The sequence below is a fragment of the Gossypium arboreum genome, chromosome 10 (genome assembly GCF_025698485.1).
Source record: "Gossypium arboreum isolate Shixiya-1 chromosome 10, ASM2569848v2, whole genome shotgun sequence".
Taxonomy (NCBI): domain Eukaryota; kingdom Viridiplantae; phylum Streptophyta; class Magnoliopsida; order Malvales; family Malvaceae; genus Gossypium; species Gossypium arboreum.
Window position 1 is genome coordinate 18946962 of NC_069079.1, and position 72089 is coordinate 19019050.

The 72089-nt window shown below is 31.7% G+C and overlaps 2 protein-coding genes and 2 long non-coding RNA genes across 4 annotated transcripts; 3 read left to right on the top strand and 1 right to left on the bottom strand.

Moving 5' to 3' along the window:
* Window positions 1-5398: 5398 nt before the first annotated feature.
* Window positions 5399-6765, top strand: LOC108488429 (uncharacterized). The gene is made up of 2 exons (XM_017792707.2): window positions 5399-5995; window positions 6086-6765. Exons 1-2 carry the CDS (start codon window positions 5548-5550, stop codon window positions 6163-6165), a joined length of 528 nt encoding a protein of 175 aa, XP_017648196.1. The 5' UTR covers window positions 5399-5547; the 3' UTR covers window positions 6166-6765.
* Window positions 6766-26807: 20042 nt separating this feature from the next.
* On the top strand, window positions 26808-28732 carry LOC108487575 (heat shock factor protein HSF24-like). The gene is made up of 2 exons (XM_017791948.2): window positions 26808-27470; window positions 27796-28732. Exons 1-2 carry the CDS (start codon window positions 27267-27269, stop codon window positions 28444-28446), a joined length of 855 nt encoding a protein of 284 aa, XP_017647437.1. The 5' UTR covers window positions 26808-27266; the 3' UTR covers window positions 28447-28732.
* An 899-nt stretch (window positions 28733-29631) lies between these two features.
* Window positions 29632-31881, bottom strand: LOC128282575 (uncharacterized). Its single transcript, XR_008272900.1, has 3 exons — window positions 31713-31881; window positions 30755-30796; window positions 29632-29873 (listed from the first exon to the last, which is right to left on the bottom strand). It is a non-coding gene; the product is annotated as an uncharacterized LOC128282575 (long non-coding RNA).
* A 16920-nt stretch (window positions 31882-48801) lies between these two features.
* LOC128281724 (uncharacterized) lies at window positions 48802-49382 on the top strand. Its single transcript, XR_008271987.1, has 2 exons — window positions 48802-49047; window positions 49131-49382. It is a non-coding gene; the product is annotated as an uncharacterized LOC128281724 (long non-coding RNA).
* The last annotated feature ends 22707 nt before the right edge of the window (window positions 49383-72089 follow it).

The window sequence follows — 72089 nt, forward strand, 5'->3', positions numbered from 1 at the left end:
ATATTTTCTTTTTAATGGTACCCTTGTTCCAAATATGGAGAATTTCTCTTCATAGGGATCAGTGTGGGGATGGAGATTCAGTTGATATTGGCGGTCGGACTTGAGCTTTGCCCTTCTCTCTCCTGAACTTGCTTTGGTTACAACTTAGTCAGGAGTTGTAATGTTGTGTGGTATGAAAGTGGTATCAACCATAAACCTTAATGCTGCTTTGGTGTTGTTTTGGTGCTGTTTTGGTGGTGTTTTATTGTTCTTTTGCAACTATTTTATTTTGGTGCTACTTGCTTTGGCCTTACAACATAATTTATGTTTTTTGTTGTTGTTTTTAATATTATTTTGATATTGTAAAACTTTTTTTTATTATTGATTTGGTTATTATTTTAGTTCTAATTTGTTTCAATTTTAATATAATCAATTTTTGTTATATTTTCAGTTTGTGTATTGCTTTAAGAATTGTTTTAGTTTATTTGTTTCTTGTTTTAATATTTGTTTTAATTTTTTTTTAAATGAAACAAGGTAAAAAAATATTAATATGGGTCGGGCTCAGGCTTAGCAATTTTCTTTAGGACCGAACTTGGACAAATTATTAGGCCCATATTTCGGGCCAGGCCGGGCCTGGGTCTGGGCCTAGACAATGGGCTTAAAAATTTGTTTGGGCCCAGCCCGGACCGGCCCATGATCACCTCTAACCAGAACTCAGAAATATTGAAAACAAATTGAATATTTTTAAAACTTAGAAATACTTGCTCCTGTTCTTATTTTATTCTTTTAAAATTTTTGGTTTTATCCAATTTTGAATTAAATTAACTAATAACTAAACTTCCAAAAAATCATTAACCAACTTCCGGCCGAATTAGATTGATTCGATCGATTAATTTGATTTTACGGAATTAAATTAACTAATAACTAAACTTCTAAAAAATCATTAACCAACTTCCGGCCGAATTAGATTGATTCGATCGATTAATTTGATTTTACCGAAATTTGAACACCCCTCAAGTACTAGTGTATGTATTTATTTGTTTCCAAAAGTGGCTGCAAATTAGACATCAAAGCCATGTTCTATGTTGGATATTAAACCCAAAATACAATTATATTAACCAACTGAATTAGCTCCAAAATATTGTTTATCCCCTTAATCAGATGTAAAAGAATTTTACTAGAATTTGACATAAAACTAATATAAAAATCGGTTGTATAACAAGCTTAAGAGTTATAATAAAATATTATTATAAAAGGGTTAATTGTATAACTATTTATAATCTATTAAGTTTTAATTTAATTAACATTATTGTTATTATAGCAATTAGGAGTATATGGATAAATTTTTTATTTAAAAATTTTTAGAAATGTTATTAAGTAAAAGTAAACATTTTATAAATTAAAAAATATATGTATATATATGTCAAACTAATAAATCTATTTATCTATGCAAAAATTGATTACAAGTTTAACCATCTGTAAAAATTATATTAAAATGCTAATTGAGTCTTAGTTTAATTGATATGGGTACTGTTGGCAATACAGAAAATTTTAGTTTGAGTGTGTTAAAACGCATTATCCTTTTATTTATGTGTTGAAGAAAAATTATGAATAATTCTAAGCATTGTATAAAAATATATATATATAATGAAAATTTTAAGAATATATATTAAAATAATATATATATATATATATATATATATAAATTTGCAATTTACACAATCAAATTTAATATAATACAAAATTAATGTAATTTTTGGTTATGTTGATCTTTTCTCTTATGGTTTGTGGGACCAAATATAAGGTAAGGGGTAATATGAGATTGATGAGACCTTTACGAGTGAAACGATAAACATAATGATTGTCTCCCTTGACCATGTCTTTCATGTAATTATGTATCAACAAGACACGAGGTATTTTGACGTTGATGACCGATTTCAGCAGTACATAAATGTTGTGAAAAAAAGAAAAACAATTGTAAAATACTTTCATTCTACATTAATTTTAAGTGAGTTTTTGTTGCTATACAACAGTTTTAATTTAGTGTCTCTATTTCGATTAAATTGTTACAGTTTTTGTCAATTTTTTAAACTTATTTAAAATCTTTAATTAAATAAAATTCCTCATTTAAAAGTATGTAAAACATATATTTTGAGATCTTTATCTAATAATAAATTTAAAAGAAAATTACATATTTCTAAACAATATTAATTAACAACTACGTAGATTCAACTAACAATATTTAATTTAATATGCAGAATGCATGCCCCCTGAATTTAGGTCCTGATGCTTATGTTTTACATCACGCTGCAATCAATCTATCAACTCCAATCATTTTTGGACAAGTAAAAGTTCAAAGGCAAAAGAAATTGTTATTGCCAGCCGCCAGAGAGTTTTCTACCACATGACAACATTAAGTTATTTTATCTCTAATTGTATATGTGATAAGGTTGAGAATATTATTATTATTATTATTATTTCGTAGGGTAAGGTATCGACTTGTGGCATATGCTCGCAATTTGTTGGTTGTGGCCCTTAATAATCTTTTACTTCTCAATATGATAAAAAAAAAAAAGCTAATATTGAAGTAGGGTTATAATATAGAAAATAATTTGAAATAAATAGGAATGTAATAAAAATGCTACCAAGTTGGGTCCCATTTCTTTTTCTTCAATATTCTTGAACATCATTAAAATTGTAATGTATGTTAACACTTTAACCTTCAAAATTAAGTCTTGCATTGATTATAAATCCTTTTTTTCCTTTAAAGGTAGATTAATTAATATATTTTATGAATGAGATAATGTAATTTATGGAAATATAATAATAAACATTCGTTGTGTAAGTGATGGAGGACAAGTTCTATCAATATAATAAAAGTTTTAGTCTAAACATCAAATGAACATCGTGGCACATTGACAATTGGTTTTGTTACAACTCAAGCACAATATATTTAGAATGACTACAAGCCCTTAGTATGATAAGAAATTCAACCCTGGATGGTCCAAAAAAGAGAGTAAAAATCGACAAAAGAACTAAGTATTCACCAAATTGGAGAGGGTGGCGATAAAACCATCCCTAAAGTCACTGGCAAAAGCAAGGTTACATGCATAAGCAAGATTAAAAAAGCATGCTACAAGACAAACAAAAATTTTTAAAAGTAAAGACTTATTAAACAATGGAAAACAAACAAAAAAGCACATAAAACTTAACATAGATTTAAAATGAATTGTGAAATCATTTATTATTCTGAAATACTCTCAAAACAAAAACATATTAAGAAATCGGCGAAAAGTCACCCACATTTCAAGAGAAATTGTTGGTGGTCGATAGAGTTCCAGTGACAACAGGCATTGTCATCTATCCATCACAACTTGTGAAAACAACAAAGATACCTACAAAATAGATCTGTAACTTGAAAAGAGAGAGAGCACATGGAGTGAGGTGAGAAGAAAAAAAGAAAAAAAGAAAAAAAAGATGGGTGATAATCAACTTGGAGATTAGCATCGACATTGAACAAAACAAAAAAAGAAGAAACAAATCGCTTGAAAAAAAATAATTAATCTACTTAATTAAACTTTACTATGTGTGTTGTGTTGATGATATATAACACATTAAACAAACTAATTAAAAGTAAAAAGGAAAACGAAAGGAAGAATGGTTTAGTATGGAAACATTGGGTGGGATTAGAAGGAAGTCTCTTTGGAACTTTGCAATTGCATTTTTGACTTTCCATCAACATATAGAAAGTTCCGTTCAAATGCCTGCTTTTAGAATAAGCTATAAAATTAGAAAGTCCTTGCTAAGTTATTTTAATATTTTACATATTTTTATAAGATATTTGTTAATTCTACGTACTTTTAAAGTCTAGAAACTTCTTAATTAAATATATTTTAATTTTTAATCTGATAATAATTTGATTATGATTATTTTATTTTTAACATAACCATACTTTGAACCTAAATACTTATTGAATAGATAAATATCTAATCAATAAGTCATTTAACTTTGATTTTTTTCCTTTTCTAAATTAAAGGGTGTTTACATAGGAAACAATATAACAGTTACGTGGGCAGCAAATTTGGTAATGGAGGCAAGTTGTTATTTGTGAAAGTAGAATAGAAAATACAGCATAAATCAAGAAGATTTGACGCAGGGCAGAGGAAATCTACGGAATATTCTCATAGGATTTGGAGGAGATTCCTATATGCCCTTATCCTCACTCATCAATTATCTTTATGCTAAATTTTTATTTTTATTTTTATCTCTATGTATTGTTTCCTTTTAGGTTTAAAAGTTCATCATTTTTTAAAATATTATTATTTATTTGAAAAATATTTATTATTAAATAAAAATATTTACTAGAACGAGCCAAATGATTAATTTAATATATTACTACAACAAAATAAAAATCAAATCCACTTATATGTTGCTTCAATTATAAATATTTGTATTTTTCTTTTAAAAGAAAACATTTTTTAAGTTAACTTACAATGCAATTAAAGTATAAATATATGTGTCAATAATCACAATGTAGATCACAAATAAATTAATAATTGATACAATTCAAATTAAAGTCAACAAACCGATTAAAAGTAAATCTGAGTCTTAAAAGAATATATAACTCCATAATTTTTTCCTTTTTCATACCATACCATGTTGACCGTATCTAATTCTATCATGTATATAAATGATAAAGATGATAGCACATAATGTTAAATTCTTTTTTTTGCATTAATACTTTATTTTGACCTATAAAATGAATGATGAGAATAAAATTATTATGAACATAGAAATGGATGAGAAATAAAATAAATTGAAATATGACATATGAGATTTAAATCTAAATCTAATTTATATCAAATAATACTCAAACAACATTTTAAAATTCCTAAAACCACTGGAATATAAAATTGGAACTGTTGTTTAATCATTAAATTAATGTCTCATTCACAATAAAATATTGAACTACTTATAATCTCACAATTTACTATTTGTAAGTCAAATTGTGAAAAGTGTAGGATTTGATCCCACTTTTGTAACTTGTGGAGGAAAATAATCTATATTTTTATTAATAATTTGGACCCTCTTGCTTTAATCCAATATACACACATAACACATGAGAGAAGAAAATATATAAACATATAATTATGTTAAAATTCAATCATTTTAATGTTTGAGGATTGTTTTTTAGGTTCTACAGTTTAAATTATGTTTTGTATAAAAAAATAAAAACAATAATAACATTTTTATAGACTATTTGTTACTTTTGAAAACAATAGTTTTAACTCTTTCTCTCTCTCTCTCTCTTTTTTTTTTTTTTTGTTAATTAATAAAGTAATATTTATACATTTGGATTATAAAATACATATAATGTTAAGTTTTAAAATAAATAAAAAATTTTGAGAAAGGACAAGTGAGGCTGAGTGGGATGAAGCCAATGAGAAGCCCCTCAGCCTCCCCATTGACCCACCCCCACCACCTCACCCCTTATTAACCCATCTCCCTTTAACCTCCCCTCTTCACTTTCCAACCTAATCTACCCTCTTAGGGGCACCACCTCTGTCTATGTCCCCACCACAACCACCGCCATCGGCACCGTCGTTGCCACAACTGGAACCATCAGATCATTCACCACAACTTCCGGCGTCGACGGGGCTGATGCTGGTGCCGCCTCCGGTTCCGCTTTTCAAACATCCATCATGGTCGCCAGACATTTTCCGGGACGAAGCATGGCTTAGAAGGAAAGGAAACAACAAGAAAAGGAGAAGCAAGAGCGTAACAGATGAAGACCTTGATGAACTCAAGGCTTGTATTGAGTTGGGATTCGGGTTTGATTCCCCTGAGGTGGATCCACGTTTGTCCGATACTTTTCCTGCTTTGGGTCTTTATTATGCTGTTAATAAGAGCTACAACGACGCCATCTCCAAGCCTTCCACCTCCCCTCCTTCAGTTGTATCGGATTGTGATAGTATTCCTTCCCCTATTGGCAGCCCCCACGCCATTGTTGGCCCTGGTCTGTCTCTCATTATTCAATCCAACTTACACCATCTTTGGTCTGATTTTATTGATTTTGATTTCGTTTTTATCTGGTGAATTGGTGAAGGTGATAATCCGCGAACGGTGAAGACAAGGTTGAGGCAATGGGCACAGGTGGTTGCTTGTTCGGTGAGGCAAAACTCATGATGATGGATGTGTCCCATAACTTGATAAAGTACAAGGGTTTCAAGATGAAATGATAAGAAATCAAAACCAATGAAACCAGAGTCGTTAAGGATGTAAATCAAACACCAAACATCTTTTTGTTTGGTAACTTGGGTCAGAAAAAATTAAAGAAAAGAAATCAGAAAAATCCACAAATTATTGAAAAAAGAAGAAAAAAAACATAACCCTGCTAGATTGACTTTTCTTACCTTTAATCACAGAATTCTGCAATGCTATCCTAGTTTGATTTATGTTTTTTTCTCTTTTACTTTTCCTTAGTTTTACCTAATTTTACAATAGTTTAAGGTTACGAAGTTTCAGTCTGAACATGATCTGCACAACAAGAAGGTGAAAACATGTTTGCAGCTTGATTTTTGTACATATTCCTTCTGCATCAAGATATTGTTCGCCCTCACTCTTTCATTTTTCTTCCACATATATGCTTTCAGATTGATTTGATTTTTCTTGTTTTGTAGATTCTTTAATTTTTAGTCTCTCTTATAAAATTTACAACAATGTAATTCTTATCAATTTTGAAAGCTGAGGAATTAAATGCAATTAATCATTGTCAATTGTGCATAATTTTGACTTGTATAATACAAATTTAACTCTTGATGTTTTCATTTTTTGTTAGTTTGGTCTTGATTCTAACAAATTCAATAAATTTAACCTCAACATCTATACATTTGCAAAAATATTTAGGCTAAATTTATTATTATAGCAGTCAAATTTATGTAAAATTGACTAAAAATGTTAACATTATGATTAATTGTCTTTAGTTGCTTACTTTTAAAATTGACAGGGATTCAATTCCTCCAAGTTTTATGAGAGGGGCCAATTTGCTCAATATTAAAATTGAGAAAAACTAGAGATGTCTTTTTACCTAAAGTTAAATATATCAAATTAGACACATATTTAATTATATTCATTTATTTTTAAATTTACTTTAAAAATCTAAAAATAATTAAAAAGGTTAAAATATGCTATTATTCTATATTTTGACAAAATTCGAGATTTAATCCGTATAATTACAAAGATAAAAATTAAGTCATCATATTTTTCTTATTTAAAATTTGAGATATAATTAATAAAATTACAAACCGACATAATAATTAAATTAAAATTGAAAAGGTAACAAAGTTGTTGTGACAAGGGTAGACAAATTAATCATTTTAATAGGAGTAAAGTCGTTATGCTTAGTCCTGAATGCCAGACAGTTAATTAAACACCCTTTTTATTTGCATTTTGCATCCTCTCATCATTAGCTGCACTGCTAAGAGTAGATATTTTGATTCCCATCATACTAAACCACAAAACAAACTCCACAAATAATTATTAACTTCAACAAATAACCCATCACATATGTAAACAATATAGGACTGGAAAACAGACTAAAACCTCAATACTTATATCTATTATTGATGGTAGTTACAAAGTAGAGGAAAATTGTTTAAAGAAAAGATGAAATTATAAATTCTTAGAGGGGTTATTATATTATTATCGGAAGACAAGACTACTACTTCCCCTAGTGCTTCCCTTAATTACAAGGCCGATCAAAATGCAGGGTTGATTACCTTTCATGCTTAAGAAAAAAGAAAATTTAAATCTTAAATTTTAGCTTCTTTTATAAGTAAGTTGAAGTAATTACTCGACTGTCAAAGTTGATATATTGTAATTTTAGAAGGTTAAATTACCTGGGAGGTCCCTATATTATAGGGACTATATTAAATTAATCACTCTATTATTAATTAGATTGATTCGTTCTCTATACTATTAAAAAGATTCAAATAGTCCGAATTGAAACAGAACTAACATTTACTACATAAAAATGTCTCCAGTTCAATTGTAAATAAAAATTTTATTTACAAAACCATAAAAACTTTATAAATATTAACGTTGTAATTTTTAAACAAGAAATGATTAACTCCATTCCAATTTAACTTCATTTGATTCTTTAACTCCATTCTAATTTAACTTCATTTGATTTTTTTAATAGTATAAGGACTACAATTAATCTATTTAATAATAGACAGACTAATTTACCCATATCCTTAAAATAAAGCGACTTTAAGTTACTACATTCACCAATTTTAGGGGCAAGAAAAAGAATGCATTGATGGGGGAAACGAATTTTAGGCCCAAAAGAAACTTGACTTCCTAAGAAGATATTGGCCTCATATCTTATATGATCCAAGAATAGCAAAGGGAATTTCAGGCTTTTATCACTCATGAATTACTGGATGAATTAAAATATCTATTTACTTTGGATAAACCGTAATGAATTAAAATAGATAAATTAATTTTTGTGAAGAATCGGTATTTTTTTAAAATAAAAAAAAAACCACTTTTGAATGATGAATTTTGAGCCTAACTTTTATGATAGCCTTTCATTACTGGTTACACCATAGATGAGATTGGTAATTGCTTGCATGAATCCCCTCACATATGCCCCCACGTATGCCAAATTTACAGATCGCCACTTAGTGGGAGTTTAGCTGGGAAAGGGTGCAAATATGGACAGCAAAGAAGAACCCACTAGGGCAACTGGTCGGCATCCTAAGCATCCATGTAAGAAAAAGGGTGCAATTCATGACAAACCACACATGCTATCTTATTAGTGCTCACTACTCAAATCTTCCAACATATAAAAACACCCGTTAAGTGCTTCACACTATTTAACTTTTCGGCCATGGTTTACTCATTGGATGAAGATAAAGTTTCAGACACATATATGGATCCATTGAAGGGAACTTGATGGATCTTGTTCCAATGAATTGAACACCTTCTGCGCCATTATTCGCCACTCCTATGATAATGTGTCAGTTCTTTCTTATTGCAATTGTTGGAGACTAAAAGCTATGGCTTAGGACTTGATTTTTATTTATCACCATACTAACCTTTTTAACCCAATAATTTGGGTTGGGCCTAAATATGATATTAATATACTTTATGTTTGTCTAAACTTGATTTGACTCGAAATATGAGTCTAAAATATTGTCAAAATCTACCCATATTTGTAAAAGACTAACCTAAACTTATTTTAGACATACCCATATTTTTTTTAATTTTTTAAAAATATTTATTTTATTTTAATATTTAATTTTTTATTTTTTATTTATTGAAAGATTTTTATATAGTCATCTTAACATTTTTTTTATGTTTATGCTAGAGTAGTATTATATATTTAGTATAAGTTTTTTTTATACAAAAGAGAGATTAAACCAAAACAAGTTAAAACAAAATCACACTACATTAGATAGATCATCATGCAGAGATTGAATGACTTCATCCGGGGGTTGCATGGATATAAACTTGCCCAAAGGTCTTAAGAATGTCATTTTAGCTAAACCATTCGCTACCTTGTTGGCCTCTCTGAAAACATCTATTAAATGAATTGTCCAATCACGTTGGAGAAGTTCTTTGATGCTACAGATCACCGAAGAACCATGCTACTCCTTTCCAGCTTCTTGAATTGCTTGAATAACTTCCTTATTGTCTATCTTTCAAGAATCATTTTTTTCAGTTCGAGGTTCCATGCTAATTAGAGACCATCAAGCATACCCCAAAGTTCAGTCATGAGCACCGAACAACTTCCAATATTTCTTATGAATCCTGCAATCCATACTCCAACCTGATCACGGATTATTCCGCTTACATTAGCACTCCCTGAAAACTGGCACACAACACAATTAGTATTCACCTTTTTTCATCCATCATATGGTGATTTCCATCTTATTGCTTTACAAGAATCACCATTTCTACTCCTCCATGTCTGGTTCGATCCATGGTTAGCCGTAGAAAAATTGTCTCTTATCCAACAACTTTTCACCAAAATACTATCAGCTTCCATAAGCTCAACATTAAATATATAATTGTTTCTCTTAATCCAAAGTTGCCAGCAAATACTACCAAACAGTGTTAACCACCTACTAGTCTCACAAGCGAAATATTTAGGATCAGAAATATTTTTTACAAACCATTCTTTAAAACTGAGATCGAAAAATTCCTATCTTGTTTCCACCTTAATAACAGAAAGCCATGTTGCCACAACTAGGGTACAAATCCGCAACACATGGTCAGTATTTTTCCAACGAACTTCCACAAATCATGCAGCTTGTATAAGTAGCCAAATGTCTTCTCACTCTATTTTCATTAGTTAGAATTCTATTTAGAAAAGCTAGCCAAATGAAAACAAGCACCTTTTAAGGAACTAGAATGTGCCAAATCTGATGCCAAATTTCATCGCTCCTTCTCAACTCCTGTAACACCCCTTACCCGTACCCGAGGCCGGGTGTAATATCCTGATTTTGGGCCTAGTCGGAATAGTGGTTTCGTGACCACAAAATCCGAGATAGAAATAATTATTTTATGATTATTTTAAGGTCTATGATATGATTGCATGATTGTGTGAAAATTTCGTGAAGAAATTTTATGCATAAAGTGCTTAATTTGAAATTTGGGACTAAATTGAATAAATTGCAAAACTTGTGTTCTAGAAGTATTTTGCATAAAATTGAATTAGATTATTAATTAGAGGTCCTTAAAGAGTAATTTTACCAATTTCTAAGTCTATGGACAAAAATTAGGACATGGAAGGAATTTTTGGAAAGTTTAGTAGTAAGGGCATTTTGGTCATTTAGGGTAAAATGAATTAAAATACAAAATTAAAAGCCAATTTTGCTCATCTTCAACCCCATGGCCGAATATAGCAAGGAGGAACCATGGATAGGGTTTTTAAGCTTCCAAGCTCGATTGTAAGTCCGTTCTAGCCTCGTTTTAATGATTTTTACGCTTTTGGAGTCCCTAGCTCGATTTAGCTTATGCTAGCAATAATTTAACCTAGGGTTTATATTTGGAAAAATACCCATAGGTGAAATTTGTGTATTTTGGTGTTTTATGATAGAATGTGAGGTTTTAAATTATGTTAGACAACTTGTGCTACTCGGTTTTAAGTGAAAACGAGCAAAAGGGCTTAATCGGTAAAAATACCTAATAGTCATAAGTACATGTTAGAGTGAGAATTTGATGTTGCCATAGAAGGAAAAATGATCAGCATGTCATAAAACATAAGAAAATAGGCTGAATTTTAATTTACGAGCTTTGGGGCAAAAGTGTAAATATGCAAAAGTTTAGGGCAAAATTGTAATTTTTCCAAAATATGATTTTGGGTCAATTTGAATAATGTGAGTCCTAATTAGACTATATTTTAAATGATAGAGCAAGGAAAACTGAAATTGGGCTAAAATGGGGAAAATACCAAGTTGTGGACGAAATGGTAAAATAGCCATTTTCGCATACGAGGTAAGTTCATATGTAAATGTTGGTAACATAGTTATTATTTTAAATGTTTTAATGTTTTTTAAATGATATGATAATTATTATGAAATATTATACTTGTGATAATTGTTTGATAATATGTAATTATGTGAATTACTTGATGAGTATGAACTATCACCAAGTATCGATTTCGATATTCCGTGGAAGACGGCAAAGATGTGAGATCGAGGAAAAAAGCCCGTTTGAACCTTAGGAATAGATTAGGATACAAGTGACATGTCACTAGGATGGTTGAGCATCCGAACTCGTTGAGTTGAGTCCGAGTTCACTTATGGATGCGAATGTCCGAACTCGTTGAGTTGAGTCCGAGTTCGTGAGATGTAACTAGGCATCCGAACTCGTTGAGTTGAGTCCGAGTTCACTTATGGATGCGAACGCCGAGCTCGTTGAGTTGAGTCCGAGTTCACTTATGGGCGGGTTACATGGTAGCTTGGCTACATATGTGGCACTTATGTGCAAACTTTCCATGTATCCGAATTATATTCCGATGTGTTCAACGGGTAAAGTTCTACTCAAATGGAGGAATACTCAAGATGAAAGGGACGTATTGGTAAGTGTTGTGAAATGGATACTTTGAACAGGTATGTACTTAACCCTCGGGTTGAAAACTCGATATAACAACAATATGGTAAGATGATAAATGAAAAGGTGATATGAATGTCTTGGTGATGATTATGCAAATGATGTTTTATGTTTGCTTATATGGTTATGTTACTTGCTATTTGCATGTGAGCTTACTAAGCATTTATGCTTACTCCCTCCTTTTCATTCCTTGTAGTGTTGACAAGCCAGCTCGAAATCGAAACGGTCGGAGGCACGCTCACACTATCCGTATACCATCTTGGCATAATGGCTTGTATATTTTAAGTATGGCATGTATAGCATTATAATCATTTTATATGTATGGTCTTATGATATGGTTATTGAGTGGTATGGAAATAGAAATGCTTATAATGATTAGCCATTGGAATGGCTAATCATGATCATATTTGGTATTATGTATGTCAAATTGCTAGCTAATCCATGGAAACCATGAAATAGGTAAAATTTACCATAAAATAGATTCAGACAGCAGCAGTGACGTGAGTTTGAAAAATCACTAAAAATATTAGAAATGGAATTAAATAATGAATAAGTTATGGAATCGAAGCTTGATGAGTCTATTTTCATATGGAATAAGCAAAACAGGTATATGAGCTATATTTTGTGAGATGTTTAAATTTTTGTGAAACAGGGCCAGAGCAATTTCTGGATCCCCTGTTTTGACTTTGTAAATTCACCATAAATTTTACAAAGATAATTAGAAGTCACTCTTTATATGTACAGATTCCTTATTGAGTCTAGTTTTATTAGAGACAAACGGCATAGTCATTGAAGGTCTGTATAGGGAGATATCTGATTCGTAATACACAGAGGTCAGAGTAGTTGAACCCTGAAACAGGGGAGACTTTAACTAATAAACTGTACTAATTGGCCCAACCAAAAATTCTAGAAAAAAATTAGTAGATATATATATGAGTCTAGTTTCAGGAAAAATTTACGGAATTGGATTTTGAGTTTCGTAACTCAAGATATGATTTTTAAAGCGACTGTGATGCAGTTAGCCAGCTTGTCTGGAAATTTTAAAATGAATTGTATGAGCTGTTTAATTAATGAATTAAGTCCGTTAACACCTCGTGTTCGACTCCGGAAACGGTCTCGGGTACAGGGTGTTACATTTAGTGGTATCAGAGCAGGTTTAGTCGGTTCTCGGACTAACCTAGCATGTGTAAAAGTTTAGCTATACATGCCACTGATCTGTGATAGTGTGATGTCTTCCGACGCGTATAAGTACCGTCTTATTTAGACAGGGTACTCTCCAACCGAGCTGCGCCAACCATGTTCAATGTTAAGTAAAGGTATTTGAGTAAAATTATGATTATGATAAGTCTCGGTTCAGAAAAGTATGAATAAAGGTTTATGATACATATGTGATAATATGTGAGATGAAAGTTCATGTTGTGATAAATATTCATATTTGCTTAATGCTCATATGATGTAGTGTATGTGGCTTACTTGATAAGATGAACGGAATAAATAGAAAGTAGTAGAGGTATGAATAAAGGTCATAATATTATGATACTGAATGAAAATGTCCTTGTCTTGATTGGATGTCGAATGTTGATGAATGTTAATGGTATATAATTTTTATGAGGTAAAGGATTATAATGAAATGAACTTATCTATGTTAAATTGTTGGACTGAATTATATGATTGTAATGATATGTACATGATGATGCACGAAATGAAAGTTGTGATTGTGATGCAAATATCTATGTTTGTTTGGCCTTATATAATATCATGAGCATGAATTAATTTAATTAATTGAATGGATAAGTAAAGCTATCTAGAAAACATAGAATGTATGCATAAGTATATTGTCTAAATGGGACAATAGGAAAATTGGTGTAAGCCAACATGAATGAATGACATGATTATGATGATGTTACTATGATGATGGAAGTTGTGTCATATGTGTATGTATAAGAAAGTCGAGTCAGAGGTCCTACAACCCCTCCCCCTTACCAAAGTGGTACTTATAATGGAATTTCATGAGATTTGTATTGAATAAGTTTTCGGTTGAGAACCCAAAGAGTTCAGTGATAGAATAATTATAAGTATGATCCGAGATTGAAAATGAGCTGATAAGTAAAGTCGAGCCGAGAAAGTATCGGATTGACGTAAAATTATTGGAGTTATGCACCGTCCTAGTTAGAAAAGGAATTCTCCTTGGTAAATCGAATTACTCAAGTGCAAGGTCGAGAAAAGTGTAAATCAAATTTATTCAGAATTGGCCTTTTTAGTGAATGGTTTAATATAAAATTTGTGACGGCAGAACTAGTTGGGGAAATGATATTTCAAATGTGAATTATCCGAGTGTGACAGCTTATGACCTGGACAGATTTAGATCTCTTTGAGATGTTCTATGTGTTCACCCGTTCTCGTAAATATTTCTATGGCTATTGATCTTCGAAGAAATTCTTGTTATATGGGAATGTCTTCTAATTCGGTGTTGGATGAAAGCATTGGTAGTCCGATTGGTTTATAATTTATATTGCTCTATTTTATCGGGTATTCTATTTCATTTCGTTCGATAAGAATTGATGAGAGAATTCATATGATATTATGATTCTGCTTTCTTCTACTTGATGCTTTATCGATATATATGTATGGGAAGATATATTGATCTTGTTATATTTGATTTCAGTGGGATTAAATGATGTTTTCTTTTGGACTTTCTTTCTTTGAAGAATTATCGTGGTATTCTCAGTATTTTCTCTATGAATTTGGTTTTCGATTCTCCGGCATAGTATCGTATCTTGGGTTTCTTTATCCCGGATCTCTTTATTCGGATTTCTTTATTCCGGTTTCTCTATCTTGGATTTCTTTATTCGCTTTTCTTGTTATCTTTGTTCCATAATTTGTCAATTACGACTCATGTTCAAGTCGTTCTTCATTTCGTGATAATCATGTCAAATATGACTATACTTCTAATTTGATCTTGGTAATGTGGTGATTTTAGTATTGGGATTTTTCTAACTTTTATGTAAGGATTTGACATCAAGAAGGCATAGGTGATAAAAGCGAGTTTTAGTCGGTATGGTAAATTATTTATTTGAAAGATTTCATGTGACAATTATGTCGGATTATTTTTCCCAAGTCGATAATAGAATTTCATTTTGTACGTATATAAGTGTAAATAGTTTGAACGAGAAGTGTATATTTATTAGAAAGAGTTGAATATTAGTTTAAGTCACTACTGAATGATAAGGTTTCCATCTTGTGAAAGCTAAAAGTTTATTACATGTTGACGAGTTCGGATAGATGAGAATATTGGTAACCAAGCGTCCGAACTAGACTAGTCTACATTGAGCAAAGACTTCGACTTTCAAGAATGTATTGTTGTATGAATTGTGATGTGTTTCAAGACAGGTGAGGTAATGTGATAGTTTAGAGCATCCGATGTTACATAAAATCGGAGTTGTTAAAGGGGTTAAAGCGAGTATTGGGATCTATCAAAATTATCCTTGTCAATGTTGATATTGGGATGGAAATGAGAAGGATTATTCTTGAGGCCATATCGAATTATTTCTATGGCGGAAGAGGAAAATATGATGTATCCTATTGTTAAATGTTTGGCGAGATCTATAAATCACATCAGATTGAATGAATTCCTACTCATCGATTCATGGAATTTCAGGTCTCTTTGATTGTTGGATTTCTTGGAATTCGCCTCCATTAAATCAAGTTGAGATCCGGTTTTATGTCATGATATCATGGGAAATTAAGAAGGGTTGAAAATTTAAGAACAGTTGAGAGTTGAGACTGTAAGCTTTTAGATCATATGAGAAATTGAAGAGATGTATTGGAGGTACAGTCTAAGTGCAAGTTCTTCGGCACCAAATATGAGATTAAAAGTGAAGACCACTTTTCGGTAAGATTTTGGGACGAAAATCCTCAAGGGGGGAGAGTTGTAATATCCGATTTTGGGCCTAGTCGAATAGTGGTTTCGTGACCACAAAATCCGAGATAGAAATAATTATTTTATGATTATTTTAAGGTCTATGATATGATTGCATGATTGTGTGAAAATTTCGTGAAGAAATTTTATGCATAAAGTGCTTAATTTGAAATTTGGGACTAAATTGAATAAATTGCAAAACTTGTGTTCTAGAAGTATTTTGCATAAAATTGAATTAGATTATTAATTAGAGGTCCTTAAAGAGTAATTTTACCAATTTCTAAGTCTATGGACAAAAATTAGGACATGGAAGGAATTTTTGGAAAGTTTAGTAGTAAGGGCATTTTGGTCATTTAGGGGTAAAATGAATTAAAATACAAAATTAAAAGCCAATTTTGCTCATCTTCAACCCCATGGCCGAATATAGCAAGGAGGAACCATGGATAGGGTTTTTTAAGCTTCCAAGCTCGATTGTAAGTCCGTTCTAGCCTCGTTTTTAATGATTTTTACGTTTTTGGAGTCCCTAGAGCTCGATTTAGCTTATGCTAGCAATAATTTAACCTAGGGTTTATATTTGGAAAAATACCCATAGGTGAAATTTGTGTATTTTGGTGTTTTATGATAGAATGTGAGGTTTTAAATTATGTTAGACAACTTGTGCTACTCGGTTTTAAGTGAAAACGAGCAAAAGGGCTTAATCGGTAAAAATACCTAATAGTCATAAGTACATGTTAGAGTGAGAATTTGATGTTGCCATAGAAGGAAAAATGATCAGCATGTCATAAAACATAAGAAAATAGGCTGAATTTTAATTTACGAGCTTTGGGGCAAAAGTGTAAATATGCAAAAGTTTAGGGCAAATTGTAATTTTTCCAAAATATGATTTTGGGTCAATTTGAATAATGTGAGTCCTAATTAGACTATATTTTAAATGATAGAGCAAGGAAAACTGAAATTGGCTAAAATGGGGAAAATACCAAGTTGTGGACGAAATGGTAAAAATAGCCATTTTAGCATCTGAGGTAAGTTCATATGTAAATGTTGGTAACATAGTTATTATTTTAAATGTTTTAATGTTTTTTAAATGATATGATAATTATTATGAAATATTATACTTGTGATAATTGTTTGATAATATGTAATTATGTGAATTACTTGATGAGTATGAACTATCACCAAGTATCGATTTCGATATTCCGTGGAAGACGGCAAAGATGTGAGATCGAGGAAAAAAGCCCGTTTTAACCTTAGGAATAGATTAGGATACAAGTGACATGTCACTAGGATGGTTGAGCATCCGAACTCGTTGAGTTGAGTCCGAGTTCACTTATGGATGCGAATGTCTGAACTCGTTGAGTTGAGTCCAAGTTCGTGGGATGTAACTAGGCATCCGAACTCGTTGAGTTGAGTCCGAGTTCACTTATGGATGCGAACGCCCGAGCTCGTTGAGTTGAGTCCAAGTTCACTTATGGGCGGGTTACATGGTAGCTTGGCTACATATGTGGCACTTATGTGCAAACTTTCCATGTATCCGAATTATATTCCGATGTGTTCAACGGGTAAAGTTCTACTCAAATGGAGGAATACTCAAGATGAAAGGGACGTATTGGTAAGTGTTGTGAAATGGATACTTTGAACAGGTATGTACTTAACCCTCGGGTTGAAAACTCGATATAACAACAATATGGTAAGATGATAAATGAAAAGGTGATATGAATGTCTTGGTGATGATTATGCAAATGATGTTTTATGTTTGCTTATATGGTTATGTTACTTGCTATTTGCATGTGAGCTTACTAAGCATTTATGCTTACTCCTCCTTTTCATTCCTTGTAGTGTTGACAAGCCAGCTCGGAAATCGGAAACGGTCGGAGGCACGCCACACTATCCGTATACCATCTTGGCATAATGGCTTGTATATTTTGAGTATGGCATGTATAGCATTATAATCATTTTATATGTATGGTCTTATGATATGGTTATTGAGTGGTATGGAAATAGAAATGCTTATAATGATTAGCCATTGGAATGGCTAATCATGATCATATTTGGTATTATGTATGTCAAATTGCTAGCTAATCCATGGAAACCATGAAATAGGTAAAATTTACCATAAAATAGATTCAGACAGCAGCAGTGACGTGAGTTTGAAAAATCACTAAAAATATTAGAAATGGAATTAAATAATGAATAAGTTATGGAATCAAAGCTTGATGAGTCTATTTTCATATGGAATAAGCAAAACAGGTATATGAGCTATATTTTGTGAGATGTTTAAATTTTTGTGAAACAGGGCCAGAGCAATTTCTGGATCCCCTGTTCTGATTTTGGAAATTCACCATAAATTTTACAAAGATAATTAGAAGTCACGCTTTATATGTACAGATTCCTTATTGAGTCTAGTTTTATTAGAGACAAACGGCATAGTCATTGAAGGTATGTATAGGGAGATATCTGATTCGTAATACACAGAGGTCAGAGTAGTTGAACCCTGAAACAGGGAGACTTTAACTAATAAACTGTACTAATTGGCCCAACCAAAATTCTAGAAAAAATTAGTAGATATATATATGAGTCTAGTTTCAGGAAAAATTTACGGAATTGGATTTCGAGTTTCGTAACTCGAGATATGATTTTTAAAGCGACTGTGATGCAGTTAGCCAGCTTGTCTAGAAATTTTAAAATGAATTGTATGAGCTGTTTAATTAATGAATTAAGTCCGTTAACACCTCGTGTTCGACTCCGGAAACGGTCTCGGGTACGGGGTGTTACACCGGGATAAGGTACGAGGTGTTACCGGACAAACATACAAACATTAAACTAAAATACGGGCCATAAAATTTCGTTCATATTTCAAAACGTTCATTTACTTACACATAGTCCCTTATTTGAGTCTACGGAGCCCAAAACATACTTTAGAAAGGGTTCGGGACTAAACCGAGAACTTACAAAAATCTTGAAAATTTCATACTTTAAGGCTCCACATCCCCGTGTCCCAAAGTCGTATTCCATACACGGCTGAGACACATGGTCGTGTCTCTGCCTGTGTGGAATATACCTAGGCTATTTTCCAAGCTTTGGTCAACCGTAATCTCCTACACACTTATACAAAATCAAAAGCATATAACATGGTATTCATTTAATGATTAAACATTCTCAATTAAACCACAAACATAGCATTTGTATGTCATCATACATGTGTCTCTCATACTCATTTTACCTTGTCTATTATAGTACCACTTATACATTTATACCAAAATTATCATCTTACCAAGTATCTTCAGCTTAATCATCAAGCATTCATATTTAAAGCTAGATCATATCTTTATAAAATACCATAATTTAGATGCGCAGAATAACATGTTTGCCTGAAACATTTCAATTCAACTCCATACCCAAGAAGCATTACATTGAGACTAGTCATATATATATATACATGTCATGATACATATCATTCTCTTTCTGTTTTCTTATAAACACATATCATTTATTTCATTATATCAATATTTCATATACCATAGTTTCCATGTATTCCACAATATTTATTTTCCTCCTCCTCCTCTCCATTCCACATCCTTAATGTATATAGCATTCTTGTAAATACTATTTCACAATTTACTAATAAATGCTCACATCAAACTGTCCACCCGAGTCATAGTCACTTACTTATTTATAATTCGAGCTACAGAGCTCCAAATAAAGATCCGTAAATTTCCCCAGAAACTAGACTCATATATATTTCCACCATAAAATTTTCATAATTTTTGGTTTAGCTAATTAGTACAGTTTATTCATTAAAATTTCCCCTGTTTCACTTTCTAACGGTTCTGACCTCTCTTCACTAAAAATTAATTATCTCACAGTACAGAACTCGGATGATGTTCTTGTTGATTTATCTTGAAAATAGACTCATTATGGATTTTAAAAATATAAATTTGAGCCTCTAATTATTTTTCTCTAAATTTTTGTGATTTTCCAAAGTCAGAATAGGGGATCACGTAATCATTCTGAACCAGTCTCACAAAAACATAAATATCTAAAAATATAGAATTTCTTTGCTTTCTATGTTTCTTTTATATGAAAATATACTTATTAAGATTTAATTTGATATCTCATTCAGTCTCTGATTCAATTTCTACTATTTTTGGTGATTTTTCAAAATCACGTCACTGCTACTGTCCAAAACAGTTTTATTGCTAATTCACTCTTTCACACTTTCTTTGTATTAACCTCATTTTAACATACATATCACAAATCATTTTCACCACATTTCATACATCACAAGTATAGGCCCATGATCACAAGATCACTACAAAATCATCCTCATGTATGACTTACTTGTTTATAATCTTACCACATCCTGGTCACTTAATGAACACATCATTCACATAACCAAGTTCCTGCACTTATTCTTCACAACACTCACAAAGCAATACATAGAGAGTCTCCCGTTGAACACTTCGGAATATAATTCGGATACATGGAAAGTTTGCACATAAGTGCCACATATGTAGCCAAACTATTTGGTACGCATAGTAGCCTGCACTTAGTACTACACATGCGACCAATTATCCGGTACACGTAGTAGCCTGCACTTAGTACTACACACGTGATCAAAGTTATTGGGTACGCATAGTAGCCTGCACTTAGTACTGCACATGCGACCTAGCTACATATATCCCGTAGCTCTCTTGTCTACATGGTGTACACATAGTATCACCCATGCGACCTAGCTACATCATAATGTCTTGTAGCTCTCTTGTACACATGATGTGCACTTAGCACCATACATGTGACCTAGCTACATACTACCAGATCATCCAATCTTTCCAAGGTTCAACCGTATTTCTCTCTTTCCAACAATTTCACCAATCAAGTAATTATCCACAAACATATTTCCAATATTATTATAAAATATCATAATACAACTAATATTGATGTATTACTTACATATAAACTTACATCTCATTTAATATCAAGGCAATAACATTAAATTACACATTGCCTTATTAAAAATCATATGAACTTACAATTTCCCATAATATCCATAATCATAGAAATCACATTTATGTATGATAATTCAATGCACTTCATGTACCATAGACATATTTTAAATCAATTCATAAACTTGGCACCATAATCATTTAATTTAACATAATTCAATTAATTCACTAAATTTAACTTTCAAATATAAATTACAAAGATTATTAACAGATATTATTATCATACCAACTTACATACTTTCAACACCTCAGAAATCATAGTAAATATATCAATTTTACATTGAAACATGCATAAATTAATGCTTATTATACATATGAACTTACCTCGATACTAAAACGGCCATTTAACCAACTTTCCCAATTTTCGATTTTTCTCTCATTCTAGGTTCAAATCTCGTTTTCCGGGATCTAAAACATCATATTTTACTTACTTAATTAACGTAATATTTAAAACAATCCTTAACTCAAACTTTGGAAAATTTACAATTTTACCTCTAAACTTTTGCATATTTACACTTTTGCCCCTAGGCTCGGGAATTACACTTCATCCCTTATTCTTATGTTTTATAACATGCTGATCACTTTTCTCTTCTATGGCAACATCAAATTCTCACTCTAACTTATACTTATGACTATTAGGTATTTTTATCGATTAAGCCATTTTACTCGTTTTCACTCAAAACCGAGTAGCACAAGTTGCCTGACATAATTTAAAATCTCATATTCCATCATAAAACATCAAAATAAACACATTTCACCTATGGGTATTTTTCCAAATATGAACCCTAGCTTAAATTATTGCTAGAATAAGCTTAATCAAATTACCGGGATTCCAAAAACGTAAAGAACTTGAAAATCGAGGTTAGAACGGACTTACTATTGAGCTTGGAAAGCTTGAAAACCCTAGCCATGTCTTCCCCCATGCTAATTTCGACCTCCATGAAAAAGATGAGTCAATTTTGGCTTTATTTTCCCTTTTTATTTCTTTTAATTACCAAATGACCAAAATGCCCTTCCTTACTAAACTTTCAAAAATTCCATCCATATCCAATTTTTGTCCATCACTTAGAAATTAGTCAAATTTCTATTTAATACCTCCTAATTAATATTTCAAAGCAATTTCATACTAGAAACTTCTAGAATGCAAGTTTTGCAACTTATTCAATTTAGTCCCCAACTTCAAATTGAGCACTTTATGCATAGAATTTCTTCACGAAATTTTCACACAATCATGCAATCATATCATAGACCTCAAAATAATCATAAAATAATTATTTCTATCTCGGATTTTGTGGTCCCGAAACCTCTGTTCCAACTAGACCCAATTTGGGGCTATTACAACTCCATCCCACAATTAGTAGCGTAGGCAGATTGCACTGAAAACACACCTTTTTTGTCATGAACCCTACCTACAGAGTCAACAACGTCATAACCTAATGGAGGCTTATAAGTTGAGACGCTTAGGATGATTGGGCGTGGCAGAACCGAATTAAGGATAAGCCAATTCCAATCTCCACTCGGTGAAACAAACTCCTTCACAGGGACATGCTGCTTAGGAATGCATTTGAGCTTTGAACAACTGTTAAAAGCAGGTGGATCCAATCCTTAATCCAGTTATCCCTCCAAAAATCAACACTTGCACCATTCCCAATATTCCATATTACACCATCTCAGACCATACTCCTAACTCCACAAACTCCCTTGCACCTAAACTTGCACCCATCTATATTTTGTGAGGCGTTTCCTTTATATAAAGAGATAGGCAATTTGCCCTTCCATCTATATTTTGCTCTAAGCACTTGCACCCAAACTTCATCAGGTTTTTTAATAAGATTAAACCTAATTTTAATGAGAAAAGCATTCTTCAGATAGTCAAAAAATTTTAATGTGTTGAAATTTACATAATATATAAAAATAACATAATATAAAGTATTATTAACATAAAAACGGGTCGAACTCGAGCCCAGCTGTTATTTTAAATGAGTCTTTTTTTTTTGCCCAAACTTATATTTCGGGTCTAATATTTTTGTTCAAATCCTCTTAAATTTCGAGAGGACCTTCGAACCTAGATGGATTTAGCAATATGTTGATTTATTCAATTATGTATTTTTAAGTCAAACAAAATATAATGTTTTATTCTAATTAAAAGAAGATAATAAAACCAATAAAAAGTAAAAGCATTGGAATGTCAAATGTATGAAGCAGCTTAGCCGGAAAACGGAAATTATTAATGTTTGACCAGAGAAATATTTTCGTGGATAAAAGCTTCTAGAGTAAAAAAAATACAAAAGAGAACAAAAGCCGACTTTAATGGAGTGCTGGTTCTGACCACTTCATTGCTTGTGTGTTGTTTCAGTTGTTTTTTTTATGCTGAAATCGATTTATTTTGTGGTATTAAGAATGATAGAAATATGAAATAAGAGGAAAAAGTAGGTCATTATAATACAAAAATGGGTGGCTGCAGAACAAGACAAAGGAAGAGTAAAGAAGAACCAAAGACAAAACAGAAATCCTACTTCTTTCAACTCACCAGACTTTTATGACAACGATGCCTTTTGTTTATTTCAGTAAAAATGGAATTTTGATTGCTTAATCCTATCATGATTCATGTTTTTTTTTTTTTTTAAATATAAATTTGGGAGTAGTGATTGGTTTGCATTATATGTTAAAATGGCTTTATATTATTTGGTGTGAAGGGATGATAGAAACCATTGCAATCTGATATTTTCGTCTTTTACAAAAATAACTTCTTTTTATGTTGAATGGTTGTTTGGATCCGGAGTTCTTCCTGGAGGAAATTTAAAATAAATTATATCTCTTGAAATTTTCAAAATATCAAGATTAATAGAATTAAATCATTTACAAAAAAAAAAAAACTATAATAGATGCGATGCGAAGTAGATGATAAGATTAAAGATTTATATATTATAATTATCCATGATAAAACTCAAAATATTCAAACAACATTTTAATACTAAATAAGTTAAAATGTTCAAAAGTGAAAAAAAAAAAAAAAAAAAAGGAGCAGCTTAGAGAAGACATACGTTTTCAAGTATATGTTTCCACCAGTGGAATAATGGATGAGGAAGTCAAAAATAATCGGTGATTCAATTCCTTATTCCTTTGTTATTTGGAGATTTTCCGCTTTACGCAATCTCTTTATTTCTCTATTTCTATTTTTTTTCTTTTATTATTTCGACACTGCTTCCCCATCTTCATTTTTCTTTTTATTTTAAAATATTACTTTTTTATTTTTTTAAAAAAAATAAGGTTTATGTAAATATATACTTACTAATTAAAATAGAATTTAATCGGATTAATTTTACTATTCAAGTTGAAAATGTTGATCAAGATTTTTTTATTTTTGGAAAAATGAAAAAATTGATTCCAACTATTACTCATAATACATGTTTCAAATTTGAATCAAAACTGGTACTTTTTTAGTAAAGTTATGATAATTGGTAAATTTATTAGTAATAATTAAGACGGTTTAAATTTGGAGTAAGAAAGGAAGGAAATTTTAAATATTCAACAAGTAAAAGAAAGTAATTTTAATTCAGTAGTGTAAATGGATCCAATTCTCAGTTTAATTTTTATCTTTATACTTAGCCCAAATATATTATAATAGTTTAGTAATTATTTGAATATATATTTATACTTGTAAACTTTAATAATAAAAAATTTTATATCATAAATAAAAACATTTGTGTATGGTTGAATGTAGAATATATAATTTTCTTCAAAATTATAACTATTAAAATTTATCAATTATTTTAATAAAAATTTGTTAGTAATATAATGAAGAATAAATGTTAGAGTGGTGAATTCAAAAATATCTCTAGCATAATAAAAAGTAAAACGTCATATCAGACTTTTTTTTCACATAGGAAAAATACAACATAAGATTTGATGAAAAATCCACTAATCCAATGTGGTCTCAAAAATACTCACTTCTCTCCTTAATGTTTGATGAAAAATCCACAACTCTCCTAAAGTTTATTTATGAAATGAATTTTAAATACAACCATAACTTTACCCATTCTTAGTTCATTATTGTATTCAATACTTTTCAATTATAATAATAATTTAACTACTTATATATTAATTTTATTAAATTTCTAACAATGAAAATTAGTCGCTCCAACTCAACTAATGAACAAGTTTAATCTCAATGGAGTTTATGAGATTTTTTTAAATTTAGGGTTTTTTTATGGAAAATGTTAAATTTATTAAAATATTATATTTAATAGTAAAATAAAATTTTAATAATATTTATTTTTAAATATATTTTTTAACAATAATAATTTTAAAATTTAAATAATATTCTTAATATATCATAGAAAAAATATTTATATTAATATATTAATAATAAATATTTTATGGAATAAAATATGAGTATTTTAATTATACAAATATGAATATTTTAAATAAGATAACTTGAATACTTTTATTTAAATAATTTAATAAATTAATCTCAAAGTTAATATATAATTGAATTAAATATAAATTCTAAACATTTAATTTTATTTGAGTTAAATATAATTTTATAAAAAGTCAAATAAACTTAATTTTATATCACTTTAATATGTAATTTCATTTTATTTATTTTTAAATTAAAAATAAAGAAATGAGAAAATTAATGTTTTTAAAACCTGACCCGTAGTCAAGTCACTTAGACCATTGGTTCAACCGATTCAATTGTTGGTCCAATAATAATTAAATAAACAATTAAAATTTTATAAAAAAACTATAAATCATTTCAAGTGTTGTTTTTTTTTCTTGATTTTCTACTCTTATTGGTTTCAAGTGATTCACATAGGTTAGTTTAATCCCTTTACTCGGATTAGTATATCGTTCGGTTCTCAGTCCAGCTAGTTTGATTAGTCTCTTTAATTCGATTGCAACAACACTTGAATAAATTAAATAGAAAATACATTTAATAATAATAATGAGGGTATACTTGTTTTTATATTTAAAATTTACTTTGTCAATAAATTTCAATTAGACCTATCCATGGGTCAAGCTTGGATAAATTTTTTTTATGTTTCAAGTTAGCTTGAATTCAATTTAAATAATAAAAATTAACTTCAATAAAGTCTAATATTATTATTTTAAATTTGAAAATATTAACAGCAAACATTATAATGTTGAATATTAAATTACTTATATTTAATAATATAATAAATTATTTAATATTACAATTTTATTTTAACAATAATTTTAAATTTTAAACAATATTCTTAATATATTATTGAAAAATATTTATATTAATATTTTAATAATAAATATATATTACAAATTATAAATACTTAATTGAATAAAATATGAAAAATTTTAATTATATAAATATGAGTAATTGTTTAAATGATGCTTAATTTCATTAATTTATGGCTTCCACTTTTATTGTGTCACTATGGACTCTCCTATATGTAATTATTTAATTTAAATAAGTTTTAATTATTCATTATTTATTATTAAGTTTATAAATAATATTAGTTTAATAAAATATTATTTGATTATAAAATAAAATTTAATTATTAAAAGAACATGCTGTTTTGTAATAAATATAGTAACAACTTTTGAAAATCGATTTAAAAAAATATATAAATCATTTAAACACTAAAATGATAGTTTTTTCCCAAATGTTACTCTCAGTTTTCTTGTTTGCCAAAATCATAGAAGTGTGTTTTATATTAAGAGATATGAGGGAGTTAGGTTGGGAAAAAAAGAAAACCATTATTAGTGCAATAGAGGAATCCTGTAGCAATGTTATTTAAATGAATGAATCCAAAAATTAATTTACTAAAGAAAAAGTTAAATATGAAAGACATACTCTAGTGGGGGAACCTTCCCTTTTCTTTAATACAAGGCGCCTGTTTCTCTAATTCTCTAGAAACCAACCATTTATCCTTTTGGATTTCCTCTTCCTCTTCCTTTTATACCAACTCACCAAAACAAATCTCTCTTCACAAAGTTATGGTATTGTTAAGATTCAAAAACCCAGAGAGTTGGTTGTTTTAACTCATGGAAAGGGATCCAACCATCGTTCACCGATTCTTCCTATCTGGTTTCTATTGCTGGGGTTGGGAATTCTTGACCGCTCTTCTTCTCTTTAGTTCTTCTTCTCTCTAAACTCCATACCCACCGCCCTCCTTCATCTTTAAACCTGCCTTTCCTTTTCTTTTTCTTTTTTTAATATTCTTTGTTAGATTTTCTTGTAAGTATAGTTTGGGGGGAAAGAAATGGCGCAAAGGTCAGTTCCGGCGCCCTTCTTGACGAAAACGTACCAGCTGGTGGATGATCCGATCACCGACAACGTGATATCTTGGAACGAAAACGGCACCTCTTTTGTCGTTTGGAAAACTGCTGATTTTGCTAAGGATTTGCTTCCCACCTATTTCAAACACAATAACTTTTCCAGCTTCATCCGTCAGCTCAACACTTACGTATGTTCTCTTTAATTTCCTCATTTATAATCTTGTATGTATGTGATTGCACTTTCACAAAGCTTTAATGGATGTAGTCAATAAATATATCACAAATTATTTTAATTAAAAAGGGATCCTTAAGTTGAATCATGGGGATCCATTCATTAACCTCTCATCTACTCTTTCATTTTAAGAATTTTTTTCATCTTTAAAACAAAGTTTTACCAACTGGTTTTAGGTGAGGGATATGACCGTCATTTCGTACACATGAAATTTCCTTAACCGTTTCTTACGACGTTGCGGTCAATTTTTATTTATTTTAACTTTTCCTGTATTCTTCCAGGGATTTCGAAAGGTTGTTCCGGACAAATGGGAATTCGCGAACGACAACTTCAAGCGAGGGGAAAAAGAGCTCTTGTCCAAAATCAGTCGTCGGAAGACGGTGACATCACCGCCGGCTAGTGCTCCTGAGAAAGGCAAAACATCTGGTGCTGCAACTCCCTCTCCGACTAACTCCGGAGAGGACCTAGGATCCACTTCCACGTCGTCACCCGAATCGAAGAATCCAGGATCGGTGGAGACGAATCAATTCGCCGATTTATCAGAAGAGAACGAGAAACTGAAAAGAGATAAGGAGATGCTAAGCATTGAGCTGGCCCAGGCCAAGAGGAAATGCGACGAACTGGTCGCTTTTTTAACTGAATGCGTGAAAGTGGAGCCGGATCAGATCAATGGCATCATGCGGCAAGGAAGCTGTGGCTCCACCATCAACGGCGAAGATCCTGGCCGTATCTGCGGTGTCGATGATGATGAAAAAACCAGTGAAGAAGATATGGGGAGCTTGAAACTGTTTGGGGTTTGGTTGAAAGGCGTGGAAAAAAAGAGGGCTCGCGAGGAAACAATCATGTACGGGGGACCTCACGCTAAGGAAATGAAGACGGTAGAATTCCGGCACGTGCCTTTGGTGATGGAGAGCGGCAAGGTTTGCAACTGAGAAGTCACGATAGAAAGCAACATTCTTGGTTTTTTTAATTTTGTGATAATTTTAGTGTATTATCATAAAATAAAGAAGAATTCTTATTATTTCTTTTGTACACAAGATTAGGTGCGTCAAGTAGTCAGCATTCAGCAATTGTGGGAGGCAAACGTCAAATCTTTTTCTTTAATTACCCTTGTTAATTTTCTCTTCTCGCATGTAAGAAATAGCAATAACCAAAATCTATAAAGAATACTAATTTTGCAATTGGATGAATTGATGAAATAAAATAATGTTTACACAATTCTACACTTACAAGGTTTTACCAATTCATTATAATTCGATAAATATAATTATATAATTTAAATTTCCACCCAAAAAAAAAAATTTAGTTACAAAATAAGCACAATGCTTTTTCTCTTGCACATTAAACCTAAAGGTTAATTATTTAAACCCAAAAAGTTTTTAACTTCAAATATATTGAAGATCATTCACTTTCAAAAGTCTTGATCACATCATTGCTTAACTTAATTATTGCACAATACTTCTTCAATAATGGGTTGATAAAATCCCTCCCTCATAGTTATGTAATTCAATTCTCAAACAATTTTATTAAATTATTCCAATTAAATAACACAAATTACAAATATTATTTAATGCTCCATTTGTTTCAATATCAAACCTTTTATAGAAATTATCCCATTATTCTTATAAAATATTTTATTATTTTTTTCGTAAGATATTTTCTAAATTGATAAAACTTTGTTCATCAGAACACCCCTATGCCCAACCCGAACATTGGGTCAAAGCACTGGGATGTTACATTCTCTATGTAGCACCCCAAACCCGGCCCAGAAGTTATGGCCGGATCCGTATGCCACATCAAAACGTAAAAAAATTTCCATTCTAAGTCCGTAAAATCGTACTTGATGTTCAAAAGATTAATTCATTAAGGGTTAAAGTGAATGGAAGTCATGCACCGTAGGAAACCGGAAAAGAGGTGGTGAGTCCATCGGATTGCTAAGTACCAAGCTCCTTCGGATCCAGTCCTAGACATGCATACCGCCATTGCCACACCTTAACGTCATGGATATTTCTAGGAAACCGATTTGATTAAGTCATTTTTAGGAAAAGTGATTAATTTTGGAAAATACTTTCATTGCGGAAGCTTTGCTTGTTGTCGTGTTATTTTGAAATCAACTGTTGTTTTTGAAAACGCGCCCTAAAGCTATCCAATTTCAACAGTTAAATATAAGTATTACCTATCTTAGTAATACATATTAAAACCATAAAAATAATTAAGCGGCCTTATTACATTTAAAAGCCCAAAAACTTGAAACGTAAATAAAAGGATGTCCAGTTCACCAGAAGAAAATCAAACTTTCAGAACGGGTGGCCACTCCGAATTCCCTCACAGCTCCAAGCCCACTATGGTTGGGGATTTCCTGCGTGGATGAAAATAAAAGGGTGAGTTTGAGGAAACTCAGTGTGTAAGAAAACCCTTCAAAGCCCAAGTCAGCTCAAGCCTATTGGGCCTAAGCCTGTTCGTAATAGTAATCTTGGGCGAGCCCTTTTCAGATTACAATAAAGCGGGCCTTAGCCCTTATTCAGATAATGAGATGGCCCATAGGCCCATTTCAAAATACATGCAACATCAATAAACATATGCAAGCCCATTTGGGAGACTACTCAACCCACCAACCACTACACTCCACCCGTACTAGCCATACACTCCATGTGGGGAATAGCTCAACCCACCCACTTAACACTCCACAGCTTGCAACCTTGTTTGCTCGATTAACGATAAATTGAGGCAAAGCCTCCAAGATGCGTGGACAAGCCACTTTCAGACTTCCTCCATCAATATCCCAGTCCATGCATCGATAATAACAACATAGCATGCAGATAAATAACAACATCAAACATGCATTTAGGTCAATTTAACCTAGGGGTATTTCGGTAATTTTGCACCTAGGGGTATAACAGTAATTTTCCATACATAGGGGTATTATAGTAAGTTAACTGCTTTTAGGGTTTTTCATGCATATTCCTATTTTTCACGTACTAGCAGAATCACGTACCGAGGGTTCTTACCGAATTGGGCCCGTTGGCTCATCATTCCAATTTTGGCCTATTAAGCCCAAAAATATCGAGGGCACAGAAATCATGCACTTTGCAGTCCAAACATTGCAGCTTACCAAAAACATTAATCGATTTACCTCACGAGCATTCGCACACTCGCAAATCTACAAAATACCGATTTTCGGCATTTCAGCTTTTCGGCTTTTGCCGATCTAGACTAAGAAAGAGGGTGTTAGTTACACACCTGTTTGCGACGATATGCTGACGAGATCCACACACGAACCGCCTACAATTGGATTACTAACACGTTAATCTAACTATTCAAATACGAACTACGTATTAATCCCTTACAATATTCGGCCAACCACACCTACAGATCATAGTAAGCTTATAAGAAATCAATAAGCAACTCATTAACAAATTTTTGTCAATGTTTACCACATAATCATAATTTCACTGCAAGCTGTCTTCCTGAACAACAGTCACTAAATCATTTATAAATGGAGCTACGAAACTCCAAATCAAGTGCCGTTAATTTTCCCTGAAAATAGACTCATATATCTTCTATCCATAAAATTTTTAGAATTTTTGGTATGGCCAATCAATACCAGATTTTTCTTAAAGTTTCCCATGTTTCACTGTTTGACTTATCTGACCACTCTTCATTACGAATCAAATTTCTCATTGTACAAAATTCAAAATATGTTCTAGTTTATTCCATTTGAAACTAGACTCATTAACCTTTAATTACATAATTTATGTAGCTTCTAACTCATCTCCCACAATTTATGGTGATTTTCCAAAGTCACGTTACTGCTGCTGTCCCAAGCAGATTTATTACCAAATCACTCTTTCACACCTAACTTGCATGCTTGTTATTTAAACATGTATATCACCAATCAATCATCACATATCTATGATTTTACTTAAGTATAATCTCCATTTCATCATTTTAAAGCACAACATGTTAGCCGATTTTTCCCTTTAGCATCTAAGGCACATGCATGTTCATTTGTTTGGCTCAACTTCACCTATCTTCCATTTTTCATCAAAAGAACATGAAACAACAACCATTTCCTTCATTTTAATTCATGACTAAATGCTCACAACACAACTAAAAATCAAAATATACTTCAAGAGTTAAGGTAGAATCAAGAAGAACTCATGAACCTCAAAATAGAAGCAAGGTACCAAGAACTTACCTTCAATTTTCCTCCTCCTAATAACCGAACACTCAAGAGCTTTCTCCTCTCCTTTCTCTTCTCTAACTTTCAGCTATGATGAACAAAGATGGACAAAACTTTGTTCTTTTCACCCCTTTTTCTTTTAATAAAACTTCATATTTCATCCATTTAATTCTTTAATACAAAATACATGATATTCTTATCATGAAACATTTACCTAACCCATTATCATGAAACATTTACCTAACCTATTATCATGAAACATTTACCTAACCCATTATCATGGAACATTTACCTAACCTATTATCAATTTGTATCAATTTGTACCATAAATTATGGATATCAAGTGTACATTTTGTCTACAACAACATGATGGTTGGCCACTTCATGTAAAATGGGAGGTTTGTCATGCAAATCCTCCTATTTTGCACTCCTATTTATTTGGCCACTTCAATTTAGCCTATAGCATTTTCAAACATTTTCACATAGGTCCTATTTCATAATTTCACCCCCTTTTTCTTATGGAACAAAAATTAACTAAAATTGTCGGGTTCTATCTTAAGTTTGGGCTTTCTAGAGGCCCACTAACATAATTAAACCTATGCCAACATTCACAGGATTCCCGAAAATTGGGGCGTTACACTCTACTACATTCTTCACTTATCAAATATTTTCTTATAAACTTTCATAAATTTTCAATTTTGTTCTTTTTGTCATAAGAGTTTAATATTCAGTAATTAATCATATTAAATCAATTTTCTTTCTTGTTACACTTTAATCATATAATTTATCTCAAAATCTTTTCCACTTATCAAATTTCTATGTATTTCACTTTTATTATTTCATCCACATATTTTCTCGAGTTTAACAATTCAGTCATTGCTATCATAAAAATTCCATGTTTTTCAACAATTTTACATTTACAATACTTTATGCATATTTCATCATCTCATAACATATTCATTAAACTTCTGTCATAATTCCCTTATTCACATATTAAATTGTTTCACACTTAAACTTTTGTACATTTTTCAATTTAGTCTCTTTGCCATGTAATTTATTTTTCACCATATGAGCACTTTAATCAAATAATTCATTATAATATCTTATTTCACATAAAATATTTTCATGCATATCACTTCTCTTGTTTCAAGTATAAATTTCACAAAGGTTACAATTTAATCCTTAAAATCATGAAGATTCATTATTTACTATAATTTCACCTTAACACCACTTTGTAATCAATTCACTACTTTATTTAAACTCTTTATCATACATCTCAAATGTATGTTTGTTTCATTAAAACCACTTTTATGAAATATTTTCAGAAAATATGCCAAATAACAAAAATGTTTTACATAGATTTATCCAAACAGCAAAATATATTAATTTTTCCGAAAAATAAGTCATTTTCTAAAAATTATTTTCAATAAAACAAACTGCATTCCACTCTTGTAACTAACAATAACAAAGTTTTTCATATAATATATTTGAATTACTACTATTAAAAACAACATCCTATACATATATAATTAAATTATATAAACAATTTCAATCAAAATCAACTCAACCCTAGCAAATAACTTTCATTTTTATGCCACCACCACAACAATGCCTTAAACCACAATATATCATTTATTAAAAATTCCTTGTATGTTACTAAAAAAAATATTACTGTTAATGACACTTTGAGTTAATGATTCATTAACTCTTAATAATTAAGATTTTATATATTCTATAACCCAAATGCAAAGAATGTTAAAAAAGAAGAAGATAGATATTGATAAAAATGGAAATGTTGGTTGCGTACAAATTTCTAAACTAGGTATAACAATTTGAAGTGTTCACATATTGAAGTTGCTTCTTCATATCAAAATACATCCTATCACCTTTCTTCTTTATATCTCACTCTTTTACACAAGTCAGAAATTTCCTTTGGGAGCAGTAATTAAATTTTATATTTTACTATAATAAAAGAATTAAATTAAATTAATTTTATCATTTTCAAAAGATTAAAATGTAATTTTGTCATTATTATTTTAAAAATTATAAATTATAAAATAAAACTTAAATAAAAAATTTGTATTTTAAGAGTCGAGCCCTACTAAACTTTGCTGACTTTGTGACTGATTAATTATGATTTGATTATTAATTAACTCAGCTTGCACTAGAAAATAGTATGTTAGAACTTCATCATAATCATAATAGAGTGGCTCCTTTTCCTATAGGTTTTCCACAATTGTTGTGAGTCAAATCAGGATAATTATAAAATAATAGGTAAAATCGTTTATAAAATAAACTCATTGAAATGTTTTCTTTGAAAATTAGATTTCAAATATAATAAATTTATTTACTAATACATACTTTTTTTTATTGTATTTTAAATGATATACGTGTCACTTTTAAACCCTACTAATAAGTCTAATTATTTTAACAATATCAGATAATTTGTCATTATTGCACACAAATAAAGTTAATTGGATTTTTTTACTAGGTTATAATAAATATTGTTATTTTTTAATATATGTTTATTCGAAATTTATTTTTAATTATTTTAAAAGATTACATGGAATAATATCTGCATGACCAATTGTTTAATTATTTGAAGGCAATGATGGAAAGACAGTAGTATAAACTTGATACTGATCAGTGTTGAAATGTTCTGATAACTTTTCAAAATATTTACCACCTTTCTCTTATCTCTTATTTTTTTTATTCATATTTTCGTTTCTCTGATCAATTAGCGATTGTATAATGTTTGAATAATTTCTTATGCTTATTTCATATTTAGCATGATTTGATTAATAAATTTATCTATGTGTTAAGTAATTATTTATCTAAAATTGGTTATTTATTCAAAAGCACTTAATATATTAGAGAGTTGTAACGCCCCAATTTTCGGGAATCTTATGAATGTTGGCATAGGTTTAATTATGTTAGTGGGCCTCTAAAAAGCCCAAGCTTAAGATAGAACCCGGTAATTTTAGTTAATTTTTGTTCCATAAGAAAAAGGGAGTGAAATTATGAATTAGGACTTATGTGGAAATGTTTGAAAATGCTATAGGCTAAATTGAAGTGGCCAAATAAATAGGAGTGCAAAATAGGAGGATTTGCATGACAAACCTCCCATTTTACATGAAGTGGCTAGCCATCATGTTGTTGTAGACAATATGAGTACTTGATATCCATAATTTATGGTACAAATTGATACAAATTGATAATGGGTTAGGTAAATGTTCCATGATAATGGATTAGGTAAATATTCCATGATAATGGGTTAGGTAAATGTTTCATGATAATGGTTTAGATAAATGTTTCATGATAAGAATTTCATGTCTTTTGTATTAAAGAATTAAATGGATGAAATATGAAGTTTTATTAAAAGAAAAGGGTGAAAAGAACAAAGTTTTGTCCATCTTTGTTCATCATAGCTGAAAGTTAGAGAAGAGAAAAGAGAGGAGAAAGCTCTTGAGTATTTGGTCATTAGGAGGAGGAAAATTGAAGGTAAGTTCTTGGTACCTTGCTTCTATTTTGAGGTTCATGAGTTCTTCTTGATTCTACCTTAACTCTTGAAGTATATTTTGATTTTAGTTGTGTTGTGAGCATTTGGTCATGAATTAAAATGAAGGAAATGGTTGTTGTTTCATGTTCTTTTGATGAAAATGGAAGATATGTGAAGTTGAGCCAAACAAATGAGCATGCATGTGCCTTAGATGTTAAAGGGAAAAATCAGCTAACATGTTGTGCTTTAAAATGATGAAATGGAGATTATACTTAAGTAAAATCATAGATATGTGATGATTGATTGGTGATATACATGTTTAAATAACATGCATGCAAGTTAGGTGTGAAAGAGTGATTTGGTAATAAATCTGCTTGGGACAGCAGCAGTAACGTGACTTTGGAAAATCACCATAAATTGTGGGAGATGAATTAGAAGCTGAATAAATTATGTAATTTAAGCTTATTGAGTCTAGTTTCTAATGAAATAAACAAGAACATATTTTGAATTCTGTACAATGAGAAATTTGATTCGTAATGAAGAGTGGTCAGATTAGTCAAACAGTGAAACATGCGAAGATTTGAGAAAAATCTGGTATTGATTGGCCAAACCAAAAATTCTGAAAATTTTATGGATATAAGATATATGAGTCTATTTTCAGGGAAAATTAACGGAACTTGATTTGGAGTTTCGTAGCTCCAGTTATAAATGATTTAGTGACTGTTGCTCAGGAAGACAGCTTGCAGTGAAATTATGATTATGTGGTAAACACTGACAAAAATTTGTTAATGAGTTGCTTATTGATTTCTTATAAGCTTACTATGATCTGTAGGTGTGGTTGGCCAATATTGTAAGGGGTTAATATGTAGTTTGTAATTGAATAGTTAGATTAACGTGTTAGTAATCCAATTGTAGGCGGTTCGTGTGGATCTCGTCAAGATATCGTCGCAAAACAGTGTGTAACTAACACCTCTTTCTTAGTCCGGATCGGTAAAAGTCGAAAAGCCAAAATGTCGAAAACCGTATTTTGTAGATTTACGAGTGTGCGAATGCTCGTGAGGTAAATCGATTAATGTTTTTGGTAAGCTGCAAAATTTGACTGCAAAGTGTATGATTTTGTGCCCTCGATATTTTTGGGCTTAATGGGCCAAAATTGAATGATGGGCCAACTGACCCAATTCGGTAAGAACCCTCAGACGTGATTCTCAGAGTACGTGAAAGGTAGGAATATGCATGAAAACCCTAAAATAGATAAATTACTGAAATACCTTTAAAAGTGGAAAATTTACGCTTTACCCTCGGGAGATAAATTACCAAATACCCCTAGGTTAAATTGACCTCAATGCATGTTTGATCGTTGTTATTTATCGCATGCCATGTTGTTATTATCTGATGCATGGGATTGGGATATTGACGAGGAAGTATCGAAAGTGGCTTGTCCACGATCGAGGCTTTGCCTCAATTTATCGTTAATCGAGCAAAGAATGCCGCAATCGTGGAGTGTTGGGTGGGTGGGTTGAGCTATTCCCCACATGGAGTGTATGGCTGGTAATGGGTGGAGTGTAGTGGTTGGTGGGTTGAGTAGTCTCCCAAATGGGCTTGCATATGTTTACCGATGTTGCATGTATTTTGAAATGGGCCTATGGGCCATACTCGTTATCTGAATAAGGGTTTAAGGCCCAGTTTATTGTAATCTGAAAGGGCTCGCCCAAGACCACTGTTACCCAAATGGGCTTGCATATGTTATTGATGTTGCATGTATTTTGAAATGGGCCTATGGGCCATATCATTATCTGAATAAGGGCTAAGGCCCGCTTTATTGTAATCAAAAGGGCTCGCCCAGACCACTGTTACTCAAATGGGCTTGCATATGTTATTGATGTTGCATGTATTTTGAAATGGGCCTATGGGCCATCTGTTATCTCTGAATAAGGGCTAAGGCCCGCTTTATTGTAATTTGAAAAGGGCTCTAGCCTAGTACCACTATTACCGAATGGGCTTAGGCCCAATAGGCTTGAGTGACTTGGGCTTTGAATGGGTTTTCCTTACACAATCGAGTTTCCCCAAACTCACCCTTTTATTTTCATCCACGCAGAAATCCCCAACCATAGTGGGCTTGGAGTCGTGAGGGAATTCGGAGTGGCCACCCGCTCGAAAGTTTGATTTTCTTCCGTGAACTAGACATCTTTTAATTACGTTTGAGGTTTTGGGCTTTTAAATGTAATAAAGCCGCTTATTTATTTTGATGGTTTTATTATGTATTACTAAGATAGGCAATACTTATTTTAACTGTTGAAATTAGATAGCTTTAGGTGCGTTTTCAAAACAACAGCTTGATTTCAAAATAACACGACAACAAGCAAAGCTTCCGCAATGAAAGTATTTTCCAAAATTAATCACTTTTCCTAAAATGACTTAATCGAATCGGTTTCTAGAAATATCCATGACGTTAAGGTGTGGCAATGGCGGTATGCATGTCTAGGATTGGATCCGAAGGAGGTTGGTACTTAGCAATCCGATGGACTCACCACCTCTTTCCGGTTTCCTACCGTGCATGACTTCCATTCACTTTAACCCTTAATGAATTAATCTTTTGAACATCAAGTACGATTTTCTAGACTTAGAATGGAATTTTTTTTTTACGTTTTTGATGTGGCATGCTGGATCCGGCCATAACTTCTGGGCCGGGTTTGGGGTGCTACATTTAGTGGTATCAGAGCCTAGGTTGCAACTACTCGGCTGTGGAATGGGTTTACAAAACAAAGATTTTCAAAACGAAAATTTTATAAAGAATGCGAAAACTCGATTTTCAAAATTTAGTCTTTAGAAGGTGGCATTCAATCTCCTACCAAGTCTGTAAGTATTACTCGAACTCTTCAATATTTTTCCGACTTATCTATCATCAGATCAAATCTCGCTAGGATACTCTAGATAGGATGATACTGAAACCATAGGAAAATCGATAAGAGATCAAATCGTAGCTAGACTTGATTCTGCGAAAACAAACTCTCAACTACCGTCGATTCATAAAACATCTGTAATAAACATTGGAATATTAATTGATGCATAAAAATTCGTAATCAAGATAATACGATATGAGTACAAGAGGTCGTGAGACGGGCCGAGAAAGTGTTCGAGCGAGATCTTCATCTTGAGACATATGCTTGGCGGTGGATGCACCGTACCACCGGCAATAGAGGTAGAGTCTCATGACCATGCGGCAGTGGATGATGCCCATCACAGAAATGCTTCGTGTTCGGAAAGGGTTATTTGGGGCAAGTACGGCAATGGAGTTCGGGATCCATTTCGAACGACTTGAACAAACGGAGAGGAGATCTTTAAGGCGTGTCGGTATAGCCCCAAATGTGGCGGAGTATTGGTTGGAGGCCACAGAGCGGATTATAGACAACTTGGACCGCTTCCGAGGAGATTGTGAGTGGGGTATCTGTACTAAGTCCTTGGGTCACTCGGTTAGGGTAGATAAACTGTATAGGAATGTACCCTTAGAAACTCAAGGTAAGATTTTCCTTGGAGATCTGATGGAGTTACCATTCGGAGAGTTTGATCTCATTTTGGGAATGGACTGGCTTGTTAAGCATAAAGCGAATCTGGATTGTGCTGCTAAACGAATGGAGTTAAGGACCACAAAGGATGAGGAGGTTATGGTGATAGGTGAGCGAAGGGATTATTTGTCCAATGTGGTGTCGGCATTAAGAGCCGAAAAGTGGATTCGGAAAGGTTGTGAGGTCTATTTGGTATTTGTAAGTCAGTCGGAAGAGGAGGGACTGACAGTGGATAAGGTTAGGACCGTAAAGGAGTTCTAAGATGTTTTTCCGGAGGAGCTTCCAAGATTGCCTCCGAATTGAGAAGTTGAGTTTGGAATAGACTTGTTGCTCGGAATGGTGCTCGTGTATCATCGCACCGTATAGGATGGCACCAAGGAGTTAGTAGAGTTAAATGCTCAAATTCAAGAGTTGTTGGATAGGGGCTTTATTAGGCCAAGCGTGTCTCCATGGGGAGCACCAGTGCTATTCGTGAAAAATAAGGATGGTACGATGCGGATGTGCATTGATTATCGCCAGTTGAACAAACTGACGATTAAGAATAAGTATCCACTGCCAAGGATTGATGATCTATTCGACCAGCTTAGAGGAGCTTCTGTATTTTCCAATATCGACCTTCGATCTGGATATCATCAGTTAAGGGTCAAGGAGACAGATATCCAAAAGACGACATTTAGGACTCGGTATGGTCATTACGAGTTTCGGTTATGCCATTTAGACTAACGAACGCCTCCGCAGCATTTATGGATCCGATAAATCGTGTGTTCCAACCATTTTTGGATCAGTTCATAGTCATCTTTATTGACGATATCCTGGTATATTCTGAAACTAAAACGAAACATGATGAACATCTCCGTATAGTGCTGTAAGTATTAAGGGAGAAGGAACTCTTTGTGAAGTTCAGCAAGTGTGAATTTTGGTTGAGGAGGTAACTTTCTTAGGACATGTGGTCTCTGCTGAGGGATTAAAGTGGACCCTCGAAAATTGAAGCGATTTTGGAATAGAAGCCACCTAGGTCAGTGTCGGAAATACGGAGTTTCCTAGGACTGGCAGGATACTACAGAAGGTTTGTAGAAGGTTTTTCTGTGATGGCAGCACCTCTAACAAAACTCATAAGGAAAGGAGTACCATTTGTATAGACTAAGAAACAGTAAGAAGCTTTTGAGAAGTTGAAGAAAGTTCTGACTGAAGCACCTGTGTTAATTCAACCGGAGTCTGGGAAGGATTTTACTGTGTACAGTGAAGCATCACACGTGGGTTTAGGCTGCGTGTTAATGCAAGAGGGTAAGGTGGTTGCATATGCATCACGATAGCTTAAGCCTCACGAGGGAAACTATTTGACTCATGATTTGGAGTTGGCAGCAGTGATATTTGCACTTAAGATTTGGAGACATTACTTGTACGGAGAAAGGTGTATTATATACACTGACCATAAGAGTCTTAAGTATTTGATGACTCAGAAGGAGCTGAACCTTAGGCAAAGGAGATGGATTGAGTTGCTTAAGGATTATGACTGTTCGATCGAGTATCACCCAGGCAAGGCTAATGTGGTTGCCGATGCTCTAAGTCGTAGAGCTATATCTGATCTGAGAGCAATGTTTGCTCGTCTGAGTCTGTATGATGATGGAAGTCTGTTGGCTGAGTTACAAGTGAGGCCAACCTGGGTGGATCAGATTAAGGAAAAGCAGTTGGAATATGAGTCTTTGGTCGCTCGTTTTCAACAAGTTAAGGAAGGGGAAACTTCTGAGTTTAGGAGCCAGAAGAGACGATGCAACAGCAATACCCTCATCTGTTTGGATTAGGTAAATTTCGAGGACGAAATTTCTTTAAGAAGGGTAGAGTTGTAACGCCCCAATTTTCGGGAATCCTATGAATGTTGGCATAGGTTTAATTATGTTAGTGGGCCTCTAAAAAGCCCAAGCTTAAGATAGAACCCGGTAATTTTAGTTAATTTTTGTTCCATAAGAAAAAGGGAGTGAAATTATGAAATAGGACTTATGTGAAAATGTTTGAAAATGCTATAGGCTAAATTGAAGTGGCCAAATAAATAGGAGTGCAAAATAGGAGGATTTGCATGACAAACCTCCCATTTTACATGAAGTGGCTAGCCATCATGTTGTTGTAGACAATATGAGTACTTGATATCCATAATTTATGGTACAAATTGATACAAATTGATAATGGGTTAGGTAAATGTTCCATGATAATGGATTAGGTAAATATTCCATGATAATGGGTTAGGTAAATGTTTCATGATAATGGTTTAGATAAATGTTTCATGATAAGAATTTCATGTCTTTTGTATTAAAGAATTAAATGGATGAAATATGAAGTTTTATTAAAAGAAAAAGGGGTGAAAAGAACAAAGTTTTGTCCATCTTTGTTCATCATAGCTGAAAGTTAGAGAAGAGAAAAGAGAAGAGAAAGCTCTTGAGTATTTGGTCATTAGGAGGAGGAAAATTGAAGGTAAGTTCTTGGTACCTTGCTTCTATTTTGAGGTTCATGAGTTCTTCTTGATTCTACCTTAACTCTTGAAGTATATTTTGATTTTAGTTGTGTTGTGAGCATTTGGTCATGAATTAAAATGAAGGAAATGGTTGTTGTTTCATGTTCTTTTGATGAAAAATGGAAGATATGTGAAGTTGAGCCAAACAAATGAGCATGCATGTGCCTTAGATGTTAAAGGGAAAAATCAGCTAACATGTTGTGCTTTAAAATGATGAAATGGAGATTATACTTAAGTAAAATCATAGATATGTGATGATTGATTGGTGATATACATGTTTAAATAACATGCATGCAAGTTAGGTGTGAAAGAGTGATTTGGTAATAAATCTGCTTGGGACAGCAGTAGTAACGTGACTTTGGAAAATCACCATAAATTGTGGGAGATGAGTTAGAAGCTACATAAATTATGTAATTAAAGGTTAATGAGTCTAGTTTCAAATGGAATAAACTAGAACATATTTTGAATTTTGTACAATGAGAAATTTGATTCGTAATAAAGAGTGGTCAGATTAGTCAAACAGTGAAACATGCGAAGCTTTGAGAAAAATCTGGTATTGATTGGCCAAACCAAAAATTCTGAAAATTTTATGGATATAAGATATATGAGTCTATTTTCAGGGAAAATTAACGGAACTTGATTTGGAGTTTCGTAGCTCTAGTTATAAATGATTTAGTGACTGTTGCTCAGGAAGACAGCTTGCAGTGAAATTATGATTATGTGGTAAACATTGACAAAAATTTGTTAATGAGTTGCTTATTGATTTCTTATAAGCTTACTATGATCTGTAGGTGTGGTTGGCCGAATATTGTAAGGGGTTAATATGTAGTTTGTAATTGAATAGTTAGATTAACGTGTTAGTAATCCAATTGTAGGCGGTTCGTGTGTGGATCTCGTCAGCATATCGTCGCAAACAGGTGTGTAACTAACACCCTCTTTCTTAGTCTGGATCGGCAAAAGTCGAAAAGCCGAAATGCCGAAAACCGGTATTTTGTAGATTTACGAAAAGTAATGCTCGTGAGGTAAATCGATTAATGTTTTTGGTAAGCTGCAAAATTTGGACTGCAAAGTGTATGATTTCTGTGCCCTCGATATTTTTGGGCTTAATGGGCCAAAATTGGAATGATGGGCCAACGGACCCAATTCGGTAAGAACCCTCGGTACGTGATTCTGTAGTACGTGAAAGGTAGGAATATGCATGAAAAACCCTAAAATAGATAAATTACTGAAATACCTTTAAAAGTGGAAAATTTACAGTTTTACCCCTGGGAGATAAATTACCGAAATACCCCTAGGGTTAAATTGACCTCAATGCATGTTTGACTGTTGTTATTTACTGCATGCCATGTTGTTATTATCTGATGCATGGGATTGGGATATTGATGGAGGAAGTACTAAAAGTGGCTTGTCCACGATCGGAGGCTTTGCCTCAATTTATCGATAATCGAGCAAGAATGCTTGCAACTGTGGAGTGTTAAATGGGTGGGTTGAGCTATTCCCCACATGGAGTGTATGGCTGGTACGGGTGGAGTGTAGTGGTTGGTGGGTTGAGTAGTCTCCCCAAATGGGCTTGCATATGTTTACTGATGTTGCATGTATTTTGAAATGGGCCTATGGGCCATAATTGTTATCTGAATAAGGGTTTAAGGCCCGCTTTATTGTAATCTGAAAAGGGCTCGCCCAAGACCACTATTACCCAAATGGGCTTGCATATGTTATTGATGTTGCATGTATTTTGAAATGGGCCTATGGGCCATACTGTTATCTGAATAAGGGGCTAAGGCCCAGTTTATTGTAATCTGAAAAGGGCTCTGGCCCAGTACCACTGTTACCCAAATGGGCTTGCATATGTTATTGATGTTGCATGTATTTTGAAATGGGCCTATGGGCCATACTGTTATCTGAATAAGGGGCTAAGGCCCAGTTTATTGTAATTTGAAAAGGGCTCTGGCCTAGTACCACTGTTACCTGAATGGGCTTAGGCCCAATAGGCTTGAGCTGACTTGGGCTTTGAATGGGTTTTCCTTACACATCCGAGTTTCCCAAACTCACCCCTTTTATTTTCATCCACGCAGAAATCCCCAACCATAGTGGGCTTGGAGTCGTGAGGGAATTCGAGTGGCCACCGCTCAAAGTTTGATTTTCTTCCGTGAACTAGACATCTTTTAAATTACGTTTGAGGTTTTGGGCTTTTAAATGTAATAAAGCCGCTTATTTATTTTTGATGGTTTTATTATGTATTACTAAGATAGGCAATACTTATTTTAACTGTTGAAATTAGATAGCTTTAGGCGCGTTTTCAAAAACAACAGCTTGATTTCAAAATAACACGACAACAAGCAAAGCTTCCGTAATGAAAGTATTTTCCAAAATTAATCACTTTTCCTAAAATGACTTAATCGAATCGGTTTCCTAGAAATATCCATGACGTTAAGGTGTGGCAATGGCGGTATGCATGTCTAGGATTGGATCCGAAGGGAGGTTGGTACTTAAGCAGTCCGATGGACTCACCACCTCTTTTCCGGTTTCCTACCTGGTGCACAGCTTCCATTCACTTTAACCCTTAATGAATTAATCTTTTGAACATCAAGTACGATTTTCTAGACTTAGAATGGAATTTTTTTTTTTACGTTTTTGATGTGGCATGCTGGATCCGGCCATAACTTCTGGGCCGGGTTTGGGGTGCTACAAGAGTGATGCCCCTAATAGAATATCAAGATAGGTGATATTGAAAGGGTAATCCTTAGTGAAGATGAGTTAGGAGGGCATTCTTAGCTAAGGGTGATAAATAACTCAATTTAGGATAATTAATGATTTAATTAGATAATTAGGGATTTATTCGATTATAGGCTAGAGGCTTGCATTATTGACACTAGGAATAGGAAAGTCCATTAGGTTAATTTAGGTTAGTTAATTTAATTAGTTTAATTAAAATATTAATTTGGATTCGCACTACTAATTCGTAACTCAATTAGATTATTAATTATTTTCTGTAATTAATTTAATAAAAGTTTGTCTAATCTGCATGGGTACGATCCTTGAAATACTTACCAGTGTTTCCTTGTAAACTTTATTGTATTACAATTTAACCCATATGCTTGCAGACACCACCGATTTAATTTTATATATTTTTTGTATAATATTTATACTATAAACAATAACACGTTTATAGGCAGTCAATAACTTGACTCATGTGTGTCAAATTCAGACATTTTTCGGTGAAGGATGTCTTTTTTTTATCCCAATTTGGTGTTCAAACTTTTTTTTATCAACTAATTTGATACTTTTTATAATACTATTAAGTTTTGGATAAGCGAATTAGTGAAAATATTGATGACATAAAATGACATCATCATTTGAAAGTAAAATATAAATCATAAAAAATCTTTAAAAACCATAAAATTGAAAATTTAAATTTCATTAAAATTTTAAAATATATAAATTCTATCTATCTAGAATATATATAAGTACGGGTTTAGAGAAACTTTTAGATCGCGGAAATATCCTTTATTATTAATTATATTACTAAATTGACATTGAATAATAATTTATTAATATCATTATGTGATAATAATAAAAGTAATATTAATTAATATAATAGTATATTAAAGTGAAATAATTATTCGATCATATCTTTTAAAAGTTCTACATAAAAATAACATAATATATTATTAATTAATGAAAATATAAATTTATAAAACCGCTTTAATATAACTGAATAAATTAAAATTTATAAAAATCTAAATTTTAATTAAATAAATATAATTTTTATATATAAATATTGTTTTATTTTAAATATGCTAATAATTAATAATGTTAAAATCAACTTTTATAATTAATAAAAGACAAATGTGTGATATTAATATTATATGTATATAAAAAGATAATATCCATATATCGGTAATCTAATTACTTAACATTTTCTATCGGTTGTTTCTCACTTTTTTTATTTTCATTAATCTCTCAATTATTTTTAAAATTACTAGATTTTTATAATAAATGAAACCAATTCTCATTTAATTCAAAAATATATTTTAAAAATTTTAAAAATACATTATTTAATAAATTTAAAAAATAAACACGTAAACATGTGACGTGGAGACTAGTATATATAAAAGCATGAGTTTTAAAAAACTTTTAACTGCTAAGAATACCTTTTATTGTTAACTATATTAATTATTAAATTGACATTAGAATAATAATTTACTAGTATGATTAAGTGATAATAATAAAATTAATATTAATTAATATGATAGTATATTAATGTGAAATTATTTAATTTGGTCATTTATAATGCCGAAACCATTTTTTTGAAAAAAGGGAATTGACTTTTTAAGACAAAATTTTGGAGTTGCCACCGATCCTTTTTGATGAGGTGTGATCAGGTCATCTCAAAACGTGGTCGTTTTTCAATAAACAGGTTGATTTATCAAAACAACAATTTTGGCCTGTGAAAATTGGAAAAACAGGTTTGGGAGTCGATTACGTGCAAGGAAGGGTTATCACCCTCGTCACGCCCAAATTTGGTACCTAATTGATTATTCAGTGTCTTAATGTCGAAAATTGAAAATTTGACGAGAGTTTAAAATACGATCCCTCTTAGTGTTAATGCTTTTTTAAAGTATTTAGATGAATTAAAACGTATGTCAAGGACCGTTTCATCTCAAGGTAAAATGTTATATCCAGTACGTTAGGACACAACACCTCAACCTTGGAGTATGAGCTTGCCTTCTATTTCATTTAAAACTCATGCATTTAAATTTTAAAAAGGACATTCAGATATTTAGATCAAACGGAAAATCGAAACTCAGTACGTTAGGGCATGACTACTCGAATTTCTAAATACGGAATATTGTCTTTGTTTTATTTAAAACTCATGTATTTTAATTTAAAAGGACAATCAGTTACTTAGATCAAACGAAAAACTGAAACCCAGTACGTTAGGACACAATTTCTCGAATTTCCAAGTACCGAATATTGCCCTTACTTGAAAAATCCAGAAAAAAATAATAATAAATAAAATAATATAGAGATAAAAATAGAATAACAAAGAAAATTTAAATAAAATTTAATTTAAATTGGGAGTAGGCAAATAAACACATGTACAATAAAATATTAAATGAAATAATTTTAAAATAGGATGGTTAATAAAAATAATAGTAATAATAATAATAAAATATAATGGAAATAATATTAAAAAGTAAATATATAATGAACAAATGAAATATTAATGATAATAGAAAATGATTATAATAATAATGGAAGTAATGAAAATAATAATAATAGAAACAATAGTAATAAAAGTAATAATAAAATAGAAAATAACAATGATACATTAATAATAATAATATACGTGCTAATAATAATAACAATATAAAAAGAGGAAATAATACTATATTAATAAAAATAATAATAGTAATAAAAAGGTAAAAGTAATAATAAAATAATAAAAACACTATTACGTACTACTAAAAATAATAAAAAAGAAAACATAATAGTATATAGAAAAATAGTAAAAGTAATAAAAATAATAATAATAGTAATAATAATACTCTCCCCCTCCCTTCAAAATTCGGTCATCGGTCCGACCTTGTTCCGATCACCGGACCTCCACGCGCCGCAATCAGGGTCACGGTACACGGCGACAGGACCTCAAAAAAAAAAAACCCTCTTTTACTTTGATTTTTAATTAATCTCATGTATTTCTTGTATTGAAACTCTCTATTTGAATCTCTCCCCTTTTTTCTCCAAAAAAAAAAATCATTTACAATAGTTTTGAATGGCTTTTATAGCCAAATTTTACAACTGATTACCTCTTTCTTTTTTGAAGGCAAGTGCAGTGATAGGAATTAGTGGGGTGGTTTAATGGGGTGTTAATTGGACTGTTAATTTATTTGGTGTTTTGGACTCTACTTGTTAGGCCCGAGCAAAATTTGGGCTCTACATATAATATATATATGCATGAGTATGAAAAAACTTTTCAACCAATGAGAATACCTTTTACTTTCGGCATATTACTAAATTAATATTTAAAATAGTTATAATATTTCAGTTAGAATTATAATTGCAAAAGTTAATGTAAAATAGAATTTGTGATAATACATTTAAAATAATTATAATTTAATAGTTGTGATAATTACACTTTTGAAAAGTTTATAATATAATTTATAATTATTACTTAAAAATTAATTAAAATAATTATAATTGAAGTAAATGTAAAAAGGTTTTACAATCACAATTATTTAATTTTTTTATTTTTACTTATATAATTTTTACTACATATTAACTATATTCTATTTACAAATTATTATAGTCAATATTAAGAAAATAAAATAATTAAATAGTGAAGAGTTTATTTTACAATATATTTTTTTATTGTTTGTACAAATACTTTAAAAGTATTTGATATTTTAGATTTATTAATTGATATTTTATTATTCAAAGACTGCAATTATTTTAAATTTCAAATTGCGCATAGGACTTACGATTCGAGTTTTGTTTTTATATTGCATGACATTTAATTTATACTTTTAGAATGCTTAAATATGATTATTAAGTAGTTATGCATGAACCCGGTTTCTATTAAAAACATTAGTAGATATCACATTTTCTGTTTTTAAACCATAATTTAAATTATGAGTAATAGCTAATTCAATGATTAACCAAATTTTTTTCTAAAATAATTAAATGTTTAAAAATGTCTGTTTTCAAAACTCTAATAGCTTATTGGGTCATTTCAATGGCTAATGTAATCTTCCAAATTCGAGTCTAACGTTAAGTCGGGCTGGGGAAATTACATATGACAATTTTTTAAAACTGTTTATGGAGTAAAAAAAAAGTACACTACCAATGTACCAAATATTAACTCTTTTTAATTTCATTACTTTTAAAATGTTATCTCTCAATTATTTTCAAAATTAATACTTTCATTGTAAATGAGACCTATTCTCATTTAATTAGTAAATATGTATATATATTTTAAATTTATAAAAATATATTATTTAATAAATTTTAAAATAAACAAATAAAACCATGTGCAACACATGTAACATTGGAACTAGTGATTTTTAAAAGGTTAAAGCATGACTATAGTCCCTATACTTTTTGAAAATTAGGAATTTAGTTCATGTGCTTGTATTTTCAAGAATTTAATCTTTTTACTTTTCAAGTTTCAAAGTTCAGGTCCAACAATTAATACTATTAATTTTTTATTAAATTCAGGTTAATTACAACATTTTTTTAAGTATATGGCTACCAAGTGAGTAGTTTTTTTTTTTAAAATCTCAAAATGTCACAACAATAAATTTAGTAAAAAAAATTCAGGGTTTATAGTTGGACCTGGATTTTAAAATCTAAAAATTAAAAAGATTAAATTCCTAAAGATACAAATAAAAGAACTAAATTCCAAATTAAAAAAAAAAACAGGGACTATATGCAATTTTAGCCATTTTAAAACTCCAAACATGTAAAAAAATTTTAAAAAATAAAATTTTCTAAAAAGACTAAATGTAGGTATAGATGAGAGCACTTGGAGGATGTAGTGGCACCATCACTGAAACACTTCTCTTTTAGACACGTTGTCTCACACTTCTCGTAAAAACTAACACAATTTCTAGGGTTTGAACAAAAATCTAAAAAGAAGCCTCGGAACCCTGATTTGGGTTTTCCAACATCGGGAAATATTGAAGCTTATTGTCTTCCACTCTCTTTATTGATAGTGTGGTGACATATTCCGGAGACTACTGCGTGTTGTTCCACAATTAGCAGATTTTCGCAAATCAGGTTGCTCCAGATTTTTCACTCTCTTTTATTTTCTAAAACTCATCTTTGAAATCCACAAATATTGATTTGGGCATTAATTACAGACCATCACGTAAGGGACTCTTCCAGCATCGATGAAGCTGATTTCTTTGAAGCTCTTTGCTTGATGTGATGTGGTTGTTTGAAGATAATTAGAGTTTGTTTAAGTTTGAGTTTCATTATTGCAAGAGAAGGTGTAATATTTAAAAGAAAAAATAATAAGAATGAAGAAGTAAAACAAATGAAATGATATTTTTTAAAATGTTTATCAGTTAATTTTTTAAATATATATGTATTTATAAGTTATAAATTTTTTTATTTTTATTTTTAAACTTTAGGATGAAACTAGAAATTTTTTAGGAGTGAAATTAGATTATAATTTTTACGATAAAAATATAATTTCATTATTTTAATATGTTATATCTTTATAATTTTAAAAAATTAAATTAAATTTTGTTAAAATATATTTTAATTTTACTAATTTAAAAATTTAAAATTTTAAAAAGTTGTATAGAAAAAGATTTGGGAAGAGGAAGTTTGAATATATACATAAGCATTTTAAAATAGGTTTAATTGGATGGGACATTTAAGTTATTATGTTGTATTTAATAAAAAGCTTAATTTTAATTTTAAAATATTTGTATTCATGTTGTCCCGTAATACCAATTCAACACCATAACCAAAGAATTGACTGTTACATGTTATAGTCTCCATCATCCTCAATTTATAATAATCTCAAGATGGGATCTCTTTTCCTTGAAAAGATGGGATCTTTTAAAACCAGAAAAATAAAGATTTTTCTTTTCTAGTAAGTATTTTATTTTATTTTGTTTTGTTTTGCCATCATTTATTCCGGTAAGTCAAAAGAGGAAAAAAGGAGAGAAATAAAAGTTAATGTATTAATGATAATATTTCGAAAATGGGGATCATAAAAATTTTAAGAGAGAGAATTTAGAGTTATTGAAAATATTTGTGTAGTTAAATATCGAAAAATATTGTAAAGGTGATAAAATATAATTTATTTCTAGACATTGGGTTTTATTTGGTTATTTTTCCTAATTTAGGAAGTTGAGTAATTTATAGAGGAATATTTTGTTAAAAAATTATATAGTAATAAGACATGTGATATGCTATGAATTTAAAATTTGTAGAAAAGAGAATATAAGAAAACATCGATTTTATGAAAGCCATTGGATTAAATTTGTGATTTAATCTTAGCATTTGAAGCTCACTAATGGCAAAGTGGTAGGTTTTATTTTTTTATTTTTTAAATAAATAGAGCTACAAAGTAAATAAACTAGAGCTTCAAAGGAGGATTCTCAAACAGTATTAATCCTATTTTCCTTGTACGAATTGCAGCAATTAAGTTCTCCTCTTTGGGAATATGCTGAATTTCCCACTACTTTATCCTCTCCAGAGTATGACGAATTCTTCTGAGTAAGGTAGAATTAGAGTTCCTCAACAAACCTTTCATGATGGCCTTGATATTTTCAATACTATATGTTTGGATTAAGATCCTCTCAAAGCGTCTATCCAAAATAAGGTTCAATCCATACAAAATCCCCCAAAGCTATGCCTCCATCGATGTACAGTTACCCAAATATCTAGAGAACCCAATGATCTACTCGTCGTTATGATTTCTCAAAAAACCTACATTAGCCGCAAAACCCTCTTCAATCCTAACCGAAGCATCTGTAGTCAAACACACCCAGCTGCTGTTAGTTGTAGGCCAATTATGAAGATAACTTCATGCTTTATGATATGGGGGCATTGAAAATGAAGAATACTGTTTTGTCCAGCTATATGAGATTTTAATGATCTCATCAAAACTCCACGAAGTGCCTTGAAAAATAAACGTTTATAAAAACGAAGTAGTTTTGTATTTTTTTATTTGGATTTTTGGATAGTTTGATTTGTGTAATTCATATTCAAGTTAAATCAAAAATTTTAAATTTTTTATTCGAATTGATCCGAATAACTTGAGTAACTCAAATAATTCAAACTATTTAATTCAAAATTTAAAATTTTTATGGAATTTTTAAAATCAAATCAGATTTTGTTCATGTTGATTGTACATCAACCCCCAAATCAACTAAAACTAAAAGCCGAAAGTAAGATGTTATCTCTTCCAATTCCATAAATTCAATGCATCAATTATTGGCCTCAACAAGGGAAAGCGAATTAAAATGGTCCACTGAGGGAAGAAAACACCCCAAGTAACGTAAACCCAAAACTTGGATAACAATAAATTATGAAGATTGCATCAATTCTACCTTTTTTACTTTCCAAATGGTTTTCTTTCTTCTTCATAACAATGATGGTTATTTTTAAGGAGGATAAATATTCGACTAATAGAGACTCTTTTTGAATGGGTTTTCCAAATGGAGAATAAAGTTACGTTCAAATACTGAGATCGTTTTTCGAGACAAACAGAAGTTATTGCCAAAGTTACAATAAGACCCGACACAAGGATACAGAGACGGGGTTAGAGAAAACTGAAATGGAAAGGAAAATACGCCAATTATCTTTTTGAATTTTTTAAAATTTTATCATAATTTTATAAGTTTTTCATAAGGCAGCTTTTGAAAATTAGGATTTAGTATTAAAATTTAGATTTCAAAATTAGTAAATTATTTAAAAATATAACATTTATGATAATTTTTAAATCCATGAATTTGTTAGATGACTTTAAAATTCTTAAAATATTTTTGAATTTAACAAATCCATGTTTTATCATTTTCTAAAGTCTTGAATCTCAACTAATTTACTCATATTATATGCATCTCGTTTTTACCATTTATATAATAAATGAAATCCAAATATAAAATTTGAAATTAATGTTCCCAAACTGAGCACACAATTTTTCTACTTTTACTTAATTTTTGAATTTCTTAAGTTTTTAATAATTAATAGTTTTTAAGTTTTATTTTAAAAAAATTAAAATTGAGATTTTATAATAATTTTAAAATGATTGTTAACATATAAAACAAAGTAGTGCCACAACTTTCCATCCAAATACAACTTATTTGATAAAATTGAAAGATTAAGAGTCCAAATGAACAATAAAAAAGTCAAATTAAAAAAAAAATGCAAATATTAAGGACAAAATTTGTAATTAAGTCTTAATAAAATTAAAGTAAAAATCGAATTTAAAGAGGAAATGTGAAGTTGTGCCAATATCCTCTTAACTCAATGACAAGGGTATTGTGTTGTAGGTATGAAAGTTTAGGTTTGATTCTAAGTAATCTCATTTTCCTCCCTTATTTGTCAAAAAAAAAAAATGAAGTTTTGAACTATCATAGTCTTTGTTACATCTTTTGGCCCCTGTAGTATACCTAAATTATCACTTTGGTACCTATACTATTTTTCTCTATCAATTTGGCCCTTATATTTTATTTTTGTTATTAATTTGGCCTTTGTACTTTGATTATGTAATCCTTGTTACCCTATGCCAAAATTCTATTTAAAAAATTAAACCAATCAATAACATTGGCACATGTAAAAAATAATAATAAATTCACTTAAAAATTCAAAAAAAACACAACAAAAAATCATTAAATTTCTCTAAAAATATAAAAATTTAAACCCAAACAATCTTAAAACTCAAAAATTATAAAAAAACTAAAAATCATAATATATTTTTGAAAATTATAAGTATGCAAAACTTAAAAATAATTTAAAAATAATTTTTTTAAAAGTTCTTTGTTTGGAATTTTAGTTTTTTTTAAATTAAATTTTATAAATTTTTAAAGAAATTTATGGTATTTTTATTAAAAACTCAAAATTCATACAAAATGCAAAAAGTTCCAAAGTTTGCTAAAATCCTAAAATTCCAAAAAGAAATTATGAAATTTTAATTTTTTAAGTTTCACATACTTATAATTTTAAATTTTTCTATAATTTTCAAAAATAGATTATGATTTTATTTATTTTGTATAACTTCCTAAGTTTTAATATTTTGGGATTTTTTTACTTTTAAAGATTTTTTATTTTTTCTATTTTTAAATTTAAGATTTTTTTTTGACATGAGGTAGCATGTCATAGATTGATTTAAATTTTTTTAACGAAAAATCGAATTAAGTAATGACCTATACAAAATGAAAGCACATGGGTCAATGTCACATCCCAAAATTATGGCTACAAGAAATATAGATAAAATATAGATTTTAATTTTTTTAAGCAAAGGGTAAGAGAATTTAATATGTCTTAAAAATTATTTTTGTTAAAAATTGTTAAAAATGAGCTTGCTCGTTTAGTAGTAAGTCCTTAGCTTACCCATAACTCTAAAGTTTGAAACTCTTTGTATGCATTCAGCCAAAATATTTTATTTTTACACCATAAAAGTTTCAAATTTGCAAAATAGCCCAACCAAAAACTATTTTTTTTAAAATTTAGTCCTTATTTTAAAATAGTCTTAATTTTACATGAATTCCAAAAACCTATTTCAATTGGGAAAAAGAGTTTATAAATAGCCAACCCTTTTCAAACCCTGGAATTAATATCTAGAGAATTTTTCAAGAAAACTGCCAAAGTTCCTTCTTTGCCAAATCAATTTTCAATCGACGAATTCAAAGATTTCAAAATCATCCCTCTCCTCCTGAGTAGATCATCAATCTCCTCATCCGGTTAAAGTTTCTGTGCCTCCAAATCAGGTATGGGATTTAAACTTAAAATCATTATGTATAATTGATTGATGTATTAGAAAGTAAGAAATCAATATAGGTAAACCTTATAAGAATTATTATACGAACCTATAGGAAAAAAACACGCGAACCCTACAGGAATTATAATGCAAACCCCATAGAAATACTATGCAGACACTTAGAAAATTGCATGTGAACCTTTAAGTAGATGCTAGGCGAACCCATGTATGTAACCCATACATACGAACCTAAAGACGAATCTGGGGGGGGTGACAAGGGCCCTGGCCCTTCTAAAATTATAAAATTGAATATTTCTTATTTAGCTCATTAAATTTTGAAAAGTTTGGCCCTCCTTTAAATTATTTTTTGGCCCCCCTTCCAACATTGAACATTAAAAAATATTCATTTTTTATTTCTTTTTCTATATCATATATTTTAACTTTTAACTTTAAATATTTATATAATATATTAAAACTTTCTTTCTTTTTAGATGATAGTTGTTCACTTTTTAATATAACATTAAATGTGAATTTAGGTTAAAATTCAATTTGTTAACTAGTGAAAAAGAAGTCTCTTTTCCTATTGCTATTAACAACTATTATCATCAATGTAAGACCCAAATTTTGCCCGGGCCCATAAAAAACAAGGTCCAATTACTAAACCAACCCAATTAAACCTAATACAACCCCATAAACTGAGCCAAACCCAATTACAAAATCAGACCCAAATCTATAAGCCCAAATACTAACAACCCAAATACAACCCAAAATCAAAAAAGAAAAAAAAAACCCTTATTTCCCTAACCCTAGGTGCACGGCACCTAGGTCTTCAACCACCCTCTGCCGCCGCTCCTCTAACATTACTTGCCTCCACCAGCTCTGCCACCAACCACCCTGTAAAGAAGGAAGAACACACAAGGAGCAGTAGAAAAATAAAGGAAGTAGCAGATAGTGAATGAAATGGTTATAAAAGCCATAGGATAGATTTGTAACAGAGGTTTTTTTTTTTTTTTGGAGAATCAATACAAAAGAACAATAGATTTTCTAATAACAAAGGCAAAGACTCAAGCATAAAAACAAAACAGCAAATATTTGAAGAAGGAAAATCAAAATCAAGCTAAGGTTCTTTTTATTTTTATTTTTCTCTTTATTTTCCTTTCTCTCATAACTATTTATGTACATATATATATATATATATATATTTCTTATTTATGTTTTTTATGACTATTTATATATATGTGAGTAAAAAAAAATTACCTTTTTTCATTTGCAGTGCATGGCAGTCAACATGCATGGTCTGTGGTGACGCTAGCGCGGTCGGTGATTGGCCCCATGATTGGAAATCGGAAGGAGGGAGGGGGTGTTGAGAGCTTTTTTTTTTTCTTTTTTGGGTGGGATGATTTTTTTTTCAAAAAAAATTTACTTATATAGGCTCCCAAAACGACGTCGTTTTGGGACTGGCCTCAAATGCCCAAAACGACGTCGCTTCATGCCTGACCCACGCGACCTGACCCGCTCCAAGCTAGGATCCGCGTGTTTTATTTTGGAAGGGCTAATTGCACTTTTAGCCTTTCCGCTTTTTTATGGTTTTGCAATCAAGTTTTTTTTAATTTTAATTTTTGCCCTTTAATTTTTTTCGTTTCCAATTTAGTCCACTTAGAAGCTGTGCGTTTCGGGGGAAGGGAAAATTTCCCTTTTGGTCCCTCCTTGTTATTCGCGTGTTCAATGTGATCCATTTCTTTTTTATTTATTTCAGATTTGCCCCAAACTTTCGTTTTAAGTTCAATTTAGTCCTTTTCCATTATTTTGCTATTTTCTTTTCAAAATTAATTATTTTTATTATTATTTTCTATTATTATATTTATTATTATTAATATTGTTTTACTACTATTACTACTATTATCCTTGTTGACATAGTATATTTATTTCTATTATTTTCTATTATTGTCATTATTAATTTATACCATTATTATTAATATATTATTATTAATATTATCATTATTTACATGTTATTATTTCTTTTTCTTTTTATTATGGCTTTATTATTATTACTATTATTACTATTTTTATCTTTATTATTATTATCATCATCATCTTATTTTATTACTATTATCATTTTTGTAATTACTATTACTATTGTATTATTACTATTATTATATTTTCATCTATATTTATTTTCTTATTACTTATCTATTTATATTTCTTATTTATTTATATTTTTTATTATTATATTTTAGGTATTATATCTCTATTTATATTTATGTATTAATATCATTATTTTACTATTGTTATATTTTTCACACTATTATTATTATCATTACTATTACTATCATTTTTAATAGTTTTACATAATCTTTATTTATTTACTACTAGTTCTTTTTAATTTCAAATATTTTTAGCTTTTTATTATTTCTTTTTATTTTAGCTTATTCATTTTCTTTATTTATTTTATTTTGCTCTTATCATTATCATTCACATTCGCGTCTATATTTATTCTCATTATGCCTGTTAATATCGAAATTTGAATTTGTTTATGCATTCTTTATTATCTCATTTTATTACAACTTATGTTATATTAACCTTTACCCGACCCAAAATTGATTCTTTTATAAAGGCAATGTTCCGCATTTGGAAATTCGAGTAAATCGTGCCCTAACTTACTGGGTTTCGATTTTTCACATTTAACCTAAATAACGAAACATTCTTTTAAATCGCAATACGAGTTTTGAATAAAATGCTTACTCTCTGAGATTCGAGGTGTTGCGCCCTAACTTACTAGATATGACATCTTGTTACCTCAAGACAAGATTTTTGTAAATAAAGGCAATATTCAGTATTTGGAAGTTCGAGAGATCGTGCCCTAAATAATCAAATATCCTTTTAAAAAAAAGGTTTAAATACAGGAATTTTAAAAAAAAAAGGCAAGCTCATTTTCAAAAGTTCGAGATGTCGTGTCCTAACTTATTAGATGTGATATTTTATTACTTTGAGACAAGAAGGTATTTAACATTCGAGTGCATTTTACAAAAAAGGGATCGTATTTTAAAGTCTTTCAAGTTTTTAATTTTCGACACTAAGACACTAATTAATCAACTAGGTACCAATTTTTGGACGTTACGAGGGTGCTAATCCTTCCTCGTACGTAACCGACTCCCGAATCCGTTTTTTTGAATTTTGCAGACCAAAATCGTTGTTTAAATAAATCAAATCATTTATTAAAAACAACCACTTTTACGAGGTGACCCGATACACTTCATCAAAAAAGGATTGGTGGCGACTCTCGTTTTCTCGTTTTCATTTCCAAAATCAAGTCGACCCCATTTTTCAAAAATGGTTTCGACAGCTGCCTCCACTGGGGACCCAAATAAGAGAGTCAAGCCACAAGTTGATTAAATTTTGTCTTTTTTTCGAAAATTAAAAATTTGGTTTTGATATACGATCCTTTTATTGCATTTCATCCATTTTGTGCTACGATCTTCATCATTATGATTTATAATTGCTGTATTGGTTTAAATCTTGATATCTTTTTGCACATTGCATTGCATGATCGATTGATCTTACCCTTTTAAGTGGGAGTGAGAAACTATTCTTTCGTGAGGTTTTCACCTCCGTGTAGGATAGTGGATTGCTTTTGAGATACATCCCTACCTATGTCTTCGTGAGATTTTTATCTCCGTGCAGCCATAGGGAAATGTATTCCCCTGAATTGAACTCGGTCTATATGAGCTTATAATGGGTGAGGATCGAAGAATCTGCTTGTTCAGGTACCTTTACTTTAGAATCGAGCCGCATATAGTGAGCCGTAGGAACCCGCCTTAGGTAGAACTACACCAAGCCCTAGCGGTTACCTGAATAGGTGCTTAATTACTTTTTGTTCGCTTTGAGTTCTATTTTATGTATATAATACTGACTTGTTGTGTTTTTCTGTTATTGCGTGGCATTACATTATAAAAAGGTGTTGATTCACGTTCGGTTACTAGATAGAAAAACTTAGCATGAAAAAAGGATTTCTTGATAGAGTGGAAGAAAATGCAGCCGTTCGAATATGGTCCGAAAAGACGCAGCAAGAGAAAGGTGATAGTTTGACTAAGGGATACGAGTCAGAATTATGAGATTTTACTCACATTAGTATGGTTCAAAATGACCTACAAGAATTAAAAGAGATATGGAACAGTTGGAACAATGAGATCAAGCAGTTATTTTATCATAATTATGGAGACTTGCCCTATTTACTCAAGGTGAAAGTAGAAAAATGCTTATTCTGAGCTCTCGCCCAATTTTGGAGCTCTGCCTACAGCTGTTTCACTTTTGGGAGAGTTGATTTGGTACCTGTAATATCCTGATTTTGGGCCTAGTCGGAATAGTGGTTTCGACGAAATCCGAGATAGAAATAATTATTTTATGATTATTTTGAGGTCTATGATATGATTTCATGATTGTGTGAAAATTTCGTGAAGAAATTTTATGCATAAAGTGCTTAAATTGAAATTAGGGACTAAATCGAATAATTTGTAAAACTTGCATTCTAGAAGTTTCTAGTATGAAATTGTTTTGAAATATTAATTAAGAGGTCTTAAATAGGAATTTCACCATTTTTTAAGTCTATGGACAAAAATTGGACATGGATGGAATTTTTGGAAAGTTTAGTAGTAAGGGCATTTTGGTCATTTAGGGGTAAAATGAATTAAAATACAAAATTAAAAGCCAATTTTGCTCATCTTCAACCCCATGGCCGAATATAGCAAGGAGAAACCATGGCTAGGGTTTTTCAAGCTTCCAAGCTCGATTGTAAGTCCATTCTAGCGTCGTTTTTAATGATTTTTACGTTTTTGGAGTCCCGGTAGCTCGATTTAGCTTATGCTAGCAATAATTTAACCTAGGGTTTATATTTGGAAAAATACCCATAGGTGAAATTTGTGTATTTTGGTGTTTTATGATAGAATATGAGGTTTTAAATTATGTTAGACAACTTGTGCTACTCGGTTTTAAGTGAAAACGAGCAAAAGGGCTTAATTGGTAAAAATACCTAATAGTCATAAGTACATATTAGAGTGAGAATTTGATGTTTCCATAGAAGGGAAAAATGATCAGCATGTCATAAAACATAAGAAAATAGGCTGAAGTTTAATTTACGAGCTTTGGGGCAAAAGTGTAAATATGCAAAAGTTTAGGGGCAAAATTGTAATTTTTCCAAAACATGATTTTGGGTCAATTTGAATAATGTGAGTCCTAATTAGACTATATTTTAAATGATAGAGCAAGGAAAACTGAAATTCGGGCTAAAATGGGAAAAATACCAAGTTGTGGACGAAATTGTAAAAGTAGCCATTTTTGCATACGAGGTAAGTTCATATGTAAATGTTGGTAACATAGTTATTGTTTTAAATGTTTTAATGTTATTTAAATGATATGATAATTGTTATGAAATATCATACTTGTGACAATTGTTTGATAATATGTCAAATTATGTGATATACTTGGAAAATGTGAAATACTACCGAGTATCGGTATCGACATTCCATAGAAGATGGTTGAGACATATGATTAGGAAAAATGTCCCGTTGAACCTTAGGAATGGATTAGGATACAAGTGACATGTCACTGGGATATTTGGGCATCCGAACTCGTCGAGTTGAGTCCGAGTTCACTTATGGATGCGAGCGTCCGAACTCGTTGAGTTGAGTCTGAGCTCGTTGAGTTGAGTCCAAGTTCACTTATGGGCGGGTTACATGGGAGCTTGGCTACATATGTGGCACTTATGTGCAAACTTTCCATGTATCCGAATTATATTCCGATGTGTTTAACGGGTAAAGTTCTACTGAAATGGAGGAATACTCAAGATGAAAGGGACGTATTGGTAAGTGTTGTGAAATGGGTACTTTGAACAGGTATGTACTTAACCCTCGGGTTGAAAAATTGATATAACAACAATATGGTAAGATGATAAATGAAAATGTGATATGAATGTCTTGGTGATGATTATGCAAATGATGTTTTATGTTTGCTTATATGGTTATGTTACTTGCTATTTGCATGTGAACTTATTAAGCATTTATGCTTACTCCCTCCTTTTCATTCCTTGTAGTTTTGACAAGCCAGCTCGGAAATCGGGAACGGTCGGAGGCTCGCTCACACTATCCGTATACCATCTTGGCATAATGACTTGTATATTTTGAGTATGGCATGTATAGCATTATAATTATTTTGTATATATGGTCTTATGATATGGTTATTGAGTGGTATGGAAATGCTTGGTAATGATTAGCCATTGGAATGGCTAATCATGATCATATTTGGTGTTATGTATGTCAAATTGCTAGCTAATCCATGGAAACCATGAAATAGGTAAAATTTACCATAAAATAGATTCAGACAGCAGTAGTGACGTGAATTTGAAAAATCACTAAAAATAGTAGAAATGAAATTAAATAATGAATAAGTTATGGAATCGAAGCTTGATGAGTCTATTTTCATATGGAAGAAGCAAAACAGGTATATGAGCTATATTTTATGAGATGTTTAAATATTTGTGAAATAGGGCCAGAGCAATTTCTGGATCCCCTGTTCTAACTTTAGAAATTCACCATAAATTTTACAAAGATAATTAGAAGTCATGCTTTATATTTACAGATTCCTTATTGAGTCTAGTTTTATTAGAGACAAACGAAATAGTCATTGAAGCTCTGTACAGGGAGATATCTGATTTGTAATACACAGAGGTCAGAGTAGTCAAATCCTGAAACAGGGGAGACTTTAACTAGTAAACTGTACTAATTTGCTCAACCAAAAATTCTATAAAAAAATTAGTAAATAGATATATGAGTCTAGTTTCGGGAAAAATTTACGGAATTGGATTTCGAGTTTCGAAACTCGAGATATGATTTTTAAAGCGACTATGATGTAGTTAGCCAGCTTGTCTGGAAATTTTAAAATGTATTGTATGAGCTGTTTAGTAATGAATTAAGTCCGTTAACACCTTGTGTTCGACTGCGGCAATGGTCTCGGGTACGGGGCATTACATTTAGTGGTATCAGAGTAGGTTTAGTCGGTTCTCGGACTAACCTAGCATGTGTAAAAGTTTAAATATACATGCCACTGATCTGTGATAGTGTGATGTCTTCAGACGCGTATGAGTACCGTCTTATTTAGATAGGGTACTCTCCAACCGAGCTGTGCCGACCATGTTCAATGTTATGTGAAGGTATTTGAGTAAAATTATGATTATGATAAGTCTCGATTCAGAAAAGTATGAATAAAGGTTTATGATACATATGTGATAAATATTCATATTTGCTTAATGCTCATATGATGTAGTGTATGTGGCTTACTTGATAAGATGAACGGAATAAATAGAAAGTAGTAGAGGTATGAATAAAGGTCATAATATTATGATACGAGTGAAAATGTCCTTGTCTTGATTTGGACGTCGAATGTTGATAAATGTTAATGATATATAATTTCTATGAGATAAAGGATTATAATGAAATGAACTTATCTATGTTAAATTGTTGGACTGAATTATATGATTGTAATGATATGTACATGATGATGCACAAAATGAAAGTTGTGATTGTGATGCAAATATCTATGTTTGTTTGGCCTTATATAATGTCATGAGCATGAATTAATTTAATTAAATGAATGGATAAGTAAAGTGTCTAGAAAACATAGAATGTATGCATAAGTATATTGTCTAAATGGGACAATAGGAAAATTGGTGTAAGCCAACATGAATGAATGACATGATTTTGATGATGTTACTATAATGATGGAAGTTGTGTCATATGTGTATGTATAAGAAAGTCGAGTCAGAGGTCCTACAACCCTCCCCTCATCAAGTGGTACTTATAATGGAATTTCATGAGATTTGTATTGAATAAGTTTCCGGTTGAGAACCCAAAGAGTACAGTGATAGAATAATTATAAGTATGATTAGAGATTGAAAATGAGCTGATAAGTAAAGTCAGGGCCAGTAAAGTATCGGATTGACGTAAAGATTATTGGAGTTATGCACTGTCCCAGTTAGAAAAGGAATTCTCCTTGGTAAACCGAATTACTCAGGTGCAAGGTCGAGAAAAGGGTAAATCGAAATTTATTCAAAATTGGCCTTCTTTAGTGAATGGTTTAATATGAAATTTGTGACGGCAGAACTAGTTGGGGAAATGATAATTGAAATGTGAACTATCTGAGTGTGACAGTTATGACTGGACAGATTTAGTAGTCTCTTTTGAGATGTTCTATGTGTTTACCCATTCTCAGAAATATTTCTATGGCTATTGATCTTCTGAAGAAATTCTTGTTATATAGGAATGTCTTCTAATTCTAGTGTTGGATGAAAGCATTGGTAGTCTGACTGGTTTATAATTTATATTGCTCTATTTTATCGGGTATTCTATTTCATTTCGTCTGATAAGAATTGATGAGAGAATACATATGATATTATGATTCTGTTTCTTCTACTTGATGCTTCATCTGATATATATGTATGGGAAGATATATTGTTCTTGTTATATTTGATTCCAGTGGATTAAATGATGTTTTCTTTTGGACTTTCTTTCTTTTAAGAATTATCGGGGTATTCTATATTTTCTCTATGAGTTTGGTTTTTGATTCTCCGGCATAGTATCATATCTTGGGTTTCTTTATCCTGGATCTCTTTATTCTGGATTTCTTTATTCGGTTTTCTTGTTATCTTTGTTCCATAATTTGTCAATTATGACTCATGTTCAATCGTTCTTCACTTGTGATAATCATGTCAAATATGACTATACTTCTAATTTGATCTTGGTAATGTGGTGATTTTAGTATTGGGATTTTTTCTAATTTCTATATAAGGATTTGACATCAAGAAAGGCATAGGTGATAAAAGTGCGAGTTTCATCGGTATGGTGAATTATTTATTTGAAAGATTTCATGTGACAATTATGTCGAGATTATTTTTTCAAGTCGATAATATAATTTCATTTTTGTACGGATAAAAGAGTAAATAGTCTGAACGAGAAGTGTATATTTATTAGAAAGAGTTGGATATTTGTTAAAATCACTACGAATGATAAGGTTTTCGTCTTGTGAAAGCTGAAAAGTTTATTACATGTTGACAAAGTTTGGATAGATGAGAATATTGGTAACAAAGCGTCCGAACTAGACTAGTCTACATTGAGTAAAGACTTCGACTTTCAAGAATGTCTTGTTGTATGAATTGTGATGTGTTTCAAGACGGTGAGGTAATGTGATAGTTTAGAGCATTCGATGTTACATAAAGTCGGAGTTGTTAAAGGGTTAAAGCGAACATTGGGATCTATCAAAATTATCCTTGTCAGTGTTGATATTGGGATGGAAATGAGAAGGATTATTCTTGAGGCCATATCAGAAATATTTCCATGGCAGAAAGAGGAAAATGTGATGTATCCTATTGTTAAATGTTTGGCGAGATCTATAAATCATATATGTATTAAATGAATTCCTACTCATCAAATTCATGGAATTTCAGGTCTCTTTGATTGTTGGATTTCTTGGAATTCCAATCTCCATTAAATCAAGTTGAGATCTGGGTTTTATGTCATAATATCATGGGAAACTGAGAAGGGTTGAAAATTTAAGAGCAGTTGAGAGTTGAGACTGTAAGCTTTTAACTCATATGAGAAATTAAAGAGATGGATTGGAGGTACAGCCTAAGTGAAAGTTCTTCGGCACCGAATATGAGATTAAAAGTGAAGACCACTTTTCTGGTAAGATTTTCGGGGACGAAAATCCCTGAAGGGGGGGAGAGTTGTAATATCCTGATTTTGGGCCTAGTCGGAATAGTGGTTTCGACGAAATCTGAGATAGAAATAATTATTTTATGATTATTTTGAGGTCTATGATATGATTGCATGATTGTGTGAAAATTTCGTGAAGAAATTTTATGCATAAAGTGCTTAAATTGAAATTAGGGACTAAATCGAATAATTTGTAAAACTTGCATTCTAGAAGTTTCTAGTATGAAATTGTTTTGAAATATTAATTAGGAGGTATTAAATAGCAATTTCACCAATTTCTAAGTCTATGGACAAAATTGGACATGGATGGAATTTTGGAAAGTTTAGTAGTAAGGGCATTTTGGTCATTTAGGGTAAAATGAATTAAAATACAAAATTAAAAGCCAATTTTGCTCATCTTCAACCCTATGGCCGAATATAGCAAGGAGAAACCATGGATAGGGTTTTCAAGCTTCCAAGCTCGATTGTAAGTCCGTTCTAGCGTCGTTTTAATGATTTTTACGTTTTGGAGTCCCTTAGCTCGATTTAGCTTATGCTAGCAATAATTTAACCTAGGGTTTATATTTGGAAAAACAACCATAGGTGAAATTTGTGTATTTTGGTGTTTTATGATAGAATATAAGGTTTTAAATTATGTTAGACAACTTGTGCTACTCGGTTTTAAGTGAAAACGAGCAAAAGGGCTTAATTGGTAAAAATACCTAATAGTCATAAGCACATATTAGAGTGAGAATTTGATGTTGCCATAGAAGGGAAAAATGATCAGAATGTCATAAAACATAAGAAAATAGGCTGAAGTTTAATTTACGAGCTTTGGGGCAAAAGTGTAAATATGCAAAAGTTTAGGGGCAAAATTGTAATTTTTCCAAAATATGATTTTGGGTCAATTTGAATAATGTGAGTCCCAATTAGACTATATTTTAAATGATAGGTCAAGGAAAACTGAAATTCGGGCTAAAATGGGGAAAATACCAAGTTGTGGACGAAATTGTAAAAGTAGCCATTTTCGCATACGAGGTAAGTTCATATGTAAATGTTGGTAACATAGTTATTGTTTTAAATGTTTTAATGTTATTTAAATGATATGATAATTATTATGAAATATCATACTTGTGACAATTGTTTGATAATATGTCAAATTATGTGATATACTTGGAAAATGTGAAATACTACCGAGTATCGGTATCGACATTCCATAGAAGATGGTTGAGACATATGATTAGGAAAAATGTCCCGTTGAACCTTAGGAATGGATTAGGATACAAGTGACATGTCACTGGGATATTTGGGCATCCGAACTCGTTGAGTTGAGTCCGAGTTCACTTATGGATGCGAGCGTCCGAACTCGTTGAGTTGAGTCCGAGTTCGAGAGATGTAACTAGGCATCCGAGCTCGTTGAGTTGAGTCCGAGTTCACTTATGGATACGAACGCCCGAGCTTGTTGAGTTGAGTCCAAGTTCACTTATGGGCGGGTTACATGGTAGCTTGGCTACATATGTGGCACTTATGTGCAAACTTTCCATGTATCCGAATTATATTCGATGTGTTCAACGGGTAAAGTTCTCTTGAAATGGAGGAATACTCAAGATGAAAGGGACGTATTGGTAAGTGTTGTGAAATGGGTACTTTAAATGGTATGTACTTAACCCTCGGGTTGAAAAATAGATATAACAACAATATGGTAAGATGATAAATGAAAATGTGATATGAATGTCTTGGTGATGATTATGCAAATGATGTTTTATGTTTGCTTATATGGTTATGTTACTTGCTATTTGCATGTGAACTTATTAAGCATTTATGCTTACTCCCTCCTTTTCATTCCTTGTAGTTTTGACAAGCCAGCTCGGAAATCGAGAACGGTCTGAGGCTCGCTCACACTATCCGTATACCATCTTGGCATAATGACTTGCATATTTTGAGTATGGCATGTATAGCATTATAATTATTTTGTATATATGGTCTTCTGATATGGTTATTGAGTGGTATGGAAATGCTTGGTAATGATTAGCCATTGGAATGGCTAATCATGATCTTATTTGGTGTTATGTATGTCAAATTGCTAGCTAATCCATGGAAACCATGAAATAGGTAAAATTTACCATAAAATAGATTCAGACAGCAGTAGTGACGTGAATTTGAAAAATCACTAAAAATAGTAGAAATGAAATTAAATAATGAATAAGTTATGGAATCGAAGCTTGATGAGTCTATTTTCATATGGAAGAAGCAAAATAGGTATATGAGCTATATTTTATGAGATGTTTAAATATATGTGAAACAGGGCCAGAGCGATTTCTGGATCCCCTGTTCTGACTTTGGAAATTCACCATAAATTTTACAAAGATAATTAGAAGTCATGCTTTATATGTACAGATTCCTTATTCAGTCTAGTTTTATTAGAGACAAACGAAATAGTCATTGAAGCTCTGTACAGGGAGATATCTGATTCGTAATACACAGAGGTCAGAGTAGTCGAACCCTGAAACAGGGGAGACTTTAACTAGTAAACTGTACTAATTTGCTCAACCAAAAATTCTATAAAAAAATTAGTAAATAGATATATGAGTATAGTTTCGGGAAAAATTTACGGAATTGGATTTTGAGTTTCGGAACTCGAGATATGATTTTTAAAGCGACTGTGATGCAGTTAGCCAGCTTGTCTGGAAATTTTAAAATGAATTGTATGAGCTGTTTAAGTAATGAATTAAGTCCGTTAACATCTCGTGTTTGACTCCGTCAACGGTCTCGGGTACGGGGCGTTACAGTACCTACCGTGGAAGAGTATATGGCCTTACTTCGCTGCCCAAAGGTTAAAGTCGACAAGGCCTATTCCAGAGCTGCTAACGTCCTACCCTTTGTAAAGAAACTGATGAATATCACGGGGATGAGCGAACAATAGGTTGCAGCCCAGATTAAGCAAAAAAGAGACGGTGCTTGTATATCTTGAAAGAACTTGAGAGCTCTAATTCTGGACATCCGGATATGAAGAAAAGGGTTGATATTTTCGCTTTGAGCATCTACGGTTTGGTCGTCTTTCCCAAGACATTAGGATACGTAGATGAAGTAGTCTCAGACCTGTTTGATCGACTTGATAAAAGGGTCACACCTGTCCTTGCAATCTTGGCCGAAACGTTTAGATCAGTGACTGCTTGCTGGAGAGCGGGTGAAGGCAGATTTATAGGATGTGCGCAACTTTTGCTATCATGGTTCCATAGCCACTTTTAGAGGGTGAAAAAAGTCTCATATCGAGTTTTCTTTGAAAACTACTCTCTATTAAAGGAATTAATGGCTACGCCAAGGCGGGATGACCTTCCCGAAGAGAATAGATAGCGATTCTCTGGAATTTGCAAGTTGAAGATGTTGAATGGAGGGCCCTATGGATGATCCCCGATAAGATCTTATATCGATTAGTGACTTTGACTGGGTCCCTCTACTTGGGATATGAGGAGCCGTTGGATACGCTCCACTACTTGTGTTAAGACAATATCGATTAAGGCAGTTCATATCGGCAACACAAGGGTTGGCTCAGTGCGAGTTCTCATATAAGGACAATGATTATAGGAAGAGAGTTTGTGAGTATTTAATGCTTGGAACAAAATCCGTAGGATGAAAGGATTCGTTGCAGGCCCAATGACGACCCCCAAGTATAACTGGTGGTGGAGTAAAAGAATCAACAACAACATCCCAATGCCAAGTCAAGAAAACACTCGGCCGATAGAGGAGCATTTACAAGTAGTCCCATCCGAGTTAGAGATCATCAAGCAAGACTTTGAAAAAAGGAGCTCGGAGTTTGGAAAGAAGATAGAGCAGTTAGAAGATGAGAAGATGAAGTTGGGACTAGACGCCGATATCCATAACCTAGAGGCTGAAAAATTGAGGAAGAGAAAGAACAAGGCCGAGGAAGATTTAGATAGTCTGAAAACTGCTTACAAAAAACTGCGTATGTCGATAAGAACTGCATGTTTGGGTAAAACGTCGGAGCAGTGGCTCTAAGAAATTAAAGAAGAAAAGATTAGAGCCGATCATTGGGAGAAGAAGTTTCAAGATGTTCGAGTGCGGGAGGATTCTTTGAAAAAGAGTTTGTTGGAAAACCAAAGCGAAAAAGAGAGGAAGATACATGGGGTTGATTTGATCCTGGAAACAGAAGAAAAAGTAAAGGTTATTCGGGATAGTTTAAAAGCAGCTTCCGATCGTCAAAAATCATATGCCGACCTTAAACGAAAAGAGATTGAATTTCAAGTCGGTGACAAGGTATTTCTGAAAGTGTCTCCTTGGAAGAAAGTCCTCCAATTTGGTCGAAAGGGTAAACTGAGTCCAAGATTTATCGGGCCATATGAAATCATAGAAAGAATTAGACCGGTCGCTTATCGATTGGCATTATCACCGGAACTTGATAGAATTCATAATGTTTTTCATGTATCTATGTTACGACAATATCGATCAGATCCTTCACATGTTATTTCTCCTACAGAAGTGGAGATTCAACCGGATATGACTTACAGTGAAGAACCAGTCAAGATATTGGCACGAGAGACAAAAGAGCTTAGAAATAAAAAGATAAATTTGGTGAAAGTATTGTGGCAAAAGCACGGGATTGAGGAAGCGACATGGGAACCGGAGGAGGCAATGAGGAAACAATACCCAAATCTCTTTACTGGTAAGATTTTCGAGGACGAAAATCCTTAAAGGGGGGAGAGTTGTAATGGCCTAAATTCAAGGTTATCGGAACAATGGTTTCGTAACCATAGATCCGATTTAAAGAGAAATTTATTTCAATATTTTTGCTTGAATATTGATATGATAGGAAAATCGTATGAAAATATTGATAGACAAATTTTACCAATTTAGTGATTAGATAGAAAAAGAAATTATTGAAGAAATTGGGTAAAAACAAGGTATCGAGACCTGTATATCGTAAAACCGAGTCAAAAATAATTTTATAAATATTTATGAAATTTTATTAATGTGGTATTAAAATTTCGTTAGGAAATTTTAATGTTTGGGTAGTCAATTAAATGAAAAGGACTAAATTGTAATAGGTGTAAAAGTTACTAGAGTGATTAAATAGCTTAAGAGTCTAATGAGAAAGGATTTAAAAGGCAATTAGACCCAAAAGTTATTTGGGCTGGACGGCAAGGGTATGAAATCAGCAGAAAAATTGATAAATTAAGGGTAAAATTGGAATATTGCAAAATTAACTAAATAAAGCTAGGACTAAATAGGAAATATCTAGATTTCTCTTCATTTCTCTTCAATTCCAGCAGCTAAAAATGCCATATGAGGGTTATCTAAGCTTGTATTTCATAAGTTTTGCACCAAGTGAGTTAATCCTTGCCTTTTTGTTGTAATTTTTGTGTTTCTAAGACTTTTACAACTAGGTCCTACTATTAAATTCATTAGTTTTTGATTTCATGAATGAAATTGAAAGTCACCATGGTTGAGTGCTGTAATTTTATGATGAAATAGAATGAAATTAAAGCTTTAATTTGTTTATGAGATGATTTTATTAGGTAATTTCAATAGGTGAAAATGCTTGGAATTAAAGTCTATTGCTGAAATTCTGATTCCTAAAGGTTGTAAACTAGTTTAAGGTGATAGAATAAAATGTTAATTGAAAAAAATCAGCTCAATTGAGAGGCTAATTGAGTAGGGACGAAATTATCATTTATTAAAAGCTTAGGGGAAAAATGGTAATAACAGCTTGCACAAAAACAGTTTGGACAGCAGCAGTAGACTAACTTTGAAAAATCACCATAAATTGTAGAAATCGAATTAGAAGATGAAAAAAATATGTAATTAAAGCTTATTGAGTATATTTTCTAATAGAAGAAATAGTGTAAGCAATGGATTTGTAAATTGTTAGATATAATGAATTTTGTGAGACAAGGTCAGATTGAATTCGGGTTCCCCTGTTCTGACTTTTAAAAATCATAAAAAATTTAATAAAAACAATTAGGGGCTTAAATTTATATGTATAGAATCTTTAATGAGTCTATTTTTAAGAGAAAGAAACGAGAACATTATTTGAATTTTTTATGAAGAGATAATTAATTTTTAGTGAAGAAGGGTTAGAACTGTCAACAGCAGAAAAGGGGTGACTTTAAAGAATAAACTGTACTGATTGGCTACACCAAAAATTATAAAAATTTTATGGTAAGAATATATGTGAGTCTAGTTTCATGTAAAATTATTGGATCCTAATTTGGAGTTCTGTAGCTCAAAATAAAAATAATTTAGTGACTATGACTCAAGTAGACAGCTTTGAATGAACTATAAATAATAGTTGAATTATAGAGAATGTTGCATATGAACATGAAATGTATTAAATTGAGAATTAAATTTATTTATTTAGATCTGGAAGATTCAAATAAGAAGCTAGATCGAGGAAAGGAAAAAGTTCGGGATTAGTAGATTTTTATTGTTTACAAACAAGTATCAAGGTAAGTTCGTGTAACTTGAATTATATTCTTAAATGCTTGAGATTGTATGTTATTGATGTGAATATGATTTGAATGTTCATTGTATGAAAATGAATGAAACATTGATATATTTGATAAAATGGGAAGAAATCCCGGTTGAATGAAAGGAGAATTCGATGGATCTCTCAAAAGGAATTGACAGTAAAAAGGATCTAGCCCGGACGGGTGATCCTATCTTGATATAGCCCTCCAGAAGAATATGTGTAAAATGGATTTAGCCCGGACGGGTAATCCAATTAGGGTCTGAATTTAGCTTTGATGGTAATTTAGATCCAAGCTCATTAGAGTAATTGTCGTTGCAGGATTTAGCCTAGACCGGTAATCCCGACAATACTCTATGAGTTTATATTGCGAGGATTTAGCTCGACCGGTAATCCCGCCGCAAGGTTGAGGTTCATGAGTGTGCTCTCGAAATGGAAATGTGCGCACATGAATATGAATTGACGGACCCGGAATTGTACACTAAAAGTGTACCTCTGAAAAATCCATCGAAATTCTGATAAATTCAACGGGATAAATATGGAAAAATAACAAGGAAATGGAAATCATGGTATTGACAAGCTCATCAATCATGGTATATATATTATTGATACATGGAAATTATTGTACTAACTTGAATGTTGAGTTTGTGCATGTTAGGTAATAATGCATTGAATGGATATATGAATGTTTATTATATTGTATTGAAAATATTAGGTAAGTATAATTCTTGTTACATGAGCTTACTAAGCACAAAGTGCTTACCTGCTTTCCTTTTCCCTGTTTTGTAGTGTTAAGAGCTCGGAGGTCGGATTTGGTGGAGACACATCACACTTTATCAACCTTAGGATTTCGGTATATAAAGAAACTTTATTTTGAAAATCAATGGCATGTATAAGCTAACAAAGTAAATGTTAACGTGAAATGAATGTAAAGTTAGCCATTAGTATGGTTAACAAACCTGGTTGTAGATATGTGATGACGTTATCTTATAAATATGCATGAATTTATCTTGAAAATATGTTGAATTGATTTGGTTGATGTGGATTGGTCTCGATTTAATATTGTAGGGAAGGTTAGATATTTATAAAGGGGCTATATTGAATATAAAAAAAAAATTTAATTCGTAAACTCCGGTAATGCCTCGTACCCTATTCCGGCAATGAATACGGGTAAGGGTATTACAACCATTGCGGGATGAACGCTAAGGACCTAAGTTTGGTCCCAGATTTAGTGCTCCCTCCTAAGTTCAAAACTCCAGATTTTGACAAATATAATGGAACTAGTTGTCCAGAAGCTCACATCACCATGTTCTGTCGAAGGATGGTAGGGTACGTTCACAATGATCAACTATTGAACCATTGCTTCCAGGACAGTTTGGTCAAGTCTGCGGCCAAATGGTACAACCAACTAAGCCGTGCTTAAATCTATTCATGGAAAGACTTGGAAAAAGCTTTCATGAAAAATACGACCATGTGACAGACATAGCACCCGACCGAATCACGTTACAAAACATGGAGAAGAAATAAAATGAAAGCTTCAAGCAGTACGCCTAAAGACGGAGAGAGGTGGCGACTCAAGTCCAACCACCTCTTTTGGAGAAAGAAACGACCATGCTCTTTATCAATACTCTGAAGGCTCCATTCATCAACCACATGCTGGAAAGCGCTACTAAGAGCTTCTCAGACATAGTGATGTCTGGAGAAATGATAGAAAACGCGATAAAATACGAGAAGATTGAAGCAGGGAAAAGTGCCAAGAAATTAGCCCCAAGAAGGAAAGAAAATGAGGTTAACAACACGAGCGTGTACAATAAGAGTTATTCCAAGCCAGTCACCGTGAGGTAATCAAGGGCAGTGACTACTAGCCATCAGGGCTCCACAAGACAAGATTCCAACCTAAGGCCTAACTCGGAAAGAGTCCAGTTCACGCCTATCCCAATGTTATACAGGGAGTTGTATCAGAGCTTATTCGATGCCCATATGGTGTCACCTTTCTACTTGAAGCCTATGCAACCCCTGTTCCCAAAATGGTATGACACAAACACCCAATGTGAGTACCACGCAGGGATAGCGGGGCACTCGATTGAGAACTGTACCGCGTTGAAAAATTTGGTAGAAAAATTTATCGAAATGGGTATCGTAAAGTTTGGCGACCCATTAG

Bases quoted from the DNA above. Each gene is read 5' to 3' on its own strand.
- LOC108488429 (XM_017792707.2), top strand. From the start codon at position 5,548: ATGTCCCCACCACAACCACCGCCATCGGCACCGTCGTTGCCACAACTG. The intron at 5,996-6,085 runs GTCTGTCTCTCA...GAATTGGTGAAG, and splicing joins CCACGCCATTGTTGGCCCTG to GTGATAATCCGCGAACGGTG.
- LOC108487575 (XM_017791948.2), top strand. From the start codon at position 27,267: ATGGCGCAAAGGTCAGTTCCGGCGCCCTTCTTGACGAAAACGTACCAG. The intron at 27,471-27,795 runs GTATGTTCTCTT...GTATTCTTCCAG, and splicing joins TCCGTCAGCTCAACACTTAC to GGATTTCGAAAGGTTGTTCC.